Source organism: Aquarana catesbeiana, linkage group LG01 (assembly GCF_042186555.1).
Source record: "Aquarana catesbeiana isolate 2022-GZ linkage group LG01, ASM4218655v1, whole genome shotgun sequence".
In the NCBI taxonomy this organism is placed as follows: Eukaryota; Metazoa; Chordata; class Amphibia; order Anura; family Ranidae; genus Aquarana; species Aquarana catesbeiana.
Window position 1 is genome coordinate 324,346,144 of NC_133324.1, and position 72,089 is coordinate 324,418,232.

The following is a 72,089-nucleotide window of genomic DNA, read 5'->3' on the forward strand; positions in this document are numbered from 1 at the left end:
GGCTTCTTACATATTTCTGTCCTTTTGGCAATTTTGAAAAGTGGTTCTCAAAATGTATTCTACAAATGTAATTATGCAACATAATACAGGTTTGTTACTTGCAGTTAAAAGTGTAAATGTGTTGGTACAATGTCACACTAACTGACTAAAGTAGAAATGGTGATGAAAAAATATACAAAGATTATTGCACATTACAAGGGCCTTATGTATAAAAAGTAGAGATGCGCATCTTCACTGGTCTCACGATTCGATTACAATTATCCAGTCTTCGATTCAATTCCCGACGCATCACGATTACTGCCCAAGGGTTTTATCAAAAAATGTAAAGGGTAAGTTCACCTTTACAGAAAAATCTGTAAGATGTACTTATACGGGACCCCCTCCTCACCCCCCCAGTGTTGCCAACCGCCCGCATTTTTACAGCCAGCCCGTAAAAACAGGCACTTTTCCCCCCGCCCATAAATGCCTGTGATAGCGGGAAAGTGCCAGTAAAAAATAGCCATGACCGGTCCAGCTTGGAACTGCGTATGCTTGCCGAGCCGATCCTGTATTCGGCCGGTGGAGGGGGGGCGGATTTCAGAGGCTGTGCGGCACGCTGTAATGGCGAGGCGAGTGATGTAATGACACATCCCGCCAGGCACGCCAACATTTAAAATCTGTAACCAGGAGCATTGGAGCAGGAAGCTGAGCAGCATGTGGCGGCGGCAGAATGGAGGAGCCCTGCATCCAGGCAATCCAACTTCCAGAGTCCACGGGGAGTCGAGGATGGAGTGACAGCCCATAGCCCAGCCTACGGTGACAGCAGGTAGGTGATGGTGGCAGGCCGCATGGGATGACGGAAGCAGGGGGTGTTGGAGGCAGAGGGTGATGGTAGCAGAGGGGGTTGGTGGCAGGCAATCCAGATTCCAGAGTCCACGGGTAGTAGGGGATGGAGTGACATCCCATAGCCCAGCCGACGGTGACAGCAGGTGATGGAGGCAGGCCGTAGTGGGTGATGGAGGCAGGGGTGATGGTAGCAGAGGGTGTTGGTGGCTGGGGGTGATGGAGGCAGAGGGGGATGGTAGCAGAGGGGGTTGGTGGCAGGCAATCCAGAGTCCACGGGGAGTCGGGGATGGAGTCACAGCCCAGCAGACAGTGACAGCAGGGGGTGATGATGGCAGGGGGGTGATGGTTGCAGGGGGTGTTGGAGGCAGGGGTTGATGGTGGCAGAGGGGGCTGGAGGCAGGGGGTGATGGTGGCAGAGGGGGATGGAGACAGTGGGTGATGGTGGCAGAGGGGGATGGTGGCAGGGGGTGATGGTGGCAGAGGGGGATGGAGGCAAAGGGGGAGGGTAATGGTAGCAGAGGGGGATGGTGGCAGGCAATCCAGAGTCCACGGGTAGTCGGGGACGGAGTGACAGCCCATAGCCCAGCCGACGGTGACAGCAGGTGATGGTGGCAGGGGGGTGATGGAGGCAGGGGGTGTTGGTGGAAGGGGGTGATGGAGGCAGAGGGGGATGGAGGCAGGGTGTGATGGAGGCAGGAGGTGATTGGACTAAATAATCCGCCCTTATTATATCGAAAATAACAAAAATATGTTTTTATACCTTAATATCTACCTTAAATCACATAGCTATTTGGCTGGCGTACTTGTTCGTAGCCTAAATACTGAAATTTGCACCTAAAAATGTAATTTTGTAACTTTTGTGAAAGGCCAGTAAAAACTTGGCTGTGCCAGTAAATTTTGGGTGTTGTGCCAGTAAATTTAAATCTGGTAGGTTGGCAACACTGCCCCCCCATCCCACTGACCTGTAGCGCGGTGATCTCCCATTCTGTGCCCCCGTATCACCGCCTCACCAGACCAGGGCTTAGAAATCCCCTCGGCTTAATCTCCAAAATGTCCCCCGTAAGAAGGGACGTTTCAGAGCATTCTAATTGGTCGGCGCTGTCACATGGGCGTCACCGACCAATCAGATCCCCGTAGAGTTAGGGACCGCACTTTGCAGAGGCGGCTTGACATGGCAGTGCGGCTTCACCGCAAATGTATCCAACTGAACAAAAAGGGGGCGATTTACTACAACTGGTGCACGCATCTGGTGCAGCTGTGCATGGTAACCAATCAGCTGCTAACTTCAGCTTGTTCAATTAGGCTTTGACAATAAAACCTAGAAGCTGATTGGTTTCTATGCAGAGCTGCACCAGATTTTGCACTCTGGTTTTAGTAAATGTCCCCTAAACTGTTCAAACAATTTAGACATTTTTATTTTGCTGGCTAGCTGGTAAGTGTCCTGGAGGACTCTGTATTGTATTGTTTTGTGAACTGCCATGCTTAACCCCTTCCCAACCAGCCACTGCAGTTATACTGCGGCAGGTTGGGCTCCCCTGCAACAGACAGGTCTCCATGCTGTCAGGGGTGAGGAGAGCGATCTGCGATCCTGCCTCAGCTGCTGCCTCTGCAGCTAAAGGGGGTGGGGACCAACGTATGTAATGTGGGCAGTGTGACAGGGACACAGGGGGGCCCCATGATCTCCTATTGTCCAGGGGCCCCATGAGTTGTCAGTCTGCTCTGGGTCACATGACACCAGGGAGGGAAAATGACTAAATGGGCCCAATTTGGACATTTTCACTTAGGGGTGTACTGACTTTTGTTACCAGCGGTTTAGACATTAATGGCTGTGTGTTTAGTTATTTCGAGGGGACATCAAATTTACACTGTTATACAAGCTGTACACTCACTACTTTACATTGTAGTAAAGTATCATTTCTTCAGTGTTGTCACATGAAAAGATATAATAAAATATTTACAAAAATGTGAGGGGTGTACTCACTTTTCTGAGATACTGTAAGTCAGGGGTGCTCGACCTTTTTGAAGAGTGAGGGCCACTTAAAATTATTGTAAAGTCTTGTTTTTTTTTCTATAAAAATAACAAACATGTTATACTTACCTTCTCTATTGCTGTGGATTTGCACAGAGCAGCCCCAATCCTCCTCTTCGGTGCTCCTGGCCCCTCCCTCCTGTCACGTGCCCCCACAGTCAGCAGCTTGCTATGGGGGCACCCGAGCCGAATCACAGCTCCCTGTGTCCATTCAGACACGGAGCCCCATCCGGCCCCGCCCCCTATCTCCTGAGCCAATGGGGCTGCTGCTGTGTCTCAGCCAATCAGTAGGGAGAGTCTCAGACGGCTGAGACACCCGTGCACATAGCTTGACAGAGATGGGGCTCAGGTAAGTATTAGGGGAGGCTGCTGCACACAAAAAAAAAAAAAAATGTAAAAGTCAGCAGCTACAAATACTGCAGCTGCTGACTTTTAAAATGAGAACACTTACCTGTCCCAGGGTCCAGCGACGTCGGCACCCAAGACCGAATCGTCCCTCGGTCCTCGGGTGCTGCCGCCGCCATTCTCTGTAAGGGAATCAGGAAGTGAAGCACTGCGGCTTCACTTCCCGGTTCCCTACTGCACATGCGCGAGTCGCGCTGCGCTTCCTAACTGGTCCCCACTGTCTCTGGGACCCCTGTGTGTCCCAGCAGACAGTGTGGTGGGGACGGGAAGAGGCATAGACTCCCGTGGGAGTCTATGCCGGAAGTGGGTGCTAATACCTGTCCTGCACCCCCCTCCCCCCTGAAAGGGGCCAAATGTGACACCGGAAGGGGGGGAGGGTTCCGAAAAGCGGAGGTTCAATTTTTGTGTGAACTTCCGCTTTAATGCATAGAATGCATTAACCACTTGACCACTGGGCACTTAAATCCCCTTCCTAACCAGACCAATTTTCAGCTTTCGGTGCTCTCACACTTTGAATGACAATTACTGTACCCATATGAAATGTTTGTCCCTTTTTTCACACAAATAGAGCTTTCTTTTGGTGGTATTTAATCACGGCTTTTTTAAAATTTTTTGCGCTATAAATCAAAAAAGACTGAAAATTCGGTAAAAAAAAAAAAAAAAAAATTCTTTGTTTCTGTTAAAATTTATTGCAGAGTATTGGCAGAGCATTGGCGAGTATTGGCAGAGCATTGGCGAGTATTGGCAGAATATTGTAGTATTGCAGAGTATGGACAGAGTATTGGCAGATTATTAACACAGCACTGCAGATTATTGGCAGAGTATGGACAGAGTACTACAGAGTATGGACAGAGTACTGCAGAGTATGGACAGAGTACTGCAGAGTTTATCTCCAAAGGAGCCAGACTGAAAAAGGTGAGGGAGAGCTGCAAACGATGCTCACGAAACTTAGATCCATGTAACTTAAACACAAAATGCTTCTGTCCCCAGAGTTAGCTGCGAGTCTTCAGGCTCTCCAGTTGGAGCTTGCTAACCTGCTGGATACCCGAATTAGGGCCCGACTTCCCCACATTTCTCACAAGTTTTATGAGTTTGAGAACAATCAGATTTTGAGTATAGCCTCACATAATATTCAATAGTATAAACGTACCATCATCCAAGTTGACATATAAGCATAGGGCAGTTGCTGAGGCTGACCGATACACATAACCATCTAAGGTGATTGAATGGACTATCTCGGTACTCATACAATAACGAAATTATTAAGATAAAATGACATTTTTATTCCATAACAACATACAAAAAAATGTTAAAAAATATACATATATATACATATATATAACTCATATATATAACTATTGCCGGGTTCCCCCGTTTAGTTTCTGTTAGGGTGGGGTATAGAGTATTCCTCTACCGGTTTTGCGGTGTAACCGCTTCCTCAGGAGGATGAAAGGTCTATAATAAAAATAATACATTAAGAATACAGTGGTGACAAAGCATAATATATATTACAATAAATATTAATGTAGGAAGGCCTGCTCACCCAAATGGACCAAAACGGCCAGCGACAAGATCCCACAACTTACCCCCACAGCAGACAAGGGGGATTAATGAGTGACCATCTTGATTAAGAGGTAATGATGATCGAATCAATGTTTATGTTAAACCAGTTGAATATAAAAGAATCATAGGGGGAAGTGGTAAAAGAACCGAAATAGTGCCCATATGTGATGGAAAAGGGAAGAGGGGGTATGAACAGGGATGGGGAAAGAAGGAGAGGGGGGGGAAGAAAGAACAGGGGTAAGGGAGCAATGAAAGAAGGGGGGAGAGAGGAGGGAGAAAAGAGGAGTGGAAAAGGGGATGGGGGGGTAACGGGGGAGGGAGGACGAGAAGGGGGGAGGGGGAGGAAGAGCCGGGGGGCCAAAGAGAGTTGGTAAAGAACCAGAGGAACGAGGTAGAGCCATAGAAGGAGGATAACCACACCACACACAGTGACTTATATTGGGTAAATAACTCACCATACTAAGAACAGTTATGGATAGGACAATTTTGCTGGGGCTGAGTGTAATGGAGTACGGATTAGAGTGAGAGTAGATGCACCGTTAGGGGTGGCTTTCCACGATATAGGAGCCACTAGCATAATGCTGACACAAATGATTGGTCAGATAGCATGTCCCTGGGTAGAAGGGATAAGCTGCAAGGGAGACGAGAAGTGACCAAGTTTCAGGAAGGTCAGATGGCAGGGAACAAGGAGGGGAAAGGAGGAACATAAGGGACCAATTGACATTGGGGAGGGGGGCGGAACACACAACCCCCACCCGTTCACGACGTAGTCACTCACCTGGAACAGACATCGTCTATAAGACAGCTCCTGTTGGATAGCGACATGGTTTAATATCTTACTTCTGGTATTTCACTTCCTGTTTGACACAGCCAGGTAGGAATGAAAAACATCAAAGCTTTGCGATCAGAAGAACAATGCCTTGGCTCAAGCCCACCTGCTGTGACATGTGCGAGTACAAGCTTCAAAGAGACCACTGCTGCCAAGATGTCTATTGAGATTTGACATAGGGCTAATAGAGACGCTGGCCCTGGGGGACAATATAGCATGCCTCCTGGAGAATGGGCAGACATCTGAAGGGATACCTCTCGGCAATGTATATTGGATAAAAGGCAAATGGGGGTGGCTACGAGTGGGCGTGTATGTTTGAATGTAAGGGACGCACAGGCTTTTGTTCTCTCTCTTGGTTGCTGAGAAGCCTGCCATAAGGGTGTCTCTCTGCCATCTTGGGACGTTGCTCTGAGGGCTTGGGCCTAAATTCCATGTGGCCCAGACCCCCTTTATCATCCAGAACCAGCAGATGAAACCATGTGTGATAAGTATTTTTTATATTTCATTGTTGTTATACGTTGTAGAGATATGCTTTTTAGTATATTATATTCGGATTGTAAGCTATATGTAACATTGTAATACCCTTTTAGTACGTTTATGATAGTTTCCTAACTCCTTGGGAAATAAAATAAGATATTGTTTTACTAGCAGCACCGTGTGTTTGGTTTCATAGCTAACCTGGTATTATTGTGATATTAACAATAACATGTGCTCAGAGTTTAATAGACCAGCTAATTATAGGGACTAGACAAATTAATACACAGATATGATATTAATTATTATATCGTTTACTTCAGCCCCGCATAGAGAGTCGCTGCTATAAGAGCTCCCCAGAGCTCTAAGACCGCTATAAGAGCTCCCCAACCCTGCAGATGTCGACGCACGCTGCCGAGGGCGGCGTCTGACGTCACAGGGTCAGTTTACCCACATTGCGCAGGTGCACAGCTGTGTGCTACTGCGCAAGTGCGTTCTGGAGAAGCCCATAGGCCGGGGAGCCCAGGCTGAACAGGACAAGCTAGGGTGGCTAGGAACGCCCACCTGCCAGGGTAAACACAAGTCCGCCGTGGGGAAAACAGGGGAGGAATGCCATACTGCCGGATCGGCCACCAGGGGTATCAAGCCTCCTGTACAATAACACCAAAGGCAAAATTACATACAGATTGGTAAAATACAGAACATGAGAAAATTTAAACAAAAAGTGATAATAATAAAATACCGGCCAGGGCAAAGACAGAACATCACCAAAATGTATTACAATCAGAGAATAGGAGTCACCCGGATGGGTTTGACAACAGAGGATATATTCGGCAACATGAAAGGCAGAGCAGGTCCATTGAGGGATTGTGCCTGGAACATTGCACATTATAGGGAGCAAAGTGGGCGCACTAAGAAAATAACCTAAATAACGAAGGTTGTGGGGAGGGAAAAAAGGGAGGGGGAAAGGGGAGGGGAGAAAAGGGGGGGAGGGGGACAAAGCATTGGTCACAGAAAGGGTTTGTAGGAGACCATTTCATTAAGGCCCGGGGGGTGAGTGGCATTGAGCCGTTCGATCCATAGTGTCTCTCTCTGTAGGATCGTTCGGTCCCAGTCACCACCCATGGGGCTTGGTTGAACCACTTCGAGAAAAAATTGGACCATAGAGATGTCGTAACGGTGGTAAAGACCAATGTGTCTACCTATGGTAGTCAGCTTGCCACTGTAGTAATAAAGATGGTCCCCAATCCTTTGCCTAAATTGTCGGATAGTCTTACCGACGTAGAAAGCATTATATCTGCATACAATGAGGTAAATGACCCCCCTTGTTTCGCAATCTGCAAATGTGCGTGGGGATAAAGTTTCACCATTGGGTAAGGTGAATTGCTTTCCCTCTAAGACCCAGGGGCAGCGGGGCAGTTACCGCATCTAAAGGTGCCAGTACGTCCTGTTCTGGGGAGGTTTGAAGACACATAGTGGTTAGAGGTCAAGTAGTCACGTAAAGAGCGAGCCCTGCGGAACACCAGTTCAGGAGAAGGTCGCACATGTTTACCTAGGATATGGTGCTCGGCAAGTAGATGCCAATGTTTGGATAGAATCGTTTTCAGTGCTTTATGGTGGGCTGAATACGTAGTTATAAATCTGACGGTATCATTAGAAGGTGGACGGATAAACAGTAACAAATTTCTAGAGTGTGATAGGGCCTTATTAAAGGCCTTTCTAAGATTAGTACGTGAGTACCCTCTCAACAACAATCTTTCGCGTAGAGCATTGGCCTGGGTTCTGAAGTCACTTTCAAGTGTGCAGTTCCTTCTGAGGTGCAAAAGGTATACTGCGCACCAATGGTTTGGGGTGGGCGCTAGTTGCATATAACGTATTCCCGGCATTGGGCTTGCGATATAAAACGGTGCCCAGCGTGCCGTTTGGTTGTTTGATAATGGACAGATCCAGGAAGGGGATCTGACCATTATCAAAATTAAATGTAAATTTAAGGTTGAAGTCATTATCATTCAGGTAGTGAACAAATTCCAGAAGTCTATCCCTAGTCCTGGTCCATACCAAGAAGAGGTCATCTATAAATCTATACCACAGAAGTATATCTTCAAGAAAATCTGTAAATCTTTTGTCCGAATGAATGTATCTTTCCCATCTACCTAAGTAGAGATTCGCATAGGATAGGGCACATGACGTCCCCATGGCAACCCCTTGGGTTTGCAAAAATAGCTGGTTGTTAAAGGTAAAGTAGTTTTTGGTCAAAATGAAGTACAAAAGTTTAAGGATAAAGCAAATAAGGTGCCAGGTAGTTGTGTCTTGTTCACCAAGGAAGGATCCAACCATCTGGACCCCCTGGGCGTCCGGAGGGATCTGGATCCTCTCAAGGTGTTGCAGGAGATCGGTGGGGGCATCAAGAAAGCATCCACGAATTTGCTTGCATTGTCAGTTAAGAAGCCTATCCCAGAGACAATGGGTCTACCTGGGGGGGTCTGGGTCCGGTAGAGGAATACTCTATACCCCACCCTAACAGAAACTAAACGGGGAACCCGCCAATAGTTAGTTATATTTGGTGTATATATATCTATGTATATTTTTTTACATTTTTTTGTATGTTGTTATGGAATAAAAGTTGAATTTTATCTCAATAATTTAGTTATTGTACAAGTACCGAGATAGTCCATTCAATCACCTTAGATGGTTATGTGCATCGGTCAGCCTCAGCAACTGCCCCCACATGTCCACCTGCCCTATGCTTATATGAGTTCGGGAACAAATGCGGCAGATTGCTTGCCAGGGCTCTCAGACAAGTCTCGGGTCATGCGCACAAGCTTCATATTGTGACGGGCACACAGCTTATACACTCCTCTAAAATCGCTGCGACTTTTCGGGCATACTATGCTCAGCTTTATCACATATCTGACGTACAACCTGGTATCACAACAGCTCAAAAGTCTGAACGTATTCTGCAATATCTAGAAGAAGCCCAGTCGCCCCAGCTCACTACACAAGTTAGCAAACAGAGGCGCCTATTATGCCGAGAGAGATGTCGGCAGTCATAAAAGACCTTCCGAAGGGGAAAAGCCCGGGCCCTAACGGCTTCACAAATGCCTATTACACCTCGTTCCATACTTTGTTGTCCAGCTGGATGTGCGCTTACTTTAATGATGTAGCCACAGATATCAAGTTATTAGCAAAAATCTTGGCTATCTACCTCAAACCAGTTTTACCAACAGTAATCCACTTAGATCAAACGGACTTCTTAGCTGGGAGAGAAGCACAAGATAACTTTAACCACGCGATTCAGTTGATACATTGGGCCCAACTGAGAATGGAGCATCCACTCTGTCTCCTCCTTTCGCCGAAAAGGCGTTTGACAGGGTATAATGGTTATATCTCCAGACTGTGCTGATGAGTTTAGGCCTAGGCCCCAGCATGCTCTCCTGTATAGCGTCACTGTACAGCCATCCGGCAGCGCGAGTTAAAGTAAATGGTACCCTCTATGACACGTTTATGATCTGTAATGGAACTAGGCAAGGGTGCCCGCTTTCCCCCCTCCTTCTTGGACTCACCCTTGAACCACTGCTCAGCCGGATACGTCTGAATCCTGATGATATTAAGGGATTTTTTCTTTTTAAACATAAATTTTATTTACGTTTCAAAACAAACAGAAATAAGACATCGGTGGTACATTCATACAGATGAGACTAAAATAAACAGTCAGATTAGACATAAACATGTTGTGTCAGCAAAAAATCTCTAAAAGAGAGGAAGTATAGGCAGCATGGGGAGGGGGGCATTTAAGGGGGGGGGGTCAGTAGCTGTAAGAGAGAAGGGCACATAGCAAACTACAAATAATACACATACGTGGTAATCAGCGGGTAGATAGAAGGGGATTCTAATCGTCAACTCAAACTAATCAGTGTTTTAAAGATGAATGTGCTACCCAGGATACTCTTCTTCTTACAAATGGTGCCCGTTTCTCTGCCCTGGTCTTTCTTCTCAACCCTGAACAGTTTGTTTATAAAATATATCTGGCATGGGCAAGGCCCACGTTTGGCCCTCCGCACCCTACAGAGATCTAAGCGAACGGGCGGCTTAGGCGTGCCTGTTATTTGTAAATATTTGAAGGCGATCGCCCTGCAGCAGATTTTGGACTGGCACCTTAACGTCACTGCCAAATTATGGGTCTCCTTGGAAAAATTCTTGGCTGGACGCAATTTGGCCCATGCACCCTGGCTACCCCGAGAGCACCGTGGGTTATCTGGGTTCACCTCCCCCACGGCCGTCCATGCCCTACAGTTATGGGACACCTTAAATCACTCTGGGTGACTGGCCCCTCCAATCTCCCCTCTTGCCCCTGTAGGAGACTTCCCCTGGTTTACCCCTGGGGAACACTTATCTTTCTTTCGTTTGTGGGCAGCAAATGGAGAGATACATTGCGACAGGTTTGTCCAAGATCAGGGGCTGATGTATCTGGATACTCTTAGAGACCAATATGGCCGCTTCCCCCTAGACAATAGGGAAGTATAAGCAGCTTCAACACTTTATTCACAGTCTACCACAGCCCCCCTTCTGAAAAGCTCTGCCACAGCAACAATCCCTCACTCCATCTCTGTCCTATACGGACTATTGCAAATATTGGAACCCGGTGGGAAACCAGTGTATGTGAGGGAGTGGGAGAGAGACCTGCAATTTACATTTACAGAGCCACAACTTGATCAGCTATACCGCCTTACCCATTCCAGTTCTGTAGACATGAAGATGCAGGAAAGTAGTTTCAAAATATTAACTCGTTGGTACAGAGTCCCATCCAAACTTAAAAGGATTTTTCCTGCTTCTTCGGATGCCTGCTGGAGAGAATTCTGACAACGGGGGGGACTTTCCTCCATATCTGGTGGGAGTGCCCAAAGCTGCAGCCCTTTTGGTGAGACATCAGGGCCCAGATCAAAATCATCTTGGATATTAATTTACCCGACTCTCCTATGGAGCATCTGCTGCGTGTCCCCACCATTCCTCTCAGCCATTACCGCTAACCAGTGCTGCCCAACCTATTGAATGTGGCTAAACGTCTAATTCTATAATTCTATACCATATGGACCATGAGGATTCACTACACTGGCAGGGCTCCACCAGTTGTAGAACAAGCAAATACATAACCTCTATGACAGTTAAACATATTGGAGATAGTCTGAAACTGATCTATAGTATACTGTGCCAAATAAGAGAATTTGAAGTTATAACAGAGTGCATCTTTTCCTTTAATACTTGTTTGTCCCCACAATCTATTCCCTTCTTTTTGTTATTTTATGTCTAATCTGGACCCAACGTGTGGTATCAGATCGGTCTAGATACATAGAAAGGCCTTAGGTAACATAACAATGTTATAGTTCATCTGTTTAATAATAGTTAAATGATGGCTTTTGCTCCTACACCTTTTATATGGAATGGTCTTGCGGACCTCTAGCTTTGTGAAATGATCAATACCTACTTGGACTGATTTACTTTCCTCTACTATTATAATTGTTTGTTTTGTAAAACTTTACATATGCAAAAATAAAGATTATATATATAAAAAAAAAAATACAAAGAAACCAAAACAAATAAGTACAGAAATTAAGTTGTGTAATGAAATGGAATGACACAGGGAAAAAGTATTGAACATGCTAACTAAAATTTATTTAATACTTCATACAAAATCCTTTGTTGGCAATAACAGCTTCAAGATGCCTCCTGTATGGAGAAACTAGTATTGCTCAGGTGTAATTTTGGCCCTTTCTTCAACACAGTCTTCAAATCTTGAAGGTTTCCGTGGGCCTCTTCTATGAACTCTGATCTTTAGTTCTTTCCATAGATTTTCTATTGGATTCAAGTCAGGTAATTGGCTGGGCCACTCTAGCAGCTTTATTTTCTCTTTCTTTGAAACCAATTGAGAGTTTCCTTGGCTTTGTGTTTGGGATCATTGCCTTGCTGAAGTGTCTTGTTTCATCTTCATCATCCTGGTAGATGGCAGGAGATTTTCATCAAGAATGTCTTGGTACATTTTTCCATTCATCCTTCCTTCAACGACATGAAGTTTGCCAGTACCGTATTCTGAAAATAAGCCCCACGTCATGATGTTCCTACCTCCAAACTTCACTGTTGGTATGGTGTTTTTGGGGTGATGTGCAGTGCCATTTGACCTCCAAACATAGTGTGTGTATTATGATATCCAAAGAGTTAAATTTTGGTCTCATCTGACCAGGCTATATTCTCCCAGTATTTCACAGGCCTGTCTAAATGTTGCGCAGCAAACTTTTAACAAGCTTCAACATGCTGTTTCTTCAGCAATGGAGTGGTGCGTGGTGAGAGTGCGTATAGGCCATGGCGGAAGAGTGCATTATTTATTGTTTTCTTTGAAACAATCGTACCTGCTAATTCCAGGTCTTTCTGCAGCTCTCCACAAGTCGTCCTTTGCTTTTGGACAACTCTTCTGATAATTCTTTTCACTCCTGTCAGAAATCTTGTGAGGAGCACCTGGCCGTAGCCAGTTTATGGTGAAATTATGTTCTTCAACTTCTGGATTATGGCCCCCAACAGTGCTCACTGGAACATTCAGAAATCCTTCTGTAACTCTGCCATCAGTATGTTTTGCAACAATAAGTTTGCAAAGGTCTTGAGAGAGCTCTTTGCTTTAACCCACCATGAGATGTTTCTTGTGCGACACCTTGGTAATGAGGCACCTTTTTGTAGGCCATCAGTTGAGCCTGAACCAGTTGATATTAATTTGCACTGACAAGAGACAGGATTGCTTTCTTTTTTTTTTGAAAATCTTTTTTATTGTATTTTTAGACAAACAAACAAAGAAAAATTAAGATAGCAAAATCTTACAGAAAAATTAACAACAGTGCTTAACAGTTATTCAAGTTTTGAATAAATTTCTAGTCATTTATGGCTTCATGTATGTTTTTAGTCGGAGTGCAGTAAGGCATCAAGGATTATTGGTGTCTCTTTCCCCTATTTTAAAGTATTTTATTTCTTAGTCATGTATAGTATCCTCCACTCTCCCTCCTAGGCTCAACTGGATATGCTTTTAAGTATGGTTATCTATTTACCTTATTTATTATTCCCTATCTTCAGCCTTCAAGCTGTAGTTGGTTCAGCAAGCCAAGCGTGCCAAATTTTGTCATATTTCAGGGGGCATCCTCTATTGATATATGTGTCTTTGTATAATGGAAGACTCTCGTTGACGAGACGCCTCCATTGGGCCAAGGAAGGTACCGTAGGTTTTTTCCAGTGCATAGCAATGTTTTTCCGGGCATAAAAGAGCAGCAGCCCAATTAAGGTTCTTCTTGCCACTGTTGGCACCAATGTCCCCACCAGGCCCAGAAGACACACCTCCATCGTCGCCGGCGTCACCAGACCAATCGTATCTAGCACCTCGGTCCAATACCGCCGAACGACAGGGCAGGTCCAAAAAATATGTGTAAAGTCCCCCGGTGAGGCGTGACACCTCCAGCATTCCGCCGAGTGTTCAGGTTTCATTTTATGAAGTCTATATGGTGTAAAGTATGCTCTATGCACTATTTTAAATTGCACTAGTCTGTCTCTTAATGAAACCAGGGAGCTAAAGGGGAAATCCCACACATCATCCCAGTCATCGTTGTCCAGTGTTGGAATGTCCCTTTGCCAGCGGGACCACAGTTTGTCCATGGGTTGGAGAGACACAAATATCAGGTGTTCATAAAGATGAGAGGTTGGTTTTTCGGCGCATCTAGTGCGGAGTGTCTTTTCCAACCCGGACTGGACAACCACGCAGGAGGACCGCGGGTATTGTGCGGTAAAAGCATGAGAAAGTTGTAGGTAGCGGAATATGTAATAATTTGGTATATTATACATCTGTAAAAGTTGGGACAGAGGGATCAACGTGTTGTTTGAAATTATCTGAGATATTAGTATGACACCGTATTTGGTCCAAGCATATGGGTTAAGCATTTTATAAAAGTGGGGAATATTTGGGTTTAGCCAAATTGGAGCGTTGGGTGAGACTTCATTGTGTCCGTATTTTTCCATCGCCAGTCCTGTCCTCCATGCACGTATAGTGGTGCGCATAGAGGGCGTCAAGGGGTATGGGGCCTTAGGTCCTCTGTAGACCAGAAATTTAAGTGCTTCCAATGACCCCACAACCGCCGCCTCTAGAGCCGTAGCTGCATTAGATTTGTCTGGATCCAACCATCATGTCACCGTTACCAACTGTGCGGCGAGGTAATACTTATGGCAATCTGGGAATGCCATTCCCCCCTGTGTTGTCGGTCTCATCAGGGTACTCATTTTATACCTTGGCGATGAGGGGCCCCACAGGAAGGAGGAGAAGATCTGGTTGAGCTTATTAAAGAAAGATTTGGGAATCCATTGCGGGGAGTGCCTAAAAAGATAGGTGAGCTTTGGGATAACTTTCATTTTGAGAAGGTTAACTCGGCCCCACAGCGACAACGGCAGCCTCCCCCATGCCTTGAGTTTAATCTTTATGTCTTGTACCAGTGGGTCTAGATTAAGATGGATGAACTCAGTGTCTCTGGGGGAAACAATAACACCCAGATATTTGAAGGTGTCCACCCATTGTAAGGGGACATCCGGAGGGGAACCTATTTTTGCAGTTTGGTCTATTGGAAACAGTAAGGATTTGGACCAATTTACCCTTAGCCCAGTGACCCTAGCAAAGGTGTTCAGTATTGTTAGTGCTCCCTGCAGCGATGGACCCGCGTCACCGAGAAAAAGCAGCATGTCGTCGGCATACAGGGCCACCCTCTCCTCCAGCAGGCCGATGCGCAGGCCCCTGATGTGTGGGGTAGTGCGCAGCGCCTCCGCCACTGGTTCAATGGCAAGGGCAAAGAGTGCCGGAGAGAGAGGGCAGCCCTGCCTCGTTCCCCTGGAAAGGCTGAAGGGATCCGACAATCCGTCTGCTAATCGCACCGAGGAGGTAGGACGTTTGTATATTACCTGAAGCCATTTAATAAAAAGCAAAGGGAACCCCATCCTACGCAAAGTCTCCCATAAGAAGGGCCATTCGACAGTGTCGAAAGCCTTTTCAACATCTAATGAGGCAATCGTTCGAGAACCCCCATTGACATGTTGGGCATGGATATTTGTAAAGAGTCTGCGGAGGTTGACGTCTGTGGCTCTGCGGGGCATGAACCCTGTCTGGTCTGGGTCCACCACCGAGGGCAGCATGGGATACAACCTAATAGCAAGAAGTTTTGTTAGGATTTTGAAGTCACTGTTTAGTAGCGCAATGGGTCTGTATGACGCACAGGAGGTAGGATCTTTCTGCGGCTTGTATATTAGAATCAGTTGGGCGTGATACATAGAATCAGGTAGGTTCCCCTCCGCAAGGCGTTTCGTATAGAGTGATGCTAATTGCGGTGCCAGCATCTCCCCGTGCGTTTTGTAAAAATCTATTGGTAGCCCATCCGGGCCCGGTGCCTTTCCGGAGGGGAAGGATTGGATAGCGTTTAGTACCTCTAAAGCAGTAAAGGGTTGCACCAATGTCTCACGTTCCGCGTCCGACAGCCATCCGAGAGCTAGAGGATCTAGCAGATGCCCCAGCTCCTCGCCGAAAATCGGCTGGTAGACAGGAGGCATAAAGGGTTTTATAAAAGTTATTAAATTCTTTTAGTATGTCTGAGGGAGTTGTTGCCGTCTCGCCCCCCGGAGCGACTATTGTAGAAATGAGTGTAAGTGGTTGGTCATGCTGGGCCATCATGGCTAGAAGTCGGCCATTCCTGTCACCCTGTTCAAAGAATCGTTGCTTATTTTTATATATTCCTAACCTTGTGATTTCTGCCAGGTGTAGGTTTAGTTCCCTCTGGGCAGCTGCCAGACGGTCAAAGTTGTCTGTGTTGGGGTCTAAATTGTATGTGTTTGTATGGTCTAGTACCAACTGTTGTAGGGACTGCGTCTCTAATGTCTGTTTCTTTCTGACAGCTGCGATGGAGGAAATATATTGCCCCCTAGTGTACGCCTTGAAGGCGTCCCAGGCGACATCTGGAGGAGAGGATCCCGTGTTCCTCTCCCAGTACTCGTTCAGCAGCCCTGGCATCTCATCTACGATATCCGTATGGGAAATCCATTCCGCACCCAGCCTCCACAGCGCTGCGCTGCGGAAGGAGGGGGCACGAAAGGACACCTTCAGGGGGCTATGATCCGACAACCCACTAGGTAAATACTCCGCCTCCAGCACGTCTGCCAGAAGGGGCGGATTGGCAAATGCCAAGTCTATCCGCGAGGCAGTTTTGTGGGAGGCCAAGAAGCAGGAGTAGGATCTGGTAGAGGGGTGCTTCCATCTCTATACCTCGTCTAAACCTATTGCCTGAGCCCAGGTGGGGAGTTCCGCGCAGTAATTTTTAGGGGGAGTGGGTCTGTCAAGCTCCGGTGACAAAATAGCATTGAAATCCCCCATGATCAAAATCTTTCCAGGACAAAAGGGGGTGATTTTTTCCAAAACCGTGTATAGAATCTTGGAAGAGAAAGGTGGTGGGACATACATATTTACCACAATGCACCTTTGTGACCACAAGGTAAATATTACCAAAACAAATCTACCGTGAGGGTCTGTGCACATTTCTTCAATTACACATGGGAAGTTTTTGTGTATCAGAACTGACACTCCCCTTGCGTAAGTAGAATATGTGGCGTGGAGCGCCCTCTGAATCCACGGCTTTTTTAGTGTTAAGATTTTGCTGCCCATAAGATGCGTCTCCTGGAGAAGTATAAGTTGGGGAGAGTTGGACTTTAAATATTGAAATAAGAGGGCTCTCTTAAATTTGGAATTTAGGCCTCTAATGTTCCAAGAGAGAACAGTAAAGGAGCTTGTCTTTTGATCAGCCATCAAGTTCAGTGTTCAGCTGGAGGAGCTGGGAGAGGGGAGAACGGTTCGAGAGACCAACAATGAGCAGCACAATCTTGATCATGACATATGATTGTAAGCACTGTAATAACATAACCTTCAAGTATATTAAAAATTCAAACAGAAACCGTCCCAAGCACATAGTGCTTATCCTACTAGTTCCCACCCTCCTCTCAAAACGAGTGAAGGGGGCGGGAATAGTTTTTACCCAAAAACTTAATCAACCAAACCGGTAATCTATATTTAGTCCATTGGACCCTATATCTTAGGTCACTACCAGTATACGAACTCTTGGTGTACTAGATCTTGATTAGAGGAAAAAAAAAAGGGGGGGAAGGGGGGGGGGGAGAGAATCCTTCTCCCTTTCCTTCCTCCTCTCTTGGGTGGATCCCTGTACGGGGATCAAAAGCAGAAGGAAAAAAAATAAAAAATAAAAATTTATAACTGTGTGACAGTCACCAGAGTTCCTCAGGCAGGATGAATGTTCCATTGTTCTATTCCGCAACAGAGTGTTCGATGTAGGATGGGAAGATGACAAGGTGTATCAGCATAGGAGTGCTCATGGGCAATCAGTGAGTATTGTTATAAGTCATCTTATGACAGGATGTAGAACAGTATATAATGGTAGGGTACTTAGCTGGCTTCAGCCTGCTGTATGACCGTATTCAACTTGGTTGGCAATATAACTCTAGCGGGTGTCCAGCCATGTCGCAGCAGCCTCTGGAGTGTCGAAAAAGCGAGTGTTGTCTCCATCCGTGACCCGCAGTCTGCTAGGGTAAAGAAGGCCGAACCGTATTCCCTTTTCTCTAAGTCGGCGCCTCACATCCGTGAAGGACTTACGTCGCTGCTGCACTTCTTGAGAGAAATCTGGGAAGAAAGATAATTTGGCGTTCTCAAATTTTATTTCAGGCATGGTTCGAGCCGCCGCCAGGATGCGGTCCCGATCGCGGTAGTTTAGCAATCGTAGCAGGAAAGGGCACGGAGGGGCCCCTGGTCTTGGAGGAAGTGGTGGGACTCTGTGGGCTCTCTCCACCACAAATGTGGACGGCATAGGATCTAGATTGAACAGGGTGGATAGTAACTGTTCAGTGAATTCCGCTGGTTTAAGGCCCTCGGCTCTCTCCGGTAAACCCAGTATGCGAATGTTATTTCGTCTGAGGCGGTTTTCGGTGTCTATGGCCCGTTCCTGCAGCGCCTTCACTTGAAGTTGCAGGGCTCTCACCTCCCTGGAATCTGACCGGACCACATCCTCCACCGTGGAGACCCTGTCTTCTACTTCGGCTATGCGGGATCTGAACTTATCCATATCTTGCCGGATGAGACCGACATCAACTGTCAGGAAATCTATTTTGGCCGTCAAGGTTTCTTTACACGCTGTAATAGCCGCCAGAATCTCTGCCCCCGATGGGGTCGCAGCTGCCCCCGACGCTGCAGACGTTTGCGCGCCCGTCTCCATCCCAGCACCCGTCTGTCGCTTCGACAAGGTGGCTACCGCTGGAGAGGTATGGGAGTTTCTTTTCCCGGATTGTGTATGACGGGTCCTGGGAGGGCCCATCCGCAGTATAGCTCGATTTGGCAGGAGTAACTCGTGGAGTCAGCCAGTATACACCAAGTCACAGAGAGCAGGATGGAGGATGTGCTGAGTATAGATAGTCTATGTTAGGCCTTCAGTACTGCCCCTCGATTGTCAGGATGGTGCCTCAGATGAGGTAGTATATGAAAGCTGGGGCACAGCGCTGTGTGGAGGACTCTCCTGACTTGTTAGGCCGCAAGATGGCGGCGGCCGCGGGCGTCCGAGTCTCGCCCGACTGGATCCACAGCCGGTCCCCCGAACCCCAAGCCAGGCAATCTGCCCACCGGGATGGGTGTCTCCTCCGATGGACAGGGAACGGTCGCCGCTCGGTCCGCGGAGCGCGGTACTCAAGCCCGCTGATGTCGGAGGCTCCGTAGGCCTCAAGATGGCGGCGGGTCAGCAGTGTGTGGAGCCGGTCGCGGCCTGTTGAGACCCGATCGGTCGGTCTTCACAATTCTTGCCTGAGTGGGTGCAGGAGGTGTCCCGGGCCAGTGTGTGGAGCCGGTCGCGGCTTGTTGGAGGGCGCACCTGACCTGTTAGGCCGCGGGCGCCAAGTCCCGCCCGAAAGGACCCACAGGCGGTCCCCCGGACCCCAAGCCAGGTAATCTGCCTACCGGGATGGGCGTCTCCTCCGATGGACCGGGAACGATCGCCGCTCGGTCCGCGGAGCGCGGTGCTCAAGTCCGCTGATGTCGGAGGCTCCGTAGGCCTCAAGATGGCGGCTGGCCAGCAGTGTGTGGAGCCGGTCGCGGCCTGTTGAGACCCGATCGGTTGGCCGGGCTTCACTATTCTTGCCTGAGTGGGTGTAGGAGGTGTCCCGGTCCAGTTAGGGAGAGGATGGAGGCTCTTCAGCTGAGTCACTTAGCAGGATGGTTGTGGATAGAATTCAGGATCAGCGGAGCTCTGCAACACACGTCTTGCTTGGTCTACATCCGGACACGCCCCCCAGGATTGCTTTCTAATTACTGATTTCAGCTAGTGTCTTGCCTTTCCATGCCTTTTTGCACCTCCCTTTCTTCATATGTATACTTTCTCCCTGTGTCATTCCATTTTATAACACATAACTTAAGTTCTGACATTATTTGTTTTGGTTTCTTTGTATGTATGGATTGCATGGGTTGTTACTGACATGTGGTGAAAATTTCATGTCAATAGCACCTGTAGAAATATATTTACCTAGAAAAATGGTGATGTGTTCAATACTTATTTTACCCGCTGTATAGTATAGATTCTGCCCACAGCTGTACGCTGTCAATCACAAGGCAGATGGATGGGGAATCAGTCTCTCAGGAGCTGCCCATCAGGCTCTGCCCACTATCAGTGTATCCCTATGTCATCGGTTGATAGGACACTGCTGGCTGCATAGCCAGCAGTGTCCCATCAACCAATGTCTCATTTCTGATCCATTCAACCTCCAACCGGGAGATTACTGACGTTTACCAAATATGGCTATTGCCATATTTGGGTACCGACATCATCCAGCACCCCAGAACTGAAGGCAATGAACAATCCAAAATTTCTGTTGGGTCTATAGGACAGGAAATAAAGGGACATCTCTGGAATAAGATGGCAAAAACACTAAAAGAGGTTTTAATTACTCTCTAATTTATTTTGGTCTAGGAACAAAACTCCTTCACGTAGTTGTCCTTCAAGATGCTGTACAAGTATGATTACCATTAGAGGACCTACAAAAACTACAGTACTGTGGATTAAATGTATGCTTTGTGAAATTACTATATGAACATACAGCAACTATTCCAAGCAAAAAATATGAGTGTGTTGTCCTTGGTAATAATGGATAGTTGGAAACCGTCTCTCCTTGCGATATTTTCTCAAAGCTAAACCTAGTAAATCAAGTTTACTGCTTGAATCAAGTGATTACTTTTTACATCTTAGTTCCTATTAAAAACATAGAAGAGAGATCGTAGTCCAAATTTTTTTTTGGAAAAAAGGAAATAAATACAGACTGCGCAAGATAAAACAATACAATACAAGTAATACGTTTATTTCATTCTATTACATGGGAGATATTGAAAACACAAAATTTTGTGGGAAATGCGGCACAAGCATAGAGGAAGCCTTTGGGAATATTTGAAGAATCAGCGATGGCTGAAAAATCCTTGTGGATAATTGTACTTGAAAGGCTTGGTGCGGCTTGGTCCCCTGTGATGGAGAAAGATTTTATTTACATTTGAAATAAGCAGTAATTACATACAACAATGAATATCACAACTAAAACTGAACTCTGGGCACAAAATAACCAATTTAAATATATTCCTTAATAACCATGAGGGATATACTGCAAGTATAATGTGTGTTAACCAAATGCCTTTGCAAACCCAGTTATTACTTTGTGTAAAAAGCAGCAACATCACTGCTGTGCTGCACATACGTTTCTGCAGAGAGCAGAGCTGTGAGAGGGACCCAGCAGGTCCCAACTACTATATAAGCTACCTGCAGAGGACTACCAGGTGGGGGCAGATACCAGTCACCCCGCACAAGGAGAGAGAGCAGCAGTGACCGGTCTTTATTACAGGAGGTTCCTGCACAGAGGCAAAGTTTTACACTGGATTACTGCACAGATCTGGAAGATACACACAAAAGACAGCAAGATTCAAATAAGAATACATATGCCTCTTGTACAGAGAAAAAAATTGCTGTTCTTTTTGTTCAGTTTTAAAGGATCTGTCCACCCAAAACTAATACTACAATTCTTAGGAAGATGCTGATAATGTAACCGCTCTAATATCTTTAAGGGACTATGGTAGCAAGGTTTTCATGAAATGTCCAGGTCTAATATAGCCATTACTGGGAGGTCCCACTGTCAGTTTTTATATTAGTTTGCATTATTTAGGTCTCATGCACACTGGGCATTTGACCAGCTCTCCTAAACACCTTTCTCTTGGTAGGCGGAAATCAGCATAAAAAACAAGCCTATTGCAGCATTATTGTAAACCAGTTTAGGCGCATAAAGCACTTGGCCGTTAATTCGAATTTATTCTGGCCATTGAAATGAATTTAGGCGTTGAATGTGCCTAGTGTTGACGCACATTTAAACCTGCTTACACACATCAATCTTTTTTCTGCCAAAATGCTGCTGCTCCTGAATGCGCTGGCAGTGTAGTTCATTAAGCCCAGGTTCACATTGATGCGATTTGACATGTCAAATCGCATTGCCAAATCAGCGGCTATTGCCGGCAATAGCACCGTCCGAGTCACTGCGATGCTGACTTTGCGGCGCCGGACCAATTCCCAAAAGTAGTTTCTGTACGACTTTTGGCGACTTCTGAAATCGCCTCCGAAGTCAGACTGACATGTGGGTATGAAATCATGCGAGTTCAGCTGAACTAGCACAATTTCAATCCTGCAGCAGTGTGAACCTAGACTTCGAAATCTCTGTGAATGATTTCAAATGTGATGGTGGCTCTGGAGAAGAATGACCCTTATACTATCCCAGTGTGGGGATGGGGATGGTTTGAAGGTGAAGGGGGGAGGGGTGCAAGTGTAAGTATAGGCTAACTATAAGGCCCCTTTTCACACTGATGGACCGATCGGGTCCACCTGTCAGTTTTTCAGGCGGACCCGATAGGACAATTGATAGCTCTCTATGGAGTGGTGGTTTTCAGCAGACATGTGATCTGTTCCCAATCCGCCCGGCGGATCAGAAGACAGTTGGATGGAAATGGATAGGCAGTCCGGATCGCCCCATAAAGAGCGGGCTGTGTCTGTGTGCGCTCTGCATAGTGGAGCGGACACGGACCTGTCATCCGCCTGCTCAGTGGGGATTAGCGGACAGATCCCTCGCTGAGCAGGCGGATCCGCTTGACAGAGCCCACCCCGTCTGCAAGGGGCTAAGTGTTCTTAATATTGTTGCCTCCCCCTTCCTACAAATGCTGCATGGCCAGCCAGGTGGCAAGTGGAAATATAGCAGCTTCTGTGTCAGGGAGTGCTCGACAACAGCTTTGAATTCCCAGAGCCATGACATCACCTGCTGGCTTCCACTGCTCATCTGTTGTTGGCAACATTTTTAACACTTATAGTTAGCCTTTATTTTCACAGTCTGTTAAATAAATGATCACATTAAAAGTGAAAGGGATTCTTTTTTTTAAATTATAGTGAAAACATTTTATTTTGTTCCAAAGAAAGTAAACTTAAAAACACAGATTCATGTACAATTAAAATCCTACTTTCACACATTACCCAGGGGAAAATATTGTTGGAGATACTCATACCATTAACCTAAGCCAAACACTGGCCACATTTACAATCACTCAGAAATGTTCAGTAAGGCTCAGTGAAGCCTATAAATGTTATATTGGGGCCTTCTGAAAATAATAGTTGCCTGGCTGTAGGATTCTCATGCTATCTTGATGAAGTCTCATGATCAATGCTAATAGCATCAATAAGCCGATTATTAAAATAGATGGACATCAAAAGAATCTGAATACCTTTAATAAACAGAAAAATAAAAAGGCAATAATAGTAAAGATAATGTAGAGTTGCTTTTTACAGTTTACCTCACTAAACGCAGACATATCTTCTCTGGAGGAAATTCATGTGGTCCCTCCACACTGTTATCATGGCATTCTGTCTCCAGATAGACATCTAGAAGCATGCATAGTCTTTGCAACTGATTAGTCAGCAGCTGAAATCCAGGAGAAGGGCCACTTAGCTCCTTATAGTAGACATTGATCTCACTCTCCATAACCTGCAGAGATGGAAGAAATTATCATAACATTTTACCCACTATGTAAAGTTTCAAAGTCTTGCTGTTCCCAAGCTCTACACCATCCCTTGCTGTGAGCACACAAGGTGCTGGCCAGAGAAACCTGTTTCCACACTGTGCAATGTACACAAACATAGAAACTAAACTAGATCGAAATCCAATGTTGTCACTCATATTATTCAGCCAAAACAGTGTACATGAAAGCGCGCCCCCCCCCCTTATGCATTTCACCCATCTGGGCTAGGTTGAGAAATTACACTTCAGAGTTCTACACACTATCATCCTAACATTCATTTGACAAGTACTGTATATTATGCCACTACATGCTGTGGTTTGCAGTTTCTCACTTTTGAGGAAGGTCTGCTTCACTGTCACCACTTACCCGGATGTTTTCATCATTTCTGGAACTGCGCGCTCCCTTCCAGTTTAGACAAAGGCTGAACAATGGTGGAACTGAGCAATAACCAGGATTAAGAACTACGGCTCCTTGCAATTTGGCTGGTAACACAAGTTAAGACAAGAAAAGCAAGAAATCAGAAACAAACACGCTTGATAAGCTGCAGCTAAAGATGTCCTAATTTTGTCTTCAGTAGTTATGACTGTAAAAAATCTTGTGCTCTTGTAGACTGAGCGTTTGTGCATTGCCAAAATGTAACAGCTTAAAGCAATGAAGTATAATTATGATGCAAGGACATTTCTCATATTTATGAACAAGAATAATGAAAAAGCAGGTGTGATGTCAAATGTTAAGGGAAAAGCAGCACACCAAGTGACGGTGACAACAGTGACATCACTGGGTCTAAAATAAGGTCGAAAATAAAATGAAAAACAAAAGTTTATATTTATACATTTCATTAGCATGTTAATAATAGGAAAAAGTGTAAACCAAGGAAAGCAAAATGTAAGCAGATTAAACCCCATCTTTCAACTTGCTTGGCCGATTAATTAGAATGCAAGCCATGCAGGAATAAAATTACCTCTATATTTTAACAAAAATTATGAAAAAAAGGAGGACCATGGCAAAGTTATTAAAGTTGCTAATACGTATGTTGATAAATGAATTATTGTATAAAAGGTTATTAATTATACATCATAGAGCTGAAAGCATGGTAAGATCACCAGATCCAGGACATAGAGCAGGCAAAGAGATGTCAGCAGAAAAAAATTAAACTAGCACAATATTTGTATAGAGCAATGAATGAAACTGCACCACTTCTATACCTCCCTAGTTCATACCTGTCCCTCGCTCAATCATGAAAGAATAATACAGATGAGTATCTAGTGCTAGTCCTGCGTCTACCACATCTTTTGTGTAAGGGAGCACCTGTAATAGAGAAGAGATTAATTCAGACTAGACTAAGCAGCATTATGTTGATCAAAATGAAGTTTATTGAGCATACTGAAAAAGAAAGTATATAAACAAGTGCAAAGTGCAACATGCACTATACATAAGGTTAAAACATTGACATAACCGTATTGCGTTTAATGTGTACCAGGTCAGGTTGTTGAGAATAAACAAGATCCATTTCTTACTTAGCCAAGTGTTCCTGGATAGGGGGGTCAGCATACAAACCCATTATGTGCAGCAGCAGTCGTGAGAAACCTCATCATGGAAAAGTGTGCAAGCCTACAAAGTAAGAATATAATACAATACAATACTATGGCATGGGAATTACCGAGTGCCGTACAGTATGTAATAGCTATTCCTCTTCTGCGCAGGTGTCCTCCAGCTACCTATCCCAGATTTTGTTGAATTTAGCAGGGCGGCCCCTGTGCGAGTACAGTACCTTTTTATAGGGAAGGGTAGCACTGACAGCACTAATCCATTGCTAAACTGTAGGGGGCGACTCTTTGATCCAGGACCGGGCTATTTGCATTCTGGCCAGGAATAGGGACTCTTGCAAGAAAATGTTTATGGATTTGGCTTCTTCGTAAATGGAGAGGAGACCTAATAGACACTGGCGGGGGCACAATGTCACAGGGGAACCCATGCGATCATGGAGAAATTTAACTACCTGCAACCAGTAGGCCTGAAGGGTGGGGCGGGACCATAATAGGTGGTAGAATGTTCCCCTGGGGTCTCCACACTTGGGACAAGCAGGGCTGTACTCAGGTTTATATTTAGAGAGAGAGAGGCAGGTCGGGGTTAGGTAGGACCTGTTGAGAATATAGAGATGCGCGAGGCGGTCTGATAGTTTAGGGGATACCATCTTACAGGAGGCCAGTGCCTCGTCCCAATCCTAATCCGTCATGGCCCCCAAGTCCATCTCCCACCTGGATTTTTTTTTTTTTAAAGGGTAAATTTTATTGAAGTTCACAAGATTATTTTACAATACTATATCACAATTCTTTATCACATTACAACAGCCTATATTGCGAAACATTGTATACTGGTAACACTCATTTAGACTTAATATTTGTTAGCATGAAAATAAAGCTCTGTCAGCATACAGAATAACCCATGTACTCGTTTCTTATCTAACTGTTTCCTTATCTTGTTCCCACTATTTCCTCCAGCTTTATATAGTCTGTCATTATTTCTAACAGTAAATCCACTTCTCACCTCGCGTCCATCACACCTGCACATATACATTGTTAAATAACCTGATAACTGTTATATTTCAATCTCTCCGGATACCTTTGCGATCCATTTCCCCCAAATTTTATCAAACTTTTTGTTACTCCCTCTGGCTTGATAAGTGAATTTATACATTGGCAGAGCGTTATTAACCAATTTTAACCAATCCCCAAGAGAGGGAGGGCTCTGCTCCCTCCACTTGAGGGCCAAAGCCTTTTTAGCGTAACAGAATAGTATACGTAGAAGGGTCTTCCTTGATGTGGGTAGGTCCTCCTCCTCCAGGTCTCCAAGCAGGCACCTGGCCGGAGAATATATATTTGGGAGCTCTAGCTTTTCCTCCACAAATGTGAGGATTTCCCCCCAGTATGTCACCACCTGAGGACATTGCCACACCATATGGAAGAAATCTCCCACTTCCGCTTTGCACCGGGGACACTCCGGGGAATCCCTCCCTCTCTCCCATTTTGTGCAGCCTTTTCGGGGTGTAATACAGTCTATGTAAGTAGTTAAATTGGAGCATTTTATCTCTGGCCGAGATCATTGATGACACCGTGGTGTCCAACACCTCCTGCCATGTCTCCTCTGTAAGAGATGGGATATCCTTTTTCCATTGTATGGCCACCCTGTCTAACCCAGGGGAAGAGGGAGCTAGCAGAACTGAGTAGTATCTAGAAATCAGTTTTGAGTGGTCTTCCTCAGCAATAAGTTTTTCCATTGCAGATGGGGAGAGATTGATCTCATCCCCCCCATATTGAGCCCTGACGGCATGCCTCAACTGGAGGTATCTGAAAAAAAAAGTGTTGGGTATGTTATATTCAGTTTTCAGATCTATGAAGGCTCTGAAATTTCCATTCCTAAACAGCTGATGTGCGTATTTTATCCCATAAACAGCCCAGCAGGCTCCGTCCGGAACCTTGGCTATCTCAGGGAGCTGAGGGTTATGCCACAATGGAGCATTAGGAGAAACTGCCAGACTAGATCCCCTTATTATCCTATTACATATATGAAATATTTTATATGAGAGCTTTAAAATATTAGACCCCTTGTTCGGGTACGGACCATTTCTAAACAGGACATTGATCAGTGCTTCGTACGAATGAACCTGGGCAGCCTGAGTGGCCACCGATGCTATGTTCATCTGCGGGAAGCCCCACCAATGTACATGTGTTAATTGGGCAGCTAGATAGTAATATCTTAGGTTCGGTAGAGCTAGCCCACCTGACCTTATGGGTAAATGGAGTGTCTCCATAGATATTCTAGCGGGTTTGGGTCCCCATAGAAATGTACCAAGTGTCTTGTTTATATCAATAAACCATTTCTTTGGAATGTATACCGGGGCATGCCAGAGTAAGTGCAAGAACCTGGGCAAATAAATCATTTTAAATATATTAATTCGCCCAAAAAGGCCAAGGGGGAGTTTAGCCCAAGTCTGTGTACTCTCCTTTAGTCGCTTCCAGACCGGTAACAGGTTAATCGACACATACGAGCTCAGTGGTAACTGTATTTCAACCCCCAGGTATCGAAACCTTGAGACCAAAGATAGTGATATCCCCCGAGAGAGTTTCGGAACATATGCGGGGTCAAAAGGGAATATTACGGATTTACTCCAGTTCACTTTGATCCCGGAGTACCTCCCAAAGTCGGATATTCTGTCTAAAGCTATGGGCAGTGACCCCTCCGCCTCCTCCAGATATAAAAGCATATCGTCGGCGTATAAAGATGTTTTTTCTTCTCTGTCATTAATCTTACATCCCTTGATCTGTTCGTCCACCCTCAACAGCGCCGCCAATGGCTCTATTGCCAGGGCAAACAGCAGGGGCGACAAAGGGCACCCCTGCCGTGTGCCCCTAGCTATGTCGAAGAGCCCGGTAATGGAGTTATTGATACGTAGTCTAGCCAGAGGTTCCGCATATAGGAGTCTGACCCACCGTACAAATCTTGGGCCGAAACCCAGCCGCCCAAGGACCGCTATGAGGTATGGCCATTCTATAGAGTCGAACGCCTTATGGGTGTCAAGTGACACCACCACCCGAGTATCGGGAGTAGGGCCCTTCGATTGTAATATAGTAAAGAGGCGTCTCAGATTTATGGCAGTCGTTCTCTCAGGAATAAATCCTGTCTGATCAGGATGGATAATAGATGCTATCACCTTATTGAGACGTGTCGCCAGGATTTTAGCTAGGATTTTTGCGTCCACATTAATAAGGGATATAGGCCTATATGATTCACATAAATCATGGTCCTTGTGCGGCTTGGGGATCAGTACTATCAGAGCTTCTCTCATGGATTCAGGTAAAATACCTTTGTCAAAGGCATCTTCGTACATCTCAATCAACTTAGGGGCCAAGGTTTCCGCATATGCTCCGTACCATTCAACTGGAAAACCATCCAGTCCAGGGGTTTTATTAGGTTTAAGGGACTTTATGGCTGATAGTACTTCTTCAGTTGTAAACTGAGCATCTAGTTCCTCCACCCCCTCCTCTGTAAGCCCTATCAGGGGTATTGGGGCAAGGTACGTCCGCACCTCCTCCAACTCATAATCCACCCGTGATCTATAAAGATCTTTATAGAATGACAAAAATGCATCTGCGACATCATCATGTGATGTGCAGATTTTCCCATTTGTATCACATATTCTTGGAATAGAAGTTGGGGCCTGCTGAGAATGCGCCAGATAAGTCATTAGTCTACTATTTTTATCTCCAAATTCAAAGATCCTTTGTGATTGATAAAGTAATTTTTTCTGAGTTTTTTCTATCAATACTAAATCTAGTTTTCTTATATTATCCCTCCATATTCTATGAGTATCCGAGTTAGGGTTTTTGATATATTCTACTTCGGACTCCGTGTCCCACCTGGATTTTAATTGGTAGGCCTGTGTGGTGGTTGTAGGTAGCATAAGTTGGTTGTAGAATGAGGAGATCAACTTCTTGGAATCCTGCCCGAGGACCACATCCACCAGATATAATGACTCCAGTCTAGGAATGGAATAGCTGAATTGGGAATTGAGGGCCTGACAAAGCTGGAGGTAGCGGAAGAGCATATGATTGGGTAGGCCGAAATCATCTTTTAGGGTTTGAAATTACTTGACTGAGCCATTGACTATGACCTAAAAAAGAAATACGACCGCCCCCCCCCCCCCCCCCCCCCGGGTGATCTATAGTTTGTAATCAGGAAAAAGTCAGCAGCTCGGGTAGTTGAGGGTTGTATGGAACGTGGGGGCCCTGATGGCCTTGGCAAGTTGCCAAATTTTGCAGTGATGGAATACCATTCGGCACCTATTACCCATGTGAGGCGGCTCATTTGTGCCACATAGTAAGACCTGAAAGGGGTGGGCCACCAAGTCGGCAACAGAGGAGCACACCAGGGTGGAGTATCTCTCCTTGTCTGCTTGGTTGTAATAGAAGTGGTGGGATTATTGTGAAGCTATGTAGTAAAGAGCAAGGTGAGGTAGGGCAGTGCCACCCAAGTGGACATTACACTTCAGAGTTCGCCATGAGAGTTTGTGACGGGAGGGGCCCCCACACGAACGTGTTAAGAATAGACTCCATGGATTTGAACATTTGGATGGGGATGTAGAGGGGGGCGTGCCAGAAAAGATACAGCAATTTGGAGATATGGGCCTCATCAATTTGATAAAGATGATCCTAATACCAAGGGCAAGTCGGGACCAGATCTGGGTTTGGGTTTTGAGGAGATCGTATAGGGGTTCTAGATTTAGGCCTATGTAATCCATATAGACTGAGCAGCATCATGTCAATCAGTTTGGTGTGACACACACCACACAAAAATACTTAATCAAAATATATTGTCTCTAATGGTAAAAAAATGGTTTAAAAGAAAAGAATACTGTGGATGTCCACAGCAACCAGGCAGCCGTTACATTTCACAATGGAGTCTGCTTTGGAAAATTACTTCTGGAATTTGTGTAATTTCCTGGGAAAACATCCTTAGCTGCCCTGTCACCATAACTTCAGCCTATTCTCTTTTTTATTAGAGTGAAATACTGCAAAAATGGGCTGTATGAGATGCAGTTTTCTTTGCTGCATGAATTATCTTGTAAAAAAAAAAAAAAATTATCACAAGAAATAACTTACTACTTTGTGACTACCCTGAATTGCATGGAACAACGTGAAACAGGTTGGCAGTACAAGAAATATGATTTCCTAAAACGGAGCAGCAGTTGAAATTAATAGACAACTGGACAGAACTCTTAATCCCCAACATCAAAGTTTATCTGTAACATTTGTTACACAGAAGTGTGGTTATTCCCTAAGGTTTCTATTTTAAAACGTACAAAATAAAGCAGAGCATCAGTAGGTTCTGCATCTGCTATCTACTGTTCACTATTGCCCAACAACTTTCTAACAAGCACTTATTTAGGTTTACAAAGCTTTCTTTCATGCACTGAGCCTTGTAAGATTCTATTATCTCCAGAACACTATAAGCCCTCATGCACACAGGCTGTTAAAATAACATTATGAAAACGCCAGTATCTTTGCAGTGATTTTTTTTTTTTTTAACTTTTTTCAGCGTTTTTGCAATAGCGTTTTTGAGCGTTTTTTTTTTTTTTTCAATGGATCAAAAACGTTAAAAAACGTTGGTGAATGACGTTTTTGAGCGTTTTTCAGAGTTAGAGCGTTTTTACAGCTGAAAAACGTCTCTCAGATCCCACTGGTCCTGGGTTTTTTTTACAGCTTAAAAACGCCTATGCCACTTGCAGCTCAAAAATGCCTAGGTGGGCATGAAGCCATAGACTAACATAGACAGGCCTTTTTAAGCTGCAAAAAAAGCTCAAAAAAGCAGCTGTAAAAACGTCCGTGTGCATGAGGACTAACATTCTGTCAACATAAGGTAAATATAGCCATTCTTCACTTACCACATAATCTTCATAGGGGATCACATTCCACTTTGTTAACCGCGACACCACCTTGGCAGGGAAAAGATTCTGGCAATCTCCAGAAATAGGAATGACACCATGCTCTATAAAAATGAAGCAATGAATTACATGAGAACTGTAATCTGATGAAAGATGCATGCTGCAGCTGAAATGTATACATACCAAGAGATGCAAACTGCTTGTGAAGAGATAGCCGAGATTGTAGACGGGACCTCAGCAAGTGAATGGTCTTCTCCATGTGACTAGCACTTAGAGCATTGTCTGCTACCACAGCAGGCTGCATAGAGAGAACAGAACAGATGTTTCTTTCTGATACGTTACAACTTTAGAGGAGGGTAAAGCAAAACTTTCCTGTTCTTTTACTTAGGAAAAATTCAGAATAATGTGTGCCCCATGGCGATGCTTAGTCACCTTGAGAAAGGGGTCCTAGGCAGCTCTGAAATATTGGTCCACCCTAGGATGTTGGTGTACAGTACCTCTGCTGCCAAGTACCCATCTTCAGTGAAAATGTCAATGAGGTTACGTGTGGCGTGATTCTTCAATGCATTCCCAAAATAAAAACACGTGTTTGTAATACTTAGCTAGCAAGCAATGGCATTTCATTTGCAAATAGTGTTAGGCAATAATTAAATTTACCTGTGGATGATCTGTTGGAAAATGTAGTCCACCCATTGCCTGTACCCATAAATAAGGGTGACCAAGCTCAGAAATATAGTCACTCAAATCCTGGATACTGAAATATAAAAGGAAAACTGATATAGTTGCATTCACAAATACACATGTGAAAGCTGATACTGAGAGATGAAGATTGGCATTACTTCTGATTATATGAAATCCATGTGCACTAACTCACCCCACTTTATCAAACTGGTATCTGTTGGCTGGATTTGGAGTTTTCTTGCCATTGTCCCCAGTGTAGAGACAGCCGAGTACCGAATCAGGGTTCAGCAAATCACTGGTGAAGGGAAGATATGCAAGAGGATATTACCAATGGTGCAAAGAAGCTGTGTGGCCTAAGAATACAACATTGAAGGCTGGTTTCTCTGCTATATATTTATTTTTTAATTACATAAAAAAAAAAAAAAAAAAAAAAACAACTTTACCCCTTACCCTGCACTAATGGCATTGGACAGCTCAGATGCTGGTGTAACCTTTGCTTTTACAGTGAGTATACTGAGGTTCATAAGGAAGAAGAAGGTCAGATTTAGAGAGCAGCCGTCTGAGGAAAAAAAAAAAAAAACACACAAAATGGTTTGCTATATCAAACATACCTTCATGTCATCAAAAATACTCCTATAACAAAGAAAAACAGTTGCTTACCTTTACACTTAAGTACAATGTACACAGACAAAGGATGTTTCTTCAGCATCTCCTTTCTCTTATCATCCAGCTGTACCCCAAGTGTTGGACGTCTCCGCTTCTGCAGGAGGAGGAAGAAGTAGAAAAAAAAAAGGAATACAAAAAAAAAATCTCAGTTCACTATGGTAGCCAAGGAATAAAACCTTTCAATTACAAGAAAAAAATGCTTCAAAGGCAAGTATAGGTTGTAATTTTTCCTGGTGTATTGGCTGTCTGGATTTTCTCCAATATACAAAAATAACAAAACTACCTGGTACTTTTCACATGTCCTCAATATGCTCTTAGTCAGGAAAACCTAAAGTTCTGAAATCATATTTATGCCTATTTATATACTTTCACTGTCCAATATCTGTCAAGAAGATGGCCAAGATATATGCCCAGAAACTGCAATTTTGATTGACCATAGCAACATATTGTACATTTTGATTACAAAAGCTTTTATCGAAAGATCAACAACATACAATCATTGTGTCGGACAGTATCCAATGTCTAGAAAAACATATAGCGGCTACAGACATAGTGAACTGTTACAATCAGGTAATTAGGGATCCACAGTAAAAAAAAGAAAAAAAAAACTATTTACATTGTGTGCATGCATGGACATTATATATTCAGATGGGATGTCTCAATAGTACTTGTCTAGGTCATGAAATAGCACTCCAATGCTTCCATTTGTTATCAAAAATATGCAAAGCGTCATATATTGTATGGTGAAAGCATTCGGACAGTTTGATAGATTCCATTCTAGCTAGTACTTGTGGCCAGGGAAGAGCTGAGGAACACCAATTTAACGCTGTTACCCAAGGTATGGCAACAAAGAGCGTATGGATTAACTTTTCACAAGGTGCAGGAATATCAGGAATAGAAGTAAAGCATAGGCACATTTGCATTGCCAAAGTGATTAAACGACCTGCAATGGTGGATGCCTTCGAAGCTGCTTTCTGCCAGGTAGGTATAAGGAGTTTACAGCTCCAAAAGACGCGGGTTAATGAACCTAGTTCATTGCAACCTCGGAAGCAAAGAGGAGATACCTCGGGGTAGATAGAATGGATTTTCTCTGGTGTCATGTACCACCTTGTATGTAGTTTGATAGCAGTTTCACAGACTGAGTATGACCTTGTATGTTTAAATATGTTGGACAGCATATCTACCCAGACAGGAGGTTCAAAGGCAACATATTGTATATTAAAGTGCAGTTAAAAGATTTAAAAAGAGTTAGTCCCATCTAGAAAGACAACCAATTTCTCTTGGAAATAGCAGTTACCAGACAACACTCTTGAACATGACCTATGGCCCCTGAGGTGCTTTTCGCAGTAAAAGAGTCAGTAAGTACTGGTATTTTAATCCCCCTAAAAGATTTGTTTTCTCCCCAGAGGACACAGCTTGTGTCTGACAGTAGTAAGGGCACATGTGCTCTGATAGCATGTACTTAGGGACTTGGATTTTAACTTCACACTAGATGATATGTACTCTAATAGAAAGTTTTAGACATAACTAAAAATAAAAAAAATAAAGTACTGTATAACATGTTTTCTGTCCACAACAAAAGGGGATTTATTAATATATATTTTGCTGAATTAGCACTAGTGAAAAAGGCTTTTGCAATCTAAGTGAGCTTTTTTTGAAAATAATAACTGATGCCATCCTAATTTATGCTACAGATTGCTTTACATAAACTCACCGTTGTCTGCTCCTCTTCGGCATCAGAATCACTTTCATCATCTGAAAACACATATTAAGCAAGGTAAGCCATGCAATGACAGAAGACTTTCACCCTTTTAGTAAACCAAGCTGACTGACTGCAAACACCTTCCGTGTAGATACAGTCGGCAATCAGATGAGGATAAATAAAATGTCACTTTATTTCGTCCAAGGAGTACACATGTTCTATGATCCACACTACTAAAATGTGTGTTTACTGAGGTTGTGTATCCATTACAGATATTTCCCCTCATTCACAGTCTTGATATCTTACAGCCATAAAAAGGGAAATCTCCACATCAGTGACGCAGCTGTAAAAAAAAAAAAAAAAAAAAAAAAAAAAAAAAAAAAAAAAAAAAGCAAAAAGGTTTTACCCCTTTTCAACTAAAACCTATGTTTGAAATTGGACTTTAACCAGTTAAGGTCAGAGGATGTAACCATAATGTTCTAAAAGTCCTCTGAGCCCATGTCTAAAGCGTGCACCTGCTGGGGTCTGCTGTCAGTTTGGCAGCTGGGGCATCGCTGTTCAACAGATCAGTTCTAATTAATAAAAAAAAAAAAAAATTTAAAAAAGGCCCTGGTTAATAGATCTAGAATAAGTAAAAAAGAATAAATCTCTCTCACTTCTTTACTATTAAAAATATTCAGAAACCTAAGCATCAGAAGCCAAGCATCAGAATATGTTTTGGATCCAAGAATGGCTACCTATCCTTTGAGGAAATAGGAAAGAACTGACAAGAAAACAAATGGCAAACAAAGTGAAAAGCAAATACATCATGTTCAGTCTTCAAGATGGATAAAATAATTGCTTTTTAGAAAACTACCTTGTGAATCATCTGGTGGCTTAAACAAAGCTTTTGCCTCTTCGACATTCCCTTCAATGGTGACCAAGAGCTTCTTGTCTACAATATATATACATTTATATAGAAAAATGATTATACAAAAAAGAGAACAGAGGAAAAAAGTATCAGTCAGTCTTTTAAATGGCTTATTTTCTGGGTCTCTGTAGAATCTAGTGTGAACACTGGACTAACGGAACAGATTACTAGATGCCATCTGGAGCCCTGATTTACTGGCAGCTAAGCTCTAACTTAGACAAGTATTAGGGAAGGGCTAACCAGCAGTTATGTGTCTTTCCTACTGACACAGTTAACTGTGTGCTTGAAATCAAGTTAATTGGATGACCAGTCGACAACTGGTTAAACCTTTCTCAGCAGCATAGAGGGTTAATCGTGTGGGAATCCCTAGGTTTATACAGCAGAAGATAGAAGATGGATAAAAATCAGTAGAATGTGCAAATAATGCCGCGTACACACGACCGGACTTTTCGGCATCAAAGGTCCAACAGAACGAATCCATCGGACAATTCGATCGTGTGTGGGCTTCATCTGACCTTTTCTGTCTAAAAATCTGACGGACTTTAGAAATAGAACAAGTTTCAAATCTTTCCAACGGACTCGATTCCTATCGAAAAATCAGTTCATCTGTATGCTAGTGCGACGGACCAAAAACAACGCAAGGGCAGCTATTGGCTACTAGCTATGAACTTCCTTATTCTAGTCCGGTCGTACATCATCACGTTCCAAACGATCAGACTTTGGTGTGATCGTGTGTAGGCAAGTCCGTTTCCTTGGAACTCCGTTGAAAAGTCCATTGGGGTTCAGTCCAACGAGAAGTCCGCTCGTGTACACGGCATAAGTGAATAGAAATTGATATATCCCAGCAGGGACTGAAGGATTCTGCAGGTATGTCTGAATGCTGAGCTGTTCTGACAAGCAAAACTTCTGAATGCAACCTCCTGTCTCCCACACTTTAGAATAGGCTCATAAGCATGATGTGCTGCCTCATTGGCCAATAAGAATAAGTAGTATAATTCTATACTATTAGAAAGTGATAAATTATTTATGTTCTGACAGATTTTAACTGTTGTCACCAGAGGTCATTGGTGGCTAGATGTTCTAAATAAATTTAGCAGTGTCAGTGTGTGCTGGTTAATGTGGCAATTACAAATATGACTAATTTGCATACCTAAATAGCTTTTTGAATTTTAGAACTTACAAGGCTTTTATTTTGAATGGTATATGAATAAAAACCCTGCTTTTCTTTATTTTAGGCTGAAAAATTCAAGCTGCATATGTTCATACCAATTAATGAAAGCTCCTCTCCCAAAAAAAACATTGAATACGACTGGATGCTGCGGCAAAGCATGCTACATACTAGCTTACAGCACATTCAAGGGCCAGTCTGACATATTGCCACAACTGGAGAAACAAAACACGCATATAAAAGCCCAAATATAAACTAAAACATGATTGTTTAGTGAATTTACTGTGTATGACCTGAAACAGAACAGCTCATTACAACCTTTAAAATGAACAGCAATACAAATTCAACAGAAGCCTAAGTTACACTTACACAAGTTTATCAATTAAAGCCCAAAACTAAGAGAATGATGCAAATAAAGAATGTGGGATGACTGTCGTCCAGTAAAAGTCCACTTCTTTACTAGTGAAAATCCATAAAATCAGGTACAACGCAGCAACAGCGAGACTACACTAATACATTTCACATTGTCCAGTGCTTACTCACAGCATCCACCTCATTATTCCACTTGCTATTTAAACACCTCACCACAGGGGTATTTAATCATCACAGACAGAGACGATCAGTGGGTACTAAAACTTAAAGTGCAAGTTCACCTTTATAGAAAATCTGTAATAAGGTGGCCTAACACTTAAACCCTTCCCTAGTCCCCGTTGTATTTACCTCCAATAAATCTGAGCTGTCAAGGCTCCTGCAAGCCACTCCAACAGTCCAGGGATTTGAAACGTCTGCTGCTTTCTCTCCTCTCTGTACAGAGCTGCCAGACCCAATGGATTCAAATTAGTCAGCACCATTCATGTGATGGTGCTGATCAATTAGAGTCCATCTGGTTAGTACTGGCAGTGCAGTATGGAGTGGAGAGAAAGCAGCAGGGATTTCAAATACCTGGACCATTGGAGCGGCTTGCGGGACCCTTGACAGCTCAAGATAGTGGGAGGGAAGTGCAGCCAGGACCACGGGGAGGGGTGGAGAGAGGGTCCAGTGTTAGGTCACCTTTACATATATTCTGTAAAAGGTGAACATGTTCAACAAAAACATAGCAGCAAGACAATTTTTTTTTTTTTAAATACAATATTTAAATTGTCATTTAAGTTTTATTGTGAGGCTAAGTATTCAATGATTAAACACCCCTGTGGTGATACGTGTTTAAATAGCAAGTGGAACAATGTGGTGCCAGAGATTATACAAATTTGTTTACCTTCCACCACGGGTGGAAGGAAAGGAAAAAAAAAAAAAAAAAAAAATTTGCTGTTCGTGTTGAAAGGATAATCCCTCCCGCGGTACTATGGTGTTCTGCCAGCGGGGAGCCTTCCTTGCTGGCAGAACACAATGATCACTGCTGACTTTTAAAGCCGACAGTGGTCGCATAAGAAAAATCTGACAGTCTGGTTGTACTGAAGTCGACTGATAGTCGACTTCAGTACAACCAGCCTGCCCAACAATGGATTAAATCTCGGCTGATGCGATCCATCTATGGCTGGCTTAGGCACTTGACAGCATAACATGCACTAGTAGTCTCTCTCTTGCTGCATTGTACCTGATATTATGGATTTGCTACAAGAAGTGATCTTTTACTGAGTGCAGTCATGCTACATTCTTTATTTGAAGCCTACAGTTGCCAGCTGGACTGGTACCCAGTGTATGGGCAAACGTAAGTAGGCCAACCCAGAGCAGTATTATACTGTGTATATAAGAGAATGATGCAGGTACTCACCACATGCCTGACTGTAGGCGCTGGCCTGGACAAACAGTACATAGAGAGGTGCTGGAAGGTGGCGTGCTATCTCATACTGTTTATGCATGCAATCAAATGGCATTGACAAGTATTCCTGGACTGGTAGTGAAGCCTGGTGATGGAATAAATTGACATTTCTAACTTAACATCTTTCATATTACATTTTCAAACACTTAATTTCTGAATGATGCCCATAGTTTGCATTTTACAGTCACCTCTGTCATAAGAATCAAAGTTTAAAAAAAAAAAAAAAAAAAAAAAGGGAAGGAAGGAAGGAGAGCAATTTATCCAAGCTCTAGGAAAATCTATTTGCTGGTCAATTTTCAAAATCACAAATGTATACACTGTTGAAACCCCAGTTTATGCAACATTAAAAATTAATCCACCAAACTAAAAGTGTGGTAGCTGCTACTCCTGTGTTAAAAATATTGTCTGTGCATCTCCAATACCCACACACAATATAATTAAGGCTAGATTCACACTAGCCCGCATGCGCGTTCTGGTTGCAGGTGTGGGAATCGCATCAATTCCCGCACCTGCAACTGAATAGCACTGCTCTTGCAAGATCCGTGGGGCTGCTATTCATTCTGAATGGCACCCCCATGCATCTCATCCCGCAGTGCGATCGCAGGTGCAGGAACCGCATGGCCAAAAAGACCATGTGGTTTCCCTGCGGCCGCGTAATTAAAAAGGTTCATGCACCTTTCTTGTGCATTTCACGCAGCACAGCAGCCTATTCAAATGAATGGGGTGCCGTGCCCGAATAAAATGCGGGACTCACGGCCCGCACTAGTGTGAACCTAGCGTAAAAGACTTCAATAGCATAGCAGCTAAGCACTGCTCAGCTAACTTCCTACTATCCATTAACAGTGCTCTTACTGCCTACAGCAGTAACCTGATTGGATACTGTAATGGTGGGTAGACATCTGTTACAAGTCAAAAGTTGAGGCATTTAGTGGCAAATCCATGCCCAATTGAGCTATCCCAGCCTACCATCACGCTACCCAGTAAGATGCTTTATTGGTCTAAAGCAAGAGTCTCCAAACTTTTTAAACAAAAAGGGTCATTTAACAATCCTTCAGTCTTTAGGGGGACAGATTGTGGTCGCTGGGAGTAGAAAATGCCTCTGTGGAGTAAACCATGCCGCAACATTGTTGTCAGTGAAAGGAATGGTGCCCCCCCCATCATTGGTGACAGCGGGTGGAATGGTGCCCCCCCCCCATCATTGGTGACAGCGGGTGGAATGGTGCCCCCCCCCCATCATTGGTGACAGCGGGTGGAATGGTGCCCCCCATCATTGGTGACAGCGGGTGGAATGGTGCCCCCCCCCCCATCATTGGTGACAGCGGGTGGAATGGTGCCCCCCATCATTGGTGACAGCGGGTGGAATGGTGCCCCCCCCCCCATCATTGGTGACAGCGGGTGGAATGGTGCCCCCCCCCCATCATTGGTGACAGCGGGTGGAATGGTGCCCCCCCCCCCATCATTGGTGACAGCGGGTGGAATGGTGCCCCCCCCCATCATTGGTGACAGCGGGTGGAATGGTGCCCCCCCCCATCATTGGTGACAGCGGGTGGAATGGTGCCCCCCCCCCATCATTGGTGACAGCGGGTGGAATGGTGCCCCCCCCATCATTGGTGACAGCGGGTGGAATGGTGCCCCCCCCCATCATTGGTGACAGCGGGTGGAATGGTGCCCCCCCCCATCATTGGTGACAGCGGGTGGAATGGTGCCCCCCCCATCATTGGTGACAGCGGGTGGAATGGTGCCCCCCCATCATTGGTGACAGCGGGTGGAATGGTGCCCCCCCATCATTGGTGACAGCGGGTGGAATGGTGCCCCCCCATCATTGGTGACAGCGGGTGGAATGGTGCCCCCCCATCATTGGTGACAGCGGGTGGAATGGTGCCCCCCCATCATTGGTGACAGCGGGTGGAATGGTGCCCCCCCATCATTGGTGACAGCGGGTGGAATGGTGCCCCCCCATCATTGGTGACAGCGGGTGGAATGGTGCCCCCCCATCATTGGTGACAGCGGGTGGAATGGTGCCCCCCCATCATTGGTGACAGCGGGTGGAATGGTGCCCCCCCATCATTGGTGACAGCGGGTGGAATGGTGCCCCCCATCATTGGTGACAGCGGGTGGAATGGTGCCCCCCATCATTGGTGACAGCGGGTGGAATGGTGCCCCCCATCATTGGTGTCAGCGGGTGGAATGGTGCTCCCGATCATTGGTGTCAGCGGGTGGAATGGTGCTCCCTATCATTGAGGTCAGCGGGTGGAATGGTGCCCACCATCATTGGTGTCAGCGGGTGGAATGGTGCTCCCTATCATTGAGGTCAGCGGGTGGAATGGTGCCCACCATCATTGGTGTCAGCGGGTGGAATGGTGCTCCCTATCATTGAGGTCAGCGGGTGGAATGGTGCCGTGGGGGCTAGATAGATAAAGCCAAGCAAAGGGACACTCCTGGCCCCTGGGTCGCAGTTTGGTGACCACTGGCCTAAAAGAACAGGCAATGGAGAATGGAAATGTGCCCTTGAGACAAACACTACTGCTGACCTCAGTCTGAAAATTTTGTTGCCTGACTAATACTTCAGAGCTCCTAAACTACACACTCGTTTTGGGATAAGGGACTCAAGCCATTTTCATAGGGGAAGTTAAGCAAAGGCAGACCTTCATTCTTCCATGGTAAAGGTTGTCTGTAACGATGTGTGAGGGTTTAGAGGGGCACACAGAACTATCTTTTCTGGTTATGAAAGTTCAAGGCATATAAAAATGAGTTGTGCGTTTATGACCACATCCAATTGTAAGGAACTCCATTTCACTATATGCAACAAAGTTGAAGCACACCTCAGCCAGGAGTGACAGGCCTCTATACCCCTTACAGTATGACTTTATACATCAACAATGGTTTTAATAAAGTCCTCACTTTTCTACAATATATTACCTGCATAATGTTGTGAAGCTGTGGCTGAAGACTGTTCAGATATTCCTTCTTCACTTCTATCTCTTTTAGAATTTTCTCTTTACTGGCCAAACTCTCCTTGTACTTCTCTGCCAATCTAACATAGTACACAAAACATGTAGATTACACACACACGCTATTTCAAAGGATGCACATATCTTGTCACAATTCTTGTCCGGCTGACTCTGGTCATTTGGTTATGAAATAAAGAGAATTCTCCAAAAGGGGGACACAGACAGCAATAAAAAGTTTATGGAGGTTCTAAATCTGACCCCGCATACTAGATAAAGTTTTACTCTTCATATTGGAGAAGTTGCCCCCTGTATTAGTGACACCCTGTCACCCAGGGTGACTGACATAGGAGAAACTACCTCATACCCTATAGCAGTTTTAACTCTGCAATCACAGAGAGCAGAAGGTGTAAGAAAATCTCCCCAAGAGGGGGATACAGTCAGCAAAAAAGACCCTTTTAATCCTTTACCACAGTAAAAAAAAAAAAAAAAAAAAAAAAAAAAAAAAAAAAAAATCTTGATTTTGTAAGATGTAAAGTGGTAGTAAACCACTGTGTGTTTTTTTGGGAACCTGAATGGCAAAGCCATAATGTGCTAGTTTGCATCACATAGTAGCACATTATGTGAAACTTGCCTTAGAACGAAGCCCTTCACACAGCCGACAAGGCTTCCATCTTCACCCGGTCTTCCTTTCCGGGTTCGCGGACTCCGGCTGTGTGAGTGGCTGGAGCCACATTGACGTTACTCCTGTGCATGCACGCAGGAGCTGTCGTTTACAGCACAGGACTCTGAAGGAACAGCGCGGGTGGCTGTTCCGTCAAAGGGCACGTGCAGATGACGCAACCGGCTGCATGTACAGTAAATATCTCCTAAACGGTGCATGTTTAGGAGATATTTACAGTATCTATAGGCAAGCCTTATTATAGGCACAAATTATGCATGGGAGTTTACTCCCACTTTAAAAACACCAAAATAGTGACCTAGTAAATACCATATTTTTCGGACCAGAAGACGCACTTTTTTCCACCAAAAATATGGGGAAAAATGTCTCTGCGTCTTATGGTGCGAATATACGACAGGCACCGCGCCCCCCCCGCCATCACCGCCCAACGCCGCCGTTGGTCAGGCTGCATTTATGGCAATGGTCAGGCTGCATTTATGGCAATGGTCAGGCTGCATTTCATGGGCACTGGTAAATATTTTAGTACACCATTTAGTTCAGAATATTTTTCTTCTTGTTTTCCTCCTCTAAAACCTAGGTGCGTCCTATGGAGCGAAAAATAGGGTACATTAGTACAGTGTTAACTCTAATATAGTAAACAGCATTTTACCTTTGCCTCTGCTCAAGCTCCCAGTCCAAACGGGCTAATGTTTGTTGATGGGGATCCCCAGAAGTTATGTCTGGCTTGCTGATATTTGGTGGAGCATCACGGTAAAATTCTTCCACACTTACCAACTCAATTTCTTCATGCTTAGATCTGCAGAGAAAATAAATGCAATAAATTGACACGTTTGGAAAAAAAAAAAAAAGTGTTTTGGTTAATATTTCCTGCATCATACGGATTTGAACTTCTGAGAATGTTGTATTTCAAGAAATCACCCAGCCAAAGTAATTCAATTATTTTGCGATGTTTGGGGATGGGACAGGCCACGTACAAAATATTTAGCTTTACCTCCTTAAAACTTTATCCTAATTTTAATAGTTTTCTATTTTTTGGAGGGGGGCGGCTAGTTTTAGTAGGTACTTTCTCCCACTTCTGCTCAGGTCGCCTAGTTGATCGAATCAGAAGTTCTCCACCACCCCCTGCCTTCACTCTCAACCTTCTGGGACATTTAACCGGTCCAAGAAGGCTGCAGGACCATTTACAAATCGCAGCACAGCTCGTACATATGCAGTGGGAAGCCAGCTGTGAGGCCGCAAGGAGTAACAACTGGCTTCCATTAGTAAACATGTCGGCACTTGGGATCCAAAGACCGGTGAAGAACCAGCCTGGGTGAAGATGTCACTTGACTCTTGGACAGGATCCTTTATTTAAAAGTCAGCAGCTACAGTAATTGTAGCTGCTGAATTTTATAATTTTTTTGGTTAAAACTGAAGATCCTCCTTCAGATCTAGCACTGTGTTACTCCTCTAACAATAGCTGTTGTCAAATGTGAAAAGGTATTCCATTACAGCAGTGCTCTTTAAAGACATTCAAAGCAGAACTCCAGGCAAACTGACAACCATACAACCGAAGTACCTACAGTGCCTTGCAAAAGTATTCACCCCCCTTGGCTTTTTACCCATTTTGTTACAGCCTTTAGTTCAATGTTTTTTTTAATCTGAATTATATGTGATGGATCAGAACACAATAGCCTAATTTGGTGAAGTAAAATTAGAAAAATATATACATAAAACTATTTTTCAGAAATAAAAAACTGATAATTGGCATGTGCGTTTGTATTCACCCCCTTTGTTATGAAGCCCATAAAAAGCTCTGGTGCAACCAATTACCTTCAGAACTCACATAATTAGTGAAATGATGTCCACCTGTGTGCAATCTAAGTGTCACATGATCTGTCATTACATACACACACCTTTTTGAAAGGCCCCAGAGGCTGCAACACCTAAGCAAGAGGCACCACTAACCAAACACTGCCATGAAGACCAAGGAACTCTCCAAACAAGTAAGGGACAATGTTGTTGAGAAGTACAAGTCAGGGTTAGGTTAAAAGAAAAAAAAAAATATCCAAATCTTTGATGATCCCTAGGAGCACCATCAAATCTATCATAACCAAATGGAAAGAACATGGCACACAGCAAACCTGCCAAGAGACGGCCGCACACCAAAACTCACGGACCGGGCAAGGAGGGCATTAATCAGAGAGGCAACACAGAGACCTAAGGTAACCCTGGAGGAGCTGCAGAGTTCTACAGCAGAGACTGGAGTATCTGTACATAGGACGACAATAAGCCATACACTCCATAGAGTTGGGCTTTATGGCAGAGTGGCCGGAAGAAAATTACTTTCAGCAAAAAACAAAATGGCACGTTTTGAGTTTGAGAACAGACATGTGGGAGACTCCCAAAATGTATGGAGGAAGGTGCTCTGATCTGATGAGACTAAAATTTAACTTTTTGGCCCTCAAAGAAAACGCTATGCCTGGCGCAAACCCAACACGTCACCCAAAGAACACCATCCCCACAGTGAAACATGGTGGTGGCAGCATCATTCTGTGGGGATGTTTTTCAAAAGTTGGGACTGGGAATCTGGTCAGAGTTGAGGGAAAGATGGATGGTGCTAAATACAGGGATATTCTTGAGCAAAACCTGTACCATTCTGTGTGTGATTTTAGGCTAGGACGGAGGTTCACCTTCCAGCAGGACAATGACCCCAAACACACTGCTAAAGCAACACTTGAGTCGTTTAAGGGGAAAACATGTAAATGTGTTGGAATGGCCTAGTCAAAGCCCAGACCTCAATCCAATAGAAAATCTGTGGTCAGACTTAAAGATTGCTGTTCACAAGCACAAACCATCCAACTTGAAGGAGCTGGAGCAGTTTTGCAAAGAGGAATGGGCAAAAATCCCAGTGGTAAGATGTGGCAAGCTCATAGAGACTTATCCAAAGCGACTTGGAGCTGTGATAGCCGCAAAAGGTGGCTCTACAAAGTATTTTCTTTAGGGGGGTGAATAGTTATGCACATTTACTTTTTCTGTTATTTTGCCCTATTTGTTGTTTGCTTGACAATAAAAAAAAAATATATATCATCTTCAAAGTTGTGGGCATGTTCTGTAAATTAAATGATGCATATCCTCAAACAATCCATGTTAATTCCAGGATGTGAGGCAACAAAACACAAAAAATGCCAAGGGGGGTGAATACTTTTGCAAGGCACTGTATACGTGAACCTGTTCACCAGTCAAAGGATTTGTAATTCTGTTTAGCTTGTACTGCGATTCACATGCTTCCGTCTGACAGCATTGCCAGCACAGCAAGGTGCCAATCTTGTTTTTTATTGTTGCTTCCTGTGTAACCTGGCTGCTCAACATTCTGTTTGTTCACTGTGCAAAATGCAATTTTCCTTCAAGTCCACATTAACAAAAGGGGCTACAAATATAAATACATCACAAACTGCTGTTGCACCCTGCAACACTACCTGCAGTTAAAAAAAGTGAAAGAAAAATAGAGATATATATAAAAATTGGTCTACAGGCTTGCCCTGCCTTACTTGAACTCTAGGCATTTCGTGATTTCCTTCTGAAGGTGCATAACTTCATACAGCAAGTTCTGCAACTGCAAATGATATGCATCCACCTTCTGCTTGGCCTGAAAAGGGAAAAAAAAAAAAAAAAAAAAACACGAGGGTAAAACAGATTCCAATTTTGTTAGAGGCCAAGTTCACCTTTAACAAAAAATAATAAAATGCACATATTTTTACAGGTTTTTTTTTTCCACAACAGCCTGAAAAGTATTGCACCCGCGACCAGTGATTCTTCACAGTAGAAGCCGATCTGCAGGTGTCGGGCACCCACTGATTGTCGTTAACAAGATCGCCGTTCTGACTGGGGGGGGGGGGGATTGGATTCTATCTATCCCCCTAGTAAAAACTGCACATACAAAAACTGGCTAGGCACACAGAGGTGATCAAATACCACCAAAAGAAAGCTCCATTTGACACAAGTGTCAGTTAAAGTAACGCAGTGCCCAGTGCCATATCACAAAAAGTGGTCTGCTCATGAAGGGGGGGTACAAGTGGTTAAGAACTACAAGCCATCTGTCGCAGTGAAAGATTGGACTTGTAATAAAAGTGGCTGTAAACCCTCACACATACCCAGTGAAGTGACTGGCCTCAGATGATACACAGAAATGAAACAAATCCTTCTACATAGGTTTTACTTGTTTATCTGCTGTCTTCTCTTCCCTACACCACTACAAAAGGGGAGATCATGTAAAAATGTTTCTTCATCTGTCAGGAGCACAGAGGAGGGGGCAGAGAGGCTGCAGTTACAGTGTGTGAGAGCTGATTAGAGGAAAGGAACACACCCCCCCCCCCCTTCACACAGCAGAAGAACTGTGTTGTGAATAGACAAGCTCTATTCTGAGCCCTCCCCCTCCTTCCCTACACAAATTAATCTCATGTGTCAAGAAAACTTCTCAGAAGTGACTCATGCTGATAACAGAGGAAAGAAGCACCAGAGAGAAACGACAATTGGAGCTTTAAAGTTAACACCACAAATATATGTGCTTTGCTCAGATTCCATGACCGAGATTTACAACCACTTTAAGTTCACAGATTTCCTGCACAGCCGTGCCGATTTTAAAATGTGACATTGGCTGCCTGGGAGAGACACCCTGCCTGCTGTCACAGGGAAGGGGGCTGCTGAACATGTTACACCCTAAATAAAATATAAAAAACAGTTATATGTAACATGTTTAGAAGGTGAACTTATCCTTTAACACAATAGTGCTAAAGACAGCTGGTAATCTTATGGGTTGAGAAAGTGGCACATACCTCATGGGTTTGGTCTCGAGATTTCTTTAGTCTGATGTGGGCCAAACGGTTTAGTTTCTTCAGCGTCATGAAATGCACGCAGCTCTTGATCCGCCTCTCTTCTATTTCTGCTGACTATAGAGGAAATATAATCAAAGGTTTCATGCCCAATGTTATAAAAATAATACACAGAATTTTGTAGATATTTTCTTTATATCTTTTATTTACATGTTTTAAAGTAAAACTAAAATATTTTTTTTTAGCTTTTTATTAGCTAATTATAAAATACAGCATATGAACATGTCAGGTTTATGAGCCATAGTGAGTCAGTTTACCACTACCTCTGTGGCATGTATTTACAACACTAAAAAGTAATAATGCTAAAAATGTGAAAAGCACACTAGATTGCCACCTGATACTACATAATATTAATAATCAAACTTTCATATTTACATAGGAATATCAATATTCATAATATATAGTTTGAAAAATGTCTCATATTAATGACAAAATCAAAACAAGGTCTTCTGGATTAGCTGTACAAACAGCTAAAGGCTTTAGCAAAATATACTTAAGACTTGACAGTTAGTCTCTTGATATAGGCCATTTCAAAGCCTATGCTAAATCTTGTTTAAGAAATGTAAAGTGGAAGGTTCTACTACTTTTTATGTGATTAAGTTTCAGTGTTAACTATCCTCTAGACTCCTTTAAAAAAAACCCAAATTGGGTAAAAGCTGCGCTTAGATTAAAAAATAATTAGAAAAGCTGCCAGCACCCTAAAAAAGTCCTGTATCTGACCTCCAAAAGTATAATAAACAGCAAAGTGCAGCGCTAATAACATATGTGAAAAATTAAAATTGAGTTCCACCAAGTGACATGTAAAACAATTAGTGAAAAAACATATTACAAATAACAAATGAAACTAAAATCACAAATGTATGTGAAAAAAAGTCCAAAAATTCTTAATAAGTCCACAAATAAAGTAAATAGATGAAGAACACCCATCCAAGAGAGGTTTGTGACAAAAGGTGCCTAGATATGGTCCACCAAAACGTGTGAGTAGAGTCTGCTTACCAGACGGCGATGACTGCTATTATGGCAGTCTCGCCCAGCATAGGGATTATGGTCTCCCAAAACCCAAGGTACAATACGGGATCGGTAGTTCTAACACTCCATCAGATGCGACCGTGAGTGGGAACCGCCGACGAAGACCACGAATGAAAAGCCGGAGTGCACCTGCGATTGAATGCACAGACTGCCGAACGTGAGGTGAGCTGGGAAGAGTCAGCCCTGTGATGTGAGCTACCGCGCACTGGGGGGGGGGGGGGGGGGGGGGGGGGTAGGTAATAACAAAAGCAATAAAGGCTTTTTTTCCCTCCTCAATTTTACTTTTAATACAAGCAAAAAAAAAAAAATATATAAAATTATAGATACAGAAAACCAGCTCTGTGACATCAGCCCACTGTCAGCTGAAAACGAATCACAGGAGTGCAGAACAAACTGCATTCCTGTGATCCACAGAAGAAATTAAGCCATACAGCCAAACAAGGCTGTACTTCTTTAAAGCGGAGTTCCACCCAAAAGCTCATCCGATTCCTCCCCCCCCACAATTGCCACCTTTTAGGGGGGAGGGGGGGTGCAGATACCTGTCTAATACAGGTATTTGCACCCACTTCTGGGAATAGACTCCCACGGGAGTCACCCCCTTCCTGCACCCCGCTGCTGTCTCCTGGGAAACACACAGGTCCTAGGAGATAGCGGGGACCAGTTAGGACGCGCAGCGCGACTCGCGCATGCGCATTAGGGAACCAGGAAGTGAAGCCACACCGCTTCACTTCCTGATCACCTCACGAGGATGGCGGCGGCAGCTGCCGAGACCCGAGCAATTGATCGGCTTCGACTGCTGAAATCGCTGGACCCTGGGACAGATAAGTGTCCATTTATTAAAAGTCAGCAGCTGCAGTATTTGTAGCTGCTTGCTTTTAATATTTTTTTTTTTAGGTGGACTCTCGCTTTAAGGGTAGGGTTGTTTTCAGTAGTGTGTACATAATTACATTTTTGACTTTTTAGAGAATCAGTAAGGAGTTAAATTTAACCTTTTACTGCCACCAAAGGCTTACAATCGATGTAAAAAGGGGTGGGTGGCGGAAGCAGCTGGGAGTGTGTGTATATTCCATAGGCTTTCTAATGTACAGCCACCCAGCTGCTTTCTCTGACCTCTGGAAGAGTCTGAATGACCATATATTCATTCACCGATCTTCCCTAGCTGCAAAGAATCCATCATATATATCTTCACTCTCGGTTTCAGGTGTCATTTTTCCTAGCCGCTGTGAGCTGGAAAGCTAATGAAGTGTGATCTGCGCTCCATTATCTTCAAATGAGGGCAGGTGAGACATCAGGGGTTTTTCTGTCCCCTAAATATAAAGTTTAAGTGGGAAGAAAAAAATAAAATAAAGTTGCATCCAATCACTTAATGCTTATGTATGAAAACGCTGCTTGCGCCACACAAGTTGCATATTGTCAAGTAAGCTGATGCGAGAGCAATAATTCCAGGGCCAACTAAACTTATGACCTTTGGAGTCTTTAAAGTGTTACCTATGGAAAGGTTTGTTGTTTTATGGGCACCCGGGATTTTAAAACATGACATGTTGGGTATCCATTTACTCAACCTCATCTTTTATAATATGGTGAAAAAAATTGGGTAATGTAATTTTGTTTAAATAAAACTTTAAATAAACTTTAGCATATTTTTTACTGAACATTTGCGCAAATATTGTATGACATAAAATAGTTGGAACTAATACCATTTTATTCTCTAGGGTATCTGCTTTAAAGAGGTTGTAAACCTCCAAAAAATAAATAAATAAAAATACATACTAGCTCGATATGAAATACTTACCTTTGAACGTAGCCCTGCAGCGGCGCCCGCACACTGCTGACACGGTCGTCATCTTTGCCGGAGTTACTTCCGGGTTTGCGGGCTCCGGCGCTGTGATTGGCCAGAGCCGGGATGACGTCACTCCCGCGCGGGAGCCGCCGGTCACAGCATGGACCCTGAAGAAACGGCACGGGCGACCGTTTCTTCAGAGCGTATGGGCCGATGACTTAAATCGTCTCAGTATACAGTAAATATCTTCTAAACAGTGCAAGTTTAGGCGGTATTACAGTACCTATAGGTAAGCCTTATTACAGGCTTATCTATAGGTACAAAAACACCAGGGGAGTTTACTTCCTCTTTAATAGTGTAAAAAAAAAAAAAAAAAAAAAAAGTAAATCATATTTTGGGGGTTTTAGGTAATCTTTAGGCTTGAAATGATTTTTTAGGCATGTGCAAATAAATCCCACAAAACGACCCTGGCAAAAAAAGGTTTAAAGCCATTTTGGTTTGCGTTGGAACTGCGCTTTTTGTTCACCAGTAGTTTTGCACAAGAGCTGAATGTACATCTGTGATTCACGAGTACTTGGCTTAAGAAATCGCTGCAATCCATAACACCACTAATGTCCAATGCTGGACCAAGACACTCACTGCATCTTTGCTGCCCTTGCTTTTAAGGTCCTGAATTTCAGCCATAAGCCTATGTAGTTCTTCACAGGTTTCCTTGTATAGCTGGTAGTCCTTTTTTGGGTCACGCAAGTCCACCTCAGCCTCTTCACTATAATATCGCCCCTCCTTTATTGAAGGAAAAAAATAAATGACCACGTCAACATATAAAACCCAACTGTTACACTTTAGGATTTTATAAGCTTTTTGTGCTTGCTCATATTTATTATTGCACTCACAACATACTTTGGAAGTAAAAATATTCTCTATATTACCTGCTCCTCATGACGGCTCCGTTTTCCTTCTTCCCCCCTAATAACTTTTGGCTTTCTCTTCTTACCATCTGAAGACATTGTTTATGTCTAAAAATGCTGTTAAGGACATAAAAGAAATTGTTTGTCATTTGTGTACATTTTGTAAAAAGAAAATATATTTTAACTTTAATAAAGACTCATGTTTACTTAATAGCATCCTCTAGAGATGTCTTAGTGCTTAAATAGCTTAAAAAGGCAGAAGGTTTTTTTTATCTTAATGCATTCTATGCATTAGGATAAAAAGCCTTCTGTGTGCAGCAGCTGCCCCAGCACCCCCTAATACTTGCCTGAACTCCCTCTCTCTCCAGCGATGTCCATGATTGTCTCATCTGTCCGAGATTCTCCTTCCTGATTGGCTGAGACACAGCAGCGGCGCCATTGGCTCCAGTTTCTGTCAAAGTCCACTAGCCAATCAGGGAAGAGGGAGGGCAGGGCTCCATGTCTGAATGGACACACAGAGCTGTGACTCAGCTCGGGTGCCCCCATAGCAAGCTGCTTGCTGTGGGGGCACTGAACAGGAGGGAGGGGCCAGGAGCAGCAAAGAGGGACCAGAGAAGAGGATCCAGGCTGTTCTGTGCAAATCCACTGCAACATGTGTTTGTTATTTTATGGGAAAAATTAAGTGAACTTCAACCTGTTACTCCTTTATAGATCAAATGTGATTGTAACAAATGTATTACAATGCTAAGGCTTAAAGCGTTTGTTACCACAACACTTCATATTCCTGATATGTGGCTGCTGTACCATGTACTTGTATAACAAAGTATCCTGTTCTCCTTGTATTCCTTCCTTTGTGTGAAATCCCTGGTGTTCCTGACAGTCCCTCTGCTTTCCTATTAAAAATTGAAAACACCAAGCAGGAGAACACACCGTGGTAAGTTAACTAGCTATACTGGGAACTCAGTGTACTCTCCCCTCAATGATCAGACACGCCCCAACTGCACAGCCATTCACTGGGAAGCTCAGTGTGCTGCTGCCTCTCCTCCTCCCAGCTCTTTTGCAGCTGAGAACAGAGGGAATGTGATCAATTATAGAAAAGGGGAAAAACAACCCATAAAAACAAAGTATTTATATATTTTTTTATATCTTTACAAAAATATTTTGCCATTATCTATTTTAAACTGAATGGGTTGTTTTACAAGGTGATCCTTAACAATCACTTTAAAGAAGAACTGAACTCTAAATTATGCATACAACATAGAATTTGACTTTTTCACAAAATTAAGGCCTCTAGTCCTTAACTCACGGCATAACCTAAATGTAATGTGACTGAAACCATACTGAGGCATTGTCTCTGGAAATGCTTACGTCTCAAAGTTTTGGAATAGTAGTATCTGGTTCCTTAAATTGCACTCCCAATGGACAGCATGGAATCCCTATCAGCAGTGACAGTGTGTCAACGAAGCGATCCCCCGCTGAGCTAGCGGAGTCCACCCCGTGTGAAAGGGGCCTTACACTGCCTTGTTTTGCACTGTGTCTGTGGGTGGAAGTAGACATCTTCATAGAAACTGGGTTCTGCTTCCGTGATTCAGCCACAAACAGTGAGCCAGCACAGCAGTAAAATCACCAAATCTCATTCTGGATCTGCTAAAATCAGCAGTCAGATGCAGCAGTGCCGGATATCTTACACTGCAGATGTACAGCGATGAGGTTGTAGGCACACTGGCACAGGAGAAACACCTATCAGGAAGTGCACTGATTTTTCAGGAGGAATTTCAGACAAAGAGGTATGTTTTTCAGAGTACGGAAGTGTATGACCATGCTGCTCTATAGGAGACTAATACATCATAAGTGCTCATTGACAGCATCAATCTCAGGCACCTGCCGAGACCAGCGCTGTCACAGCACAAGCAGAGGGACCGCTCGGTAAACATTTACAGCCATGCTCACAGCAGATGAAAATCCTCTGTAGAAAAACATGAAGAGCAGGCAGAATCTGTCCTCCACTCATACCTTAAAACCAAGCAAACAGGAAGTGGGCAGGGACACAGCATCGCTTTCTAGAGCTGCTACTATACTAACACTGTAGAGTATAGGCACTTCTCATCAGTCCCTGCCCACAAGGAGCTTACAATCTAAGGTCCCTAACTCAAATTCATACAAACCAGGGCTCCACAAATCCCAGGCGCCAGGTCGCCATTGCAGCTAGAAATGGTATCCTGGCACTTGGGCTTTCGTCAGCCCATTCACTACTGACACCAGCTCACACGCTCCAAGTTCAGTGGGTCTCAGAGGTGATCCCTGTCCTAAAGCGGCTGGGCCATCCATCCGCTCTCAGGATGATCGGCTGAAACATCGCCACCAAGAGCTACATGGTGACCGCCTGAGGACAAATTGGCTGTGTCACACATCCCACGCGGCCCTGTATATGTATTTCGGGCTCCACACCGATATAGCAGGTGTAACTGGGTAGAGGGGAGGGAGGAGTTACTGAACCGGAAGCGACATGTATGCCGTCACTTCTGAATCCCCGTTGACAGTTCCCCTGGCCATCAAGGCTGGGAAAGAATGTTATGCAGTGCAATCTGCAATGCATTACATTCAGTGAAGCACACGGGAGACATTTATTAAAGAGAACCTGTCACCATAAAAATAACCACATAGGGGACTTTGTCACCTACTTGATTAGAAAAAAAAAAAAGAAAAAAATGTTTTTTCATTGTAAAAATGTAAAGTCACGCCCCCCCCCCCAAAAAGCCTCCTCACATATACACACCTACAAATGTAAACGCACACGTGAGGGCACCTACACCTGAAAACGACGATTGCAATACACGCTACATATCGCCACGTGCGCAGTAATTCTAGCACCAGCCCTCTTTGTTAATGCTAAATAGAGCTTTCTTTAAGAAAAAAAAAAAAACTGGCTTCCAACTTTTTAGCTGGCTCCTATATTTAAGGCAACTTTGTCAAGCCTTGATACAAACTAGAGCTGCACAATTCTGGGAAAAATGAGAATCGCGATTCTTTTGCTTAGAGTAAAGATCATGATTCTTTAAAATGGTAATTTAAAAAAGAAAAATTAGCTGTAGACAGTGTATGCGCAATTAACACGCCACTCGCTCCCGATGCTCGGGGCTGGTTACTCATTTAATACAGCAAGGGGTGGATGTATGGTTATACATTGAACACAATCAACAAGATGCTCGGGGCTGGTTATTATAATGGGCGGATGTATACGCCCCTTTGAGAAAAGCATCCGCCCATTATAATAACCAGCCCCGAGCATCGTGTTGATTGTGTTCAATGTATAACCATTCAGGATGAGCTCTGGCGTGTTCGTACACTCCACGTGCAGAGCCCGCCAGGAAGTCGGCACGGCACTGCACTAATCACAGGCAGTGAGACATTTCCCAATCTCTGCAGCCGCACATCAGATAAATGTTTAATTGCCTGTGATTAGCGCAGCGAAGCGCCATGCCAATTTCCTGGCGGGGTCGGCACTTGGAGTGTGCCAACACGCTGGAGCTCATCCTTAATAACCCTACATCCGCCCCTTTGAGAAAAGCACCCACCTCTTGCTGTATTAAATGAATAACCAGCCCCGAGCATTGGGAGCGAGCGGGGTGTTGATTGCGCTTGCGCAGTCCAGGCCAGGCACTATGCCCTCTGCTGACGTCAGTTCCGATATCAGCACCATCAGCGTCATTTGCATTCCACGCTGGTTCCGACAGCTTCTCCTCTGGTCCCGGCTACATCCGAAAAAAATTGCGATAATCCAGGCTGGAGATCGCAGGGGGGTGTGTGTGTGTGTGTGTGTGTGTGAATCGAGATTCTATATACGATTAATTGTGCAGCTCTAATACAAAACACATAATAGGGCCAATTTAGACAGGATCCAATTAACCTACCAGCATGTCTTTGGAGTGTGGGAGGAAACCGGAGTACCCGGAGGAAACCCACGCAGACACAGGGAGAACATTTACCCACACACGTTTGTACAGCTGGATACAAGAGTGGCACAACGCCAATACAGAAGCAATCATTGAGGACACAAGTACGGCAGTGAGGTTTACGCTAGAAGACACCGCAACTAGTCAGAGTCCATGTGTATGAGTCCTTAGAAGCAAGTTTAAACTTCAATAAAAGAAAAAAAATTAAAGAAAAGGAGAAAAAATTTTTTTTTTAAATCTAAGGGCATTTAAAAATAACATTAAAAGTCTATGGTTATTAAGACATTAGTGTATCAGTGCAAGGAAACGTGATCTCATCACTGCTGTGTGTCTGGGGATTGGCTCGAATACAATTCCACATAACCCACTGTGATCACCTTACTAATCATAAAGTACAATGCAGTCCGAGGTGTTCATCGTCACTTCTACAATGTCAGCCATGGCATGCTGGGAGCAGTAGTGGCACAGCAACTGTATAATAACATACAGACATCTATTGTCATTCCCTGTCACAGGGGGTTGTCAAGCGCCTTCTTACTGTGTTACAGCGTTGTGTAATCTCAAATATAGGATAACAGTATACTTACATCAATTCGGATCCTCAATGAACTCTCATCTACTTCCGTCCGCAGACTACTCCGCCCGGATGTACAACCTATGACCCCCAAGCCTGCACCATAGAGTGCCCGCCGGAGAAGACAGTCTCCACCCCCGCACCATACAATATACAATGCTAGGGAAGAGCGCTTCCAAGTTAAAACACCACTCATTGTGGAGGGAGATGAAATTACATGTACTGCAGAAGTGTATCTGTTATGAGCGAGGATTGCCAATCAGAGATAAAGTGTCTAAACTAGTTTTATTTTAATAAAGCCCAACTCCAGGCACACAAAAAACTACCCTTTCAGTGCTTTCCCGCTTAGTCTCAGTTCACACTAGTGCGATGCAGGAAACGTACAAGATTTGCTGTGTTTCCCTGCAATCGCACTCTAAGCAATCACATGGCATCCATGCAATCTGCTGCGGGTGTCAATGTTATCTTAACAACACCCCGAAACAGATGGCAAGACGCAGTGTGATTGCCAGAATCGTATCACATAGGTATATAGACACCTATGCAATGCGACTTAGGTGTAGGAAAAAAGGCGTCCTGCACCATCTTGGTGTGGATGCGATTTCAGCCATACTAAATGCATGGCTGAAATTGCACCGCATCATGGACATCGCATGTGATGTGCATGGGAATGCGGTGCGATTCTTGTGCTGATCACATGCAGTGTTTTCCGCACCAGTGTGAACCTAGGCTAACACACAGTAGGGTTGATTTACTATAACTGGAGAGTGCAAAATCTGGTGCAACTGTGCTTGGCAGCCAATCAGTTTCTAACTTCAGCTTGTAAGCTTTGACAAAAAAAAAAAAAACTGGAAGCTGATTGGTTTCTAAGCAGAGTTGCACCAGATATTGCACTCTCCAGTTTTAGTAAATCAACCTCACTGTGAGTGGTAAATGCTCATCTTTGCCTAGGGGTAGAGGAATAAAGTGTACTTTTTACCATATGCATGTTTCCATCTGACTCCCTGCAACAGAGCAACCAGTCCCTCACATTCTCCACTCTTATGCCACATACACAGGACCGGACTTTACGGCATACTTGGTCCTGTGGACCGGAGTCCGTCGGACATTTCGATCGTGTGTGGGCTCCAGCGGACTTTTTTTCCCCAAAAGTTCGACGGACCTAGAAATGAAACATGTTTCAAATCTTTTCGACGGACTCGAGTCCGGTTGAAAAGTCCGCTCGTCTGTATGGTAGTCCGACGGACAAAAAGCCACGCTAGGGCAGGTATTGGCTACTGGCTATGAACTTCCTAGTCCGATCGTATATATGTATGCGGCATAAGGTGCTCCTGGCTGTTGTTGCAGCCCTGCCTCCCCAACTTACAATGCAGGGTTAATAGCCCACAGCCTACCCTAGAGCACCATAGGGAGAAGACGGGAGCCAGGGTAAAGTAAGTAATGCAGACTTCTCATCTCCTCTAGACAGAACTAGAGTTTAGCCCTTGCAGAGCGGGGGCTTCACTGCATGGGTGTTTTTTCTATTCCAACCTGGAATTGAGCTTTAACAACAATAATAATAGTGCTCTGCCATATGTACTTTAACCACTTGCCTACTGGGCACTTATACTCCCTCCCTCCCCAGGCCAATTTTCAGCTTTTAGCGCTGTGGCACTTTGAATGACAATTGCACGGTCATGCAACACTGTACCCAAACATTTATCATTTTTTCCACACAAATAGAGCTTTCTTTTGGTAGTATTTAATCACCACTAGCTTTTTTATTTTTATGCTAAAGAAACAAAAAAAAAAATGTTAAAAAACAAAACATTTTTCAGTTTGTTATAAAATTTTGCAAACAGGTATTTTTTTTCTCCTTCACTGATGTGCGCTGATGAGGCTGAACTGATGGGCACTAATAGGCACCGATGAGGTGACACTGATGGGGCAGCACTGGTGGGCACTGATGAGGCAGCACTGAAGGGCACTGAGAGGTGGCACTGATGGGCACTGATAGATGACACTGATGATGAGGCACTGATTGGCAGCACTGATAGGCAGCACTGATAGGTGACACTGATGATGAGGCACTGATAGGTGGCACTGATAGGCGGCACTGATAGGCAGCACTGATAATGAGGCACTGATTGGCAGCACTGATAGGTGGCACTGATAGGCAGCACTGATAGGTGACACTGATGATGAGATGCTGATTGGCAGCACTGATCGGCACCATTAGTGGGCACTAATTAGCAGAATTGTTGGGCACGGATAGGTTGCACTGGTTAGCAGCACTGGCTGGCAATGTTGGGACTGATGTCCCTGTAACAAAAGCCGGTAACTGGCTTTCTTCTTTTTTCCTAATGCTATCAGCGTGAGAAGAAAAAAAAAGCTGATAACCAGCTTCTGTTTACTCCCGTGTGATCAGCTGTCATTGGCTGACAGCTGATCATGTGGTAAAGGGCCATTGTGCTTGGCCCTTTTCCCCGGATCTGTGATCAGCCAAGTCTAAAAGACTCGACGATCACAGAGCGTGCTGCAGGGGGCATGCGAGTTGCGCGATCACGGGAGGATGTCTATGGACACCCTCCCAACACTGGAAGCCGCGCTGTAGCCATCTTCTCAGGTAGAAAGTGGTTAAGGGTCCATTCACGCCACAATGTAAGGCTCGTTTACACCATACGAGCATGAAAACAGATGGCAAAAACACACAGATTTCACTTGCAGAGACATCGTTTTACATCAGTTTTTATGCACATTGACATAAATGTTTATGCGTGTCAGTTATGTTATATCACATTGTGAAGGAATGTGATGTAAATAATAATAATAATCTGAAAATGTCTATTTTCTTATGTGCATACATATTTTTCTCCTTACTCATTATATAAGTATACAGATTAGCTCTGTTTCTATATTTTTCTCAAAATGGCGGGTACCCCCTACATCCCACACATCAGAAGAACGCGGAACTGAAGATAAAACCAAGGACAGCCAAACCTCGTTATGAAGATTCTCAATCTTCTTTTCTATCCTAACCAATGAGATGTACCTATTAGACTAACATAGCAATGCCGTATTTGTGTGTATAAAACATTAGCACCGCCTTGAATAAATCAGAAGTGTAAAAAGTAACGGAGCTGAGCGTGTCTCAGAGTGTTTACTTTTATATGCATGCATATCCACACTTTCCAATTAGAGACAGCAGCAGATAACCTTGAGCTCGATTGGAGCTCTTAATCATTTCCATAACAGATGGTGCCGAAACCCGGGACCTCAGGCTACAGTCGAAGTCATACCGCGATAAGCATTCGGGCGTTAATTGAAAGATGAGAGGGGGTTTGCGCAGCCCTAACAGTACCGGTAAGTCTTCTTTATATTCTTACCACTGTCTTTCGGTTGACCTCTGGATTCTGTCGGTATGCTGAGACTGTCTTAGAGGCAAGTATTTCCTCACCTGAGGTTGTTTTAACGAACCTGCCAATGGGTTTCTGCTGTCTGTATTTGTTCACTGTGTGCCATTCTTTGGGCTACGAAACTCAGCAGTCTAAAAGTGCTACATGTGTGTTCTCATCTCCAGACGAGCTGTCGGCCTCTGGAGTGAGATGGGTTATTGTGGCAGTCAGTTATGGGACGGGTTACTCATTGGTTTGTCGGACCTTTGAGGGAAATCTCAGCTGCTGGAGCCCCCCGCAGTCTGAAAGCGTTACAGATGTCTCACCCCCAGATGAGCTGTCGGCCTCTGGGAGTAACTGTAATGACGGCCTTTAACTGGGTTTAAGGGGAGTTGTCTGCCCCTGAGGTTATCTTAGCCTGCTGAAATTTTGCAGTTCGAAGAGTGGCAGGTGTAATGTCCTGTCGTGAGTGTATTTGTGGTTTACTGTTTGCTATACACGAGAGGGGTTGGGGACTGGTTAAGGTCGGAGGGGGGGCTGCCCGGGGGATCTGTTGGGTCGCGGGCCGTTGCTCCTCACTACCCCTGATGTGTTTGTTCTTGTTCTGAGATTAACCGTACATTACAGGGTTATAGCAGACAGTAGCAGCTAGGAGCGCAGTCTTATGTGCCCACACCCAAGGAATTTGTTGATAAAGAACACTGAGAAAGAATATTAACCCCTTGGTTGTACGTATTCTCCTCTCAAGCCGTTAGCCGAGAAACAGAGAGAGAAAAGAATGTGATATTGTAAAGAAGGAGAGAAGAAGATGTTGAAATAGTTAACAAAGTTGAACGAAGTGGCGAAAGTTATGTTGCTAAAGAAACAGGGAGAAAAATCCTGTGTGATAAAGAAAATTGGATAAAGGAAGTTAAGAAAGATGGAAATTGTATTATGTATGTGTATCACAGAGCTGATGATATGTTGGAACTTGAAACAAAAGGAGGGGAGGGACAGCACTGCCCTCCGTCTAACGACCACTCCTTTCTCACCACCCAAGCACAACCCACGGTGACAGCTCAGCCCGGCGGCCATCTTAGTGCACCCATGCCTTCACTTTCTACCCAGCCCAGTGCACTTCCTGCCGGCGGCCATCTTGGTACACCCAGTAAGCTTAAACAGCCTGTACCCAGCCCTCCCTGTTTTAAACCAGGATGGTTCGTACCACACATCTGTCTTCCCCAATACGGAAGCATCACATTCCCAGGCCAGATATGTTAATGATGAAGAAGCGTCTGAGTGGGAAGCCCAACAGCAGGCAGCAAGGCCACCCACTGATTTAACCCCCAATCCGGCTCCGGACTCACGGTTCCGAGAGGATCTCAAACACATGCTGGCAACCGTAAAGAACAGTGCCCCTTGCCAGCCCCCGCCCCAACAACAGTCTCGGTTACCAGAAGGGGCACCAGTGATGTATGTCGCTTTTACTCCATCACAAGCAGAGGCCTTAGTGACAAGTCTGCCTGACCCAGAGAAGCAGCCAATTCCCTTCTACCACAGGATAGTGCAGATACAAGAAACTTACTCAGCTGCCTGGAGAGACTTGATCAGCCTATGCCAAATCAAAGCAGGACATGTCTTTTGGCCAGTCATGCAGCCGGCCTTCAATGATGCCTGCCTGACAAGTGCCACTTCCTACGCCTCAGGAGTGGAGTTCTGTGCACAACTCCACGACTGGGCAAAGGAGAAGTTGACGGATCAGACCACAATCCAAGATATTACCCAAGATAAAGGGGAGTCTGAAGAAGTATCATGCTAGACTCATACAGGCCTTTGATGATCTGAGTTTCTCCCACTATGAAAAGAGACACACACGTTTCCTGCGTGGGAATGGATGGGGTGCCCCGCTCCAGTCCACTTCCTGATTTGCTTGCCAGATTTGTGGTGTCCTCTACATGTCCCTTGAATCTACTAGGAGCTGATGTGTTGTCCGGACTACAGGCCTCAATCAGGACACGCCTGAAGGGGGGATGAAGTTACATACTCCCCTATCTTTAGAAGACTAATCTGCTTTGTGTTCTCTGCCTCTCCTGATGACACTTAATGAAGCAAAAACTTCAAGTTCAATACTGCAGGAAGTACTTGACAGAATCCCTGCGTGCCTATGGTCCACAGGACCGGAAGACAACGGTCACTTAAAGGTGCCACCAGTTTCAGTCAAGCTAAAAGAGGGCGCATCATTGCCCTGGAAACCACAATAACCCCAAGAAGAGAATCCTAAAAAGAGAACCAGGTACCTGCTGTGGATGCCTTTGACTGCAAAGTACCTCACAGAGGTGGACCTTACAAACGCTTTCTTCAGTGTCCACCCTCACCCCTCCTGCTGGTACCTTTTTGCATTCATCCACGGAAAGAAACGGCAACATACCTAAATAGTTGTGCCGCAAGGGGCACAGAACTTTCCAAGCCAGTTTGCAAAAGCTATGGCTATCATCCTTGACACATGACAAGAGAAACACCCGGAAGTGATTCTCTTCCAACATGTTGATGACCTTCTCCTTTGTGCAGCTGACTTACCCCCTGTTAAAGTCACCTCAGAAAGCCTGTTGTGCTATCTTGCCAACCAGGGCTGCAGAGCCTCAAAGCCCAAATTGCAGTGGTGCTCAACACCTGTCATTTTCCTTGGACTAATTTCCTAGTGCAGAGCATGGATTCCAGAAGCCTTCCTACTGATGCTCTGCAATCAGACCCTTCCAGATGTCTCCTGAAGAAATATCTAAGTTTGAGGCCCTCAAGTGTGCCATCTCAGGCGCTAGGGCTCCCAGACTACGACAAAATGCTCAAGCTCTTTGTATCCGAACGTCTGGGACATGCTGCAGGTGTACTCACCCAATCACACGGCATCAGCCTACGCCCCGTAGGATATTATTCCTGTCGGCTGGATGCGGTAGCAAGAGGAGGCCTATTGTGTCTGCGAGCTGGCTTTGCTATACAAGCCTTGCTTGACAAAACTTTGAACTTGGTCCTCAGACACTGCCTCGTTCTGCTTGCTCCCCATGACGTTGTTGCCATATTCAACCAAGATCCAGCCGAAACACTTGTCCACTACCAGACACTTGAGACTCCTGTGTTCCCTCCTACTGGACAGCATTACTCTATTAAGTTGTCAAACACTGAACCCTACCACCCTTCTTCCACTTCTCGAGGGGGGAAAGGAGGAGGAGGAGTAGAGTCTTGACTTGTCACCCCATGACCACACAGGACACGCGGTCACCACTGAAAACACTGTTCTACAAGCTGAAGCCTTACCACCGGTGATGTCTGCACAGGAGGCAGAGCTGTAAGCACTTACTACAGCATGTAAATGGGCAGAGGGAAAAAGAGCCAACATTCATATGGACTCAAGATATGCTTTCAGCATTGCCCATGATTATGGTGTTATCTAGGACAGAGGATTCCTGACGGCTGCAGGAACACCTGTGAAAAATTGATGCCTTGCTTCTCCCAACCCAAGTGACTATTCTGAGTAAAAGCACACGACAAAATGAACTCAAAGGAAGCTCGAGGTAATCATCTAGCCAATTCAGCTGCCAAACAGACAGCTGGTGGTCCACGGGAAGTGGACAGCCGGGTGGTAGAAGAAGACCACCCCGTGCTTACCTTACAGACTTTCCCAGTGGACAGAGTTTATCTAAAAGAACTACAGGAAACAACAAGTCCGGATAAGAAGGAAAGCTGGAAACGGAGAGGAGCAACTCTCAGAAATGGACTATTCGAGTGCAACAAGAAGCCTTGTCTACCCAGGAGTATGTACCCAGCCGTGGTGCAATGGGCACATGGAGCTGCCCACTTGACAAAGACTTTTATGAACTCTCTTATCAACAAGTGTTGCACCAAGAGTTACTCCACTGACCGACAGCTTCTGCAGATAATGCATTATCTGCACCAAATGTAACCCAGGATGCACAGGAAAAACACAGAAGAAGCACCTGGCAAAAGCCCTATACCCCATTCCAGAGGATGCAAATTGATCATTCTCAAGTGCCAAGAAGTGGCAGATTCGAATACGCCCTAGTGGAAGTGGTCATGACTGCCAGAACCACAGCTAAGAAACTACTGAGTGAGATAGTATGTAGATTTGGGGTCCCAGAGGTGATATTGAGAGATCAGGGACCAGCCTTAACAGCAACCCTTACAAAAGAGATTTGGGCAGCACTGGGGGTTCAGTTGGCACTACACATCCCATACCACCCTCAAAGTAGCGGGAAGGTAGAAAGGATGAATGGGACACTAAAAACAGGATGTTAAAGATGGCCCAAGAGACTAACATGAGTTGGCCAGACAAATAGCCCATAGCGCTGTTCAGTGTCAGACACACCCCGGGGGAAACATGCCCTATCCCCTTATGAAATTTTGTTTGGTTCAGCTCCCAGACTTGGTTGTTACTTTCCACAACAGTTACAGTTGCAGTCTGATGTGTTGACTAATTATGTAACCACATTATCACGAGAATTAACCTGAATGCATGTCCAGGTGTTTTCTTCCATTCCAGATCCTGAATTAGATACAGGAACACACAAACTACTGTCTGGAGATCCTTGAGCCAAGTTATGATGGTCCATTCCAAGTTTTGTTGACCACAGCTACCTCAGTCAAGTTGGCCAGGAAGAACACCTGAATGCACGCTTATCACTGCAGGAGAGCGTGTTTTTGGGTGCTGCATATCCTTTTTCTGTTTGATCTAGGGGGGAGGGGCCCAGGAGGTGGCCATCACAAAAATGATAACATAATTACGTTTTGGTGTAACCCTTCAGGTACACATGTGACCACCTTTACCTTAGATTACTGTGACATAGTACCTTGTCCGTTTGACCCTTCATGGTGATGCCATTGGTACAGTGATATCCCTGACGGTAAGGACATATATGTATGCCACACAGACAGTTACTGGGGACAGAGTTGTGGTTTCTGTGGGGGCCAGTGGGTTGGAACACAGAGCCAGACTAGGCGACCACAGAGTGCATTAGACAAAAAAGATGAAAATAGAAAGCCCCCATATCCTAACCAAAGATACCCCTGATACATACACTGACCCAGCACACAGTCAGAGGAGGAAGCGAGCAGCTCTCTCCGGAAGCTTTGACCCTCATGTATACATAGATGTCATAAGGGTTACAAGGGGGGTCCCTGATGAATTTAAAGCCAGGGGCCAGGTAAAAGCTGGTTTTGAGTCTTTGATCCCCATAACAACTGTCAGCAAGAATGTAGATTGGATTAACTACATATCATGGTTATGCAATAGAGTTTGTCGATCAACATACCTGTCTCCATGTGTTCATCTCTAGAGACCAGCTGACCCTCACCTGACTGCTTTTGTAACCTCTCCTCTAAGCATGGCTCCACCCCAGGCCCTATCAGGGAACCCTATATTAACCTGTGCACCGCAAGCCAGCAGTGCTGATCAACCATTGTGTGTTAGCCTCTATGTGTACTTGCTGTGTTTCATACATCTGATTCCTGTTACCGACTTTGGCGTGTTCCCGACCATCCCTGTTTGCCTGTGACCCTGAACCTTGGCTTGTCCCTTACTTTCCTTGTTGTTCCAGCCTGCTGCCTCCTTCCTCTTCTCCTGTAGTCTACCGTGAGCGTGAGCTGTGAGACCCTGGGGGCCGCGACCTGGAGCCAGACTGCAGCGCAGTCCATCCTTACCATTAAAGGCTCTGGTGAACACCTGCTGGCTCTTAGACTCCGCGCCCTGGGGAATCTATGCTCTAGCTCCCAGTGGGATCTGTGTCAGTGATCCAGTAGACCTGCTTCCTAAACCTCCCAGGGTTCAATCCGCAGCAGTCAACCGTAGGGTCCACTACCTTGCGGTGCACTCCTGATCCCAACGGTGTGCATCTGTCACCCAGCCTCTAGGTGACCTGACACTACACATATTATAACCAACAGAGATTTGTAAATTACACTAAAGATGCCCTCCAGGGAATTGCTGACCAGTTAGCCCCCACTTCCTACATGACATTCCAGGACCGGATGGCCTTAGACATGGTGCTAGCTGGGAAAGGAGGTGTTTTGAAAAATCATAGGAAAAAACGGGAACCTGTTGTACATACATTCCTGATAATACTGGCCCAAATGGTAAGGTTACTTTAGCTATAAAGAAAATAGAAGATCTGTCATTGGAGTTGAAGAACTCAGGTATCACAGACCCATGGGATCAATACTTTAGCTGGATGAGTGGGTGGCAGAAGGTGCTCGTTCAGATAGGGGTAACGGTATTAATAATCCTGGTTCTTTTAGCCCTGATTGTATGCTGTATTCTACCTTTCGTAAAAAGTTAATGAGCAAGGCTGTAGACAATAGCACACCTACATTTCTCCACCAAGAAGAAGAGGACCTCCTTATGATGGAAGATGACAAACCCTTCACTCCTCTACAGTCACTCCCTGTCCATAATCTCACAATCCTATAGGGTTATAGGGATAGATAGCGCCTGACTGCACCTCTCCAGCTGTATCGAGGAGGGAAGTGAACAGTTGCTGCCCAATTCTATATACAGCCTAAAATAGTTGCTGAGGAGAAGGGCCAGGCCAAAGTAAGACCTTTAGTATTAGGGACAGAAAAGAGAAAATAGTCATTTTAGGGGGGATTGTGAAGGAATGTGATGTAAATAATAATAATAATCTGAAAATGTCTATTTTCTTATGTGCATACATATTTTTCTCCTTACTCATTATATAAGTATACAGATTAGCTCTGTTCCTATATTTTTCTCAAAATGGCGGGTACCCCCTACATCCCACACATCAGAAGAACGTGGAACTGAAGATAAAACCAAGGACAGCCAAACCTCGTTATGAAGATTCTCCATCTTCTTTTCTATCCTAACCAATGAGATGTACCTATTAGACTAACATAGCAATGATGTATTTGTGTGTATAAAACATTAGCACCGCCTTGAATAAATCAGAAGTGTAAAAAGTAACGGAGCTGAGCGTGTCTCAGAGTGTTTACTTTTATATGCATGCATATCCACACTTTCCAATTAGAGACAGCAGCAGATAACCTTGGGCTCGATTGGAGCTCTTAATCATTTCCATAACAACGTCAGATGCTTTCTGCGCAAAAAACTGTATACATGTTGCAGATTCCTGCACAGAAAAAATCTGTACAGGATACCAGTGTTATGGTGTGAACAGAACACATAGAGAACAATTGTTTTTTTGTGCCCTTGCAGAACGCGTGCAGAAAACTGATGTCTCTGCACATGGTGTGAATGAGGCCCAAGTGCATGAAAACACACATATATTGACATATATATATATATATATATATATATATATATATATATATATATATATATAAAAGTGCAGCGCGGTATAGTAAAACAATAGTTCTACCAGGTGAACATACTATATAAATTTACATTAAAGTGACATGTGTATCATAAAAAATATCCAGTGAAATAAACCAAGTTAAAAATCAGGTGAAAAATAAAAAAATGAATCCATACATAAATTTATGTGTTAAAGAAAGTACAGTACTCCTGATGACGTCAGTTGTGACGAAACGCTCGTAGGGTTTGTTGCGTATACATGCACGCCGCATGTGCGTTCTTGATTTTAACATACCAGCAGAGCTTTTTTATCTGTATCCCTGCAAGGACTGTTTTTACTGATTTGGAACTTTGTTGTTTAAATAAACCACCAAAGTAATCTCTGCGCTACTGGAGTTTTTTTCTCCCCTTCTTTTCCTTGGTTAACCCATTTGTATGCTGTGGAAGTCGCTATCCATTGGTACACAGTTCCTGTCTCAGCGGTTGCCCATTGGTGCGCTCTTGCCCCTTTGATCATCCATTGGCGCACAGCACTTATTTCTTGGAAGTGAACCATGGAAGTTGCTCCTGACTGATGCCAGCTGGTCACCTGGGAATCCCTCACAGTGTTCCTGCGTTTTCTACTAAGCCTGTTTTGACCCCCCTGAGAAGGGTGGTCGCAGGCTTTCCGGTAAGCCTCCATTGTTTATTGTAAGGTGACGGGCAGCACAAGCGGAGAACACAGACCCTGGCTTCTGTATTGAAGTTTTTCCATTGGGATACCTTCATTTATGAACTTGGTTTGTCACATTAATGCACAATTTCTTTAACACATAAATTTATGTATGGATTAATTTTTTATATTTCACCTGATTTTTAACGTGGTTTATTTCACTGAATATTTTTTATGATACACATGTCACTTTCATGTAAATTTATATATTATGTTCACCTGCTAGAACTATTGTTTTACTATCCCGCGCTCCACTTTTCTATATATATTTATCTTTCTGTGCCCCATATCAGGGTTATAGTGCTTAGCAGCAGGATATCCTTCACGGTTTAAATTTTCAGTAATTTATATATTTTTTATTTATCACACACCTAGCGCAATTTCTTTCCTTACTTTGTTACACATATGTTGACATGCTTTGCATTTAAAATACACAAAATACATTTTTTTTTAACTTCACTAAGCTTTGCTTGTAAAGTAAACTTTCACTGTTTTTACTCTTGTATTTATGTGTTACCTTTTACTGAGCTGAAAAACGTAGAGCATGTACTCCTTTTTTTTTTTTTTTTTCTTCTGTTGAACAGGGAAGGCTGCAATTTGGCAGGTCCCTGCTGAACAGGTGGAGATTTGATCTTTCTATGCCCAGCTTTAGAAAAGTTAGAAACAAATGCCTGTGGATCCTGGCAGAAAACTTGAGTTGATATCTTTCTGTGCTCTCTATCACTAATGATTTTCATTACAGTGGAACCTTGGATTACGAGCATAATCTGTTCCAGGAGAATGCTTGTAATCCAAAGCACTCGCATATCAAATCGAGTTTCCCCATAGAAGTAAATGGAAACGAAGATAATTGTTCCACATTGACTTCTATTGCATGCAATACCACATGTGGCCAGAGGTGGGGGGGGGCGCTAGAGAGCCTCGGAAATACTCGGGGACAGCTCGGCTCGGAAACACTCGGGAACTGAGTATTTCCAAGTATTTCCAAGTATTTCCGAACGGCTCAGAACCGTTCCGAGTGTCACTGGAGCCCCCGCACATCTGGCTAAATGCCATACTGCACACACCATTGGCTTGAATCCTGCTTGTTTTGCGAGAAAACACTCACAAATCGAGTCAGGATTTAAAAAAAAAAAAGTCGCTCGTCTTTCAAAACGCTTGTTAACCGTGTTACTCATAAACCAAGGTTCCACTGTAATTACATTGTTCTCAGCTACAGTATCTCAGATCCAGTCTCACATCTCTCCATGATATTATCTTTTTGTGGCATAGGAGAGCTGAACCTCATGGTGATTTGTTGTAAGGTGTTTTTTGATATGCTGCCCTGAGAGTGCTCATCGATAACCGTGATGTCCAGCTGGACCCTCAGAGGAGTTTATGAAAAAAAAATGAAAAGATGGGAATCACCATCCTAGTTTTTACAATCCATGAAAGGTTTTATTCCACAAAAAAATCAAAGTATTCTGGGGACTCAACACTTTGGGGTTGATGTACTAAAGGCGAATATACTGTGCAGTGCAAGTGCACTTGCTCCAAAGCTTAGTAAATGAGGTAAAACTTCACTTTGCAAAGACTACCCAATCACATGGAAGGGAAATAAAATCAGCATTTTTTTGTACATGATTGGATGATAGAAACCAGCAGAGCTTCCCCTCAGATCTAGAGCAAATGCACTCAGGCCGGGTTCACACTTATGCGAATTGGATGCGGGTTGTATACAGTGCAGCGTATAAACACAGTGTAATGCAGTGTGTATAACGTAGTATAGTGTGAATAGCACAGTGTTGTGGTGCTACTGAAGTGTTGGTGTTTACAGCACTTCTGTGTCACCACTGATCTTTTTTTTTTTTTTCATTAATAATATTTTTTTTTTTTTGTAGTATCAGGTTTTGTTGTTGCATTAGTAGTACTCCCCTTATGTTGCAGGTGTTATTCCTTCTGTGTCAGCACAGCAGTGGTATACTTTTTTAAATGTATTTATTTGTAGTGGCGCAGCAGCATTAAGATTATTTAGGGCATAATTGCTGTCCCCCCTTCTGCGCCAGCAGTGGTTTCCTTTTTTTTTTTTTTTTTTTGGCGCAGCAGCACTAAGAATATTTAGGGCATAATTGCTGTCTCCACCCCCCACCCCCCACCCCTTCTGCATCGCTGGTGTTCCTCTTTTTTGTGTCAGCAGTGGTTCCCTTTTTTTTTCTTGGGCTTTTTTTTTTTTTTCCAGCAGCAGCAAAAAAAAATTTCTCCATAATTGCTGTTCCTTCTTCTGAGTCACAGGTGGTCTTCCTTCTGCGTCACCACTGTTTGTTTTTTGGGCTTTCTTAATTTTTTAAAAAATTTGTTTTATTTTAGGTTTTTTTTGCACTAACTATAATAAAATGTTTTATAGTGCACCAAGCACAAAAGTAAGTATTGGACCAAGCACCATATTCCCACCCCACACTCTATAATAAAAAGTTATAAAAATCCACCCCCCAAAAAAATAAAAAACAATACTAAAATGGTTTATAGTGCACCAAGCACAAAAGTATTGGACCCAAGCACCATATTCCCATCCCACACTCTATAATAAAAAGTTATAAAAATCCCCCCCAAAAAATCCTCATCATGTCCGAAAGGCCAACAAGGAGAGGCAGATGCTCACAGGCCACTAAAAAAGGGCAAGCAGCCTCTGTGTCTACAGTGAACAGTGGTGGTCGTGGACATGTTGCATCCTCTGCAGAATTGGCCCAGTTTTTCTGCACCTGTTTGACAGATGCATGCAATTTCAATTTTTTTTTTTATTGTTAACAGCAGAGCCCGTTCCTGCACCCATCAAGAGTAACTGTGAGGGGTTACAATGTTCAGGCACCACTAGGGCTGGGCGAACAGTTTGGGCCGAGCATAAGTTTGGCCTAAACATCGCCCATTCAAGTACTCACCTAAAACCCAAACGTTCTGGGCACTTAGTGGGATGTTCACCCGTCGAATGCACAATAGGTTGTTAAAGCATTCACTGATTGTAAAAAATTGTAAAACAAAAAAAAAGACTGTAAATGAAATAAAATTGAGGAAAAACCAGCGTGGGGAGGCCCCTTTGGGTCTGGTATGGATTTTAACCACTTCCCTACCGGCGCATTGTAAAATGTACCATAGTACCTATTCCCAGCCCATTAGACTACCTGGGTACCTATCTGCAGCCTATGCCTCATAGAATATACGTTGGGGTGGTTTGTTTCCTAAATGGGGTCATTTTGTGGGTAATTCCACTGTCTTGGTGCTCCAGGACCTTCAAAATTGTGATAGATAGGAAAATAATTATTTAAAAGATATAGGACATTTTGAGCGGACTTTACCGGTACCAGAAAAGGAACACTATATCATTTTATAAAGTTCAATTTATTACAAATATATTGCAAAATTAAAAATGTATAAAAGATAAAAACAAGAAAGTTGGAGCTCTCATTGATATAAGCACACAATGTATATAACATATTGGATCCCTATTACTGCTAAATCAGAAAGGTCGGCGTTTCCCTTTATGCTTCCTTAGGACTTTATTTCTTTGACTGTAAGCAGAGGGATTCTGTGTAAAAGAGAAAGGAGGGGAACATCATGTTCCAAGAATGGATAGGAAATGCAGCAAAACATTTTATAATATAGTCCCCATATGTAGTATGGAGAATAGTGTACTAGGAGTACCACTCACAGATCAGAGAGAGCCCTCATATAAGTAACATGGCATGTGCTATCCAGAGGTGTCTAGATCAGCGATATCATCCCTAGATCAATCAGCCAATAGACAAAAATGCCCCATTCTATAAGGGGGGAAAAAGGAAATCAGCCTCCAAGAAATAAACATAATAAATGGTAGCTTCCAATCATAATCATAGTAGTAGTAATACACTACTTACTGGGCAGTAATATCCCCAGAGTTACTACATCGGGATAAGGGTCAATCACCAGTATACAGTATCAATCAATCTGGCTAGTAGTCAGATTAACTCCTATAAAGAGTACAAAACACATGAGATGAACGGTGTAGCAGATGGCAACATATTAAATCTATCCATAGGGGTCACTAAGATTGAAAGGACAGACAGAATCAATTACCTTGATGGTATTCAGGTGAGAGTCAATGGTGAAATGGCTTATTGGAACCCAAGATATCCTCCACAGAAAAAACAATGGATAGACTGAAATCTAAAAATAGAAATCACACTATATTATCAAGAAAATAGTATTAATCACCAATCAGATGGTTGCAAATTAGAAAAGCTGTTCAACTTATGAACAGCATTCAGTTGCAAACATACCAATAGGCCAGTGTCAAGATTGACATCAATTACCATGCAATTGCACAGCCACAGATTTAATCAACATTTACTGGCGACAACATCAGCAAAAATATCTAAAGAGTAAATATAAATGCAGATAGTTTTTAGTTACAGAGCTGACTCGGTTGAATTGATGATAGGCAACTCCTATCCTCATATTGATTAGTGGTTCCAAATTAATAATAACTACTGCAGTAGGGAACAGACACAAAAGATACGCTCAGCATCTTTCCAAATTACTGTTCTGCTTTATTATGACGCAATTGAAGGTTTTTATGCACATGATTACGTAGGTATCACATTAATATTACAATTGTACATTTATGGTAACAAGGGGCGTTACATAGGCAGGCTAATTCTAATCAGGACTCGAAAGAATGTAAACATTTACTGAAAACATTATTAGTGCCGTGTGCACAGTGAGGGCAGAGTGCAATACATACAAAATACAATACAATTATATACAGAACGTACAAATTTCCATTACAGTCTCCCCTCTTTTGATCAATATTTTGATCACTAACCATACCTGCTATCACCTTTAACCTGGAACCTCCACACGCTTAGGTGGAGGTAGTCCTGGCCAAAGAGGCAAAAAACTCCATTGTGGAGAAAATAATAGCTGAGCAACTTTTTCATTACAAAATGACTTTTCATTGTGAAAAACAAATGATTGATAAGACATATTTACAGAGTACTGGCTGTACACTCCTGTGGCCAGAATGGCCTTCTAGCTGAATTGTGGACATGCTGACTTATCAGCATATGTAAACACAGACAATTCTACATATAATGGAAGACATACAAAAGACAAATATGACTTCAACATGGCTAAACTATTTTTCAAATATATATATCCCTTACAATTAAAGTAATTGAATCAAAAAGTACCCTAGACTGTGATCACAAGAGGGAAACAAATCAAACACAGAGATTTCTTTAATTTAGTCATTTTTGCATTGTCTGGTGTGGATCCAGGTGACTTTTCCTTCAAGTTTTGCAAAAACTGTACATGAAATAGATGCTGTATTTTGAGTCTCCAAACATTTCCTTATATATAAATGTCTCTTAACAATCCAAAAGTCACCTGGCTTTAGTTTTAGATCCTTCCAGACTTTTAGGATCTGGAATTAGGGAGAAAAAACATAAATTTGTTTGTAAAAAACCTTAAAAGATCATCAGCATTCTCCGTGAGATCCGAATGGAGGACTTCAGCTGCTGAGACAAAATATAAGCAAGTGAGTAACACACTCCCAAACCAAATTTCATAGGGAGAGAGTCCAATATCCCCCTTAGAGGCCTGATAAAATTTAAGAAAACATTCAGGCAAAAGTTTTCTAGTTTCTTACTTTACTTTGTCCGCTATATTGTAGACAGTAGGGGGTGTAAAAATAAAACCTCAAAACTTCTAGTAAGGACTCTCCTATAAAAATTGATTTCCTCTGTTACTCTCTGTACTCCCTGGCACTCTGTACTTACAAACTACTTCTGATAACACTTTTTACTGTGGCCTTTGCAGTAGCATTTGCCACTGGACATCCAAAAAACATGTCCATACAGACAAAATGCATACTCGTAAGATCCTAACTTGGGCATCTGGATATATCTTTTTGTAATCTCTGGGAGGGATGTTCAGCTTTTGGTAACACCTTTGGTAACAGGTAAAACAAGAAGTGGTATGTTATAAAAACAACTGTGGAGAACCCTGGCTCTATCCCATGCTCATTTACTAAGGCAGCCATAACTGCTTGTGACTCATGACACGGTCCATGTGTCAAGCTGAAGGGAAAAGAGTGGCTGGCAGACATAAATGATCACCTTTTCCAAAGTCCTGTTTCATAAGAAGTTGCCCCCTGTGGACCACTTGTTCTTCTCGTTCTGGGGTCCTTAAAGTTGAATTATTAATCCCAGCTATACTGGGCCAGAA

The 72,089-nt window shown here is 43.9% G+C and overlaps 1 protein-coding gene and 1 long non-coding RNA gene across 3 annotated transcripts in view; both read right to left on the minus strand.

Annotated features, from left to right (window-relative positions):
- Nucleotides 1-20,558: 20,558 nt before the first annotated feature.
- THOC5 (THO complex subunit 5) lies at nucleotides 20,559-54,587 on the minus strand. Its single transcript, XM_073630670.1, has 20 exons — nucleotides 54,462-54,587; nucleotides 49,943-50,038; nucleotides 49,653-49,796; nucleotides 46,148-46,261; nucleotides 44,864-44,961; nucleotides 41,983-42,129; nucleotides 40,623-40,737; nucleotides 37,656-37,788; nucleotides 34,663-34,740; nucleotides 33,819-33,859; nucleotides 32,099-32,198; nucleotides 31,889-31,997; nucleotides 31,632-31,733; nucleotides 31,415-31,511; nucleotides 30,941-31,055; nucleotides 30,758-30,861; nucleotides 24,537-24,624; nucleotides 23,683-23,798; nucleotides 23,092-23,282; nucleotides 20,559-20,737 (listed from the first exon to the last, which is right to left on the minus strand). Exons 2-20 carry the CDS (start codon nucleotides 50,018-50,020, stop codon nucleotides 20,674-20,676), a joined length of 2,034 nt encoding a protein of 677 aa, XP_073486771.1. The 5' UTR covers nucleotides 50,021-50,038; nucleotides 54,462-54,587; the 3' UTR covers nucleotides 20,559-20,673.
- A 15,096-nt stretch (nucleotides 54,588-69,683) lies between these two features.
- The window catches only part of LOC141131269 (uncharacterized), a 4,758-nt gene continuing 2,352 nt past the window's right edge, over nucleotides 69,684-72,089 (minus strand). For both annotated transcript variants that reach the window (XR_012242736.1, XR_012242726.1), the window contains exons 2-3: nucleotides 69,939-70,028; nucleotides 69,684-69,832 (exon numbers count right to left, since the gene is read on the minus strand). This is a non-coding gene — a long non-coding RNA (uncharacterized lncRNA). The remainder of the gene's footprint in view (nucleotides 69,833-69,938; nucleotides 70,029-72,089) is intronic.

What these genes read in the sequence shown, in the direction of transcription:
- THOC5 (XM_073630670.1), bottom strand. Translation starts at nt 50,020, where the DNA reads ATGTCTTCAGATGGTAAGAAGAGAAAGCCAAAAGTTATTAGGGGGGAA. An exon ending in TCCCCTATGAAGATTATGTG is followed by an intron (nt 24,625 to 30,757) that starts GTAAGTGAAGAA and finishes TCTCTATTACAG; the next exon opens with GTGCTCCCTTACACAAAAGA. An exon ending in CATGATTGAGCGAGGGACAG is followed by an intron (nt 23,799 to 24,536) that starts GTATGAACTAGG and finishes TTGTGTTACCAG; the next exon opens with CCAAATTGCAAGGAGCCGTA.